General features: G+C 45.7%; 7 protein-coding genes across 8 annotated transcripts in view; 4 read left to right on the top strand and 3 right to left on the bottom strand.

Moving 5' to 3' along the window:
• The window catches only part of socs7 (suppressor of cytokine signaling 7), a 13278-nt gene extending 13127 nt beyond the window's left edge, over positions 1-151 (bottom strand). For both annotated transcript variants that reach the window (XM_035142174.2, XM_035142156.2), the window contains exon 1: positions 1-151. This exon is cut by the window's left edge and continues 1704 nt beyond it. The gene's annotated coding sequence lies outside the window, so the exon portion shown is untranslated.
• Positions 152-4910: 4759 nt separating this feature from the next.
• On the top strand, positions 4911-21702 carry gpr179 (G protein-coupled receptor 179). Its single transcript, XM_047341794.1, has 12 exons — positions 4911-6597; positions 7235-7343; positions 10606-10702; positions 11166-11386; positions 12143-12211; positions 14731-14840; positions 15272-15510; positions 16309-16447; positions 16527-16629; positions 17422-17562; positions 17888-20528; positions 20779-21702. Exons 1-12 carry the CDS (start codon positions 5687-5689, stop codon positions 21339-21341), a joined length of 5343 nt encoding a protein of 1780 aa, XP_047197750.1. The 5' UTR covers positions 4911-5686; the 3' UTR covers positions 21342-21702.
• Positions 21703-23006: 1304 nt separating this feature from the next.
• mrpl45 (mitochondrial ribosomal protein L45) lies at positions 23007-28723 on the bottom strand. The gene is made up of 8 exons (XM_035143507.2): positions 28632-28723; positions 27906-28101; positions 27181-27298; positions 26910-27008; positions 26342-26390; positions 26086-26235; positions 25134-25307; positions 23007-23455 (listed from the first exon to the last, which is right to left on the bottom strand). Exons 1-8 carry the CDS (start codon positions 28692-28694, stop codon positions 23357-23359), a joined length of 948 nt encoding a protein of 315 aa, XP_034999398.1. The 5' UTR covers positions 28695-28723; the 3' UTR covers positions 23007-23356.
• Positions 28724-29353: 630 nt separating this feature from the next.
• Positions 29354-44859, top strand: npepps (aminopeptidase puromycin sensitive). The gene is made up of 22 exons (XM_035142142.2): positions 29354-29669; positions 31871-31955; positions 32143-32220; positions 32537-32658; positions 34497-34604; positions 35906-36106; positions 36214-36344; positions 36830-36944; positions 37366-37530; positions 37713-37817; positions 37908-37968; positions 38047-38156; positions 38287-38350; positions 38458-38597; positions 39596-39730; positions 39861-40080; positions 40306-40448; positions 41120-41176; positions 41392-41499; positions 41991-42146; positions 42491-42538; positions 43111-44859. Exons 1-22 carry the CDS (start codon positions 29547-29549, stop codon positions 43255-43257), a joined length of 2622 nt encoding a protein of 873 aa, XP_034998033.1. The 5' UTR covers positions 29354-29546; the 3' UTR covers positions 43258-44859.
• A 384-nt stretch (positions 44860-45243) lies between these two features.
• c2h6orf120 (chromosome 2 C6orf120 homolog) lies at positions 45244-50214 on the top strand. Its single transcript, XM_035143811.2, has 2 exons — positions 45244-45360; positions 47419-50214. Exon 2 carries the CDS (start codon positions 47467-47469, stop codon positions 48010-48012), a length of 546 nt encoding a protein of 181 aa, XP_034999702.1. The 5' UTR covers positions 45244-45360; positions 47419-47466; the 3' UTR covers positions 48013-50214.
• A 296-nt stretch (positions 50215-50510) lies between these two features.
• Positions 50511-51317, bottom strand: mrpl21 (mitochondrial ribosomal protein L21). The gene has a single exon (XM_035143782.2). The coding sequence runs from the start codon at positions 51277-51279 to the stop codon at positions 50704-50706; it is 576 nt and encodes a 191-aa protein (XP_034999673.1). The 5' UTR covers positions 51280-51317; the 3' UTR covers positions 50511-50703.
• A 1059-nt stretch (positions 51318-52376) lies between these two features.
• Positions 52377-59961, top strand: wipf2a (WAS/WASL interacting protein family, member 2a). The gene is made up of 5 exons (XM_035143469.2): positions 52377-52838; positions 57769-57914; positions 58288-58420; positions 58542-58667; positions 59048-59961. Exons 2-5 carry the CDS (start codon positions 57852-57854, stop codon positions 59722-59724), a joined length of 999 nt encoding a protein of 332 aa, XP_034999360.2. The 5' UTR covers positions 52377-52838; positions 57769-57851; the 3' UTR covers positions 59725-59961.
• The last annotated feature ends 9762 nt before the right edge of the window (positions 59962-69723 follow it).

Consider the following 69723-nt stretch of genomic DNA (forward strand, 5'->3'; position numbering starts at 1 on the left):
TGGGTCAGACATGCGGTCTGATCACAGCCGAATCAAATCCAGGAGAGTCTCCGGTCAGTGACCAGAGCCAGGCCCCACCCGCTCCTCCTCCTCCAGCCCACAGCAGCTCCTCGCACCGAGGAGGAACCAGTGGCTCTGTTCCCATCCTCAGCTGAAGACCAGTCCCGTCACATGCATTTACCTTCAGCTTCTATTTGTACACTGGATTTATTTAATATGCTATGTTTGCTAATCCAGAGTTCACATCCTTCAGTTCAGCTGCGAGAGTGTTGTATTTGTTAGAAAACAAGTGTCTCAACCTAATTTAAAATAAGAAAATTATAATATTAATAATAACAATCTGGAAAAACAAGTTTACAAAGAGCTTTAGAGACAAAACAAATCATCAATTAATCAATCAAATTGTATCTGTATGGCCCATATCCATTAATCACAGTTTGCCTCATAGATCTTAACAAGGTGGGACATCCTCTGTTCTTAACCCTCAACACGAGTACAACTACTAAACAAACCTTTTAACAGGGGAAAGGAAACGAAGAAACCTCAGAGAGTCGCATGTGATGCTGCGTGGAATAGATAAGATAAGATAAGATATATAAGCTTCGATAACACAGCCGGCTTTAGGAATTCTCTATGTGGGAAATAACACGAGTGCCATTCAGGTTTATAAGTGATGTGACAGAGGGAACATCAGCTGGAGTCATGGACGGATACAACACGGTATCATCAGCGTAACGGTGACGTGTAAAAACAATAATGGGCCAAGAATAGTTCCCCAAATATCAACATTATCGTCACTTCGCTCCAGAACAATCCTTGTAGGACAGGTGGGTTTATAATCTGGATTAATGTTCGAGCCTTCAAGCTTCTAAACGTCACTGCTGGGATTAACCTTTGGTTTGTGTGAGGGAAGTATTGTGGTTTGAGTTAAAGACCCCACTCGGGTGAAGGTAAAGATCTGTGATCACCATGTGACATCAGAACATTTAGAGAATCCACAACTCCACAGTGAGTTCCAGCTCATTGTTCTTGTGTCTGGACCACGGCCGACCTCATGGTGTGAATACTGGCTGCAGCAGGACGTTGGTATCAGAAGCTTTTAGCTGTGAAGAGCCAGAAATGAGCCTCAGGAGGTGGTGGAGACCAACAGCAGAGTCACAAGAGAGGGAATACTGGACTCAGATTCAATACTTCAGACACAAACATGACTCCTAATGAGTCAAAACACAATATAAAGAAATACAAATGTTTTCTAACAACAACATTGTGCAGACATCTTGTTTTTGTTGAATCACAACTTTAAAAAAATCATCAGAAATGTGACACGTTTTCAGAGATCAACAGAAAATCGGAGGATGTTCAACCGGAGATGAAAACGAAAGAAATAGTAAAAGGATAGAATGAGTCAAATAGAAGAAGAAGAAGGATTATAAGAAAAGAAGACGACGGAGATTCAGGTGAGGGAAGCAGGATCTGGAGCCCAGAGAGCGGCTGAACACGTTAGTCCATAGAAATTAAATCAAAGAATTAAACTCTGTGATCGGCTGCGTACAGGAGACACTACGGTTACAAACCTCGTTGTTAAATTCCACCTCACACGAGCAAATCGTCTGAGATGTGAAGTCAAAGCTCGTGATTCATGTGCGTCGGCTCCTACAGGTGTTTTTGTCAAAGAAGAAGAAGAAGTAGAGGTTTGTTTGCTAACAACGCTAACAACGCTAACAGGAGAAACACGCCGCCTTCATCATGGGTGTCATTTTGTGCCCGAAACGTCCGAAACGAAGAGGCGCTGGCTTACGAGGAAGACATTTTGTTTTGGCTGTTTTGCAGAGAGAAGGCTGAAACGTGGATTGATGACTAGAGTTTGATTACTGAACTGTAAGAAGCTCTGTATCTCTGTATCTCTTTATCTCTGTATCTCTGTATCTCTTGCTGTGTTGAGGCGTCCGGCCGTAAACTGCATCTCACACAACATCGAGACTCTGCTTCAGCTGCGTGAGATTCTCTGTGATTGTTCATGATCGTTCTTTGGCACTATTTATTCTTATTGTTTCCCATTGTTGGGACTTTTCTTTGGCCACTTCACTCCTGTGATGGAATCTGAAGCGGCGTTGGATTGGAAAGGGTCAAAGTGTAATCCTGTGTCAACGGGGCCCAAGGCCACTAGCTCGCTGCCAAAAGACGTTTGGTAGAAGAATTGATTTGGTTTGATGGGGGGGGTGGGGGGCCCACAGGCTCCTTTTTCCTGGGGACCCCACAGGTTCTTGAAGCGCTCCTGTGAACGATGGATGTAGATGTTGCAAGAAAATTCGGTTAAATGAAGTTCAGACCGAGAGGAAGAGAAAACAGGATCATAAACTAAAGTACTGGATGAATGAGAAAATGTACCTGAAGAGGGCGCTAGAAGAAAAGTCACCAGTGGTACAATTCACCCTGAAAGGAATGTCGTGCTTTATCAATTTGAAATATTTCTGCCTGGTCCGAAGTGGAGGAGACAGCAGGAGAACCAAAAGTAAACAACAACAAACAATCAAGTCAAACTTTCTCCATAAGCTCGTCAGCAGTTTTCTTCTTATAGACAAGTGCAGAACAAGATTAACACTTATAAGATGTAACAAGACTTTAAATCTAATTAGACATTACTAGAAATTATACATTCTCCATTGTACATTACATTCTGACAAGGATCTAACAAGAGTCTTATAAAGACCTCACAGTGGGAAATAATGCAGTATCCATGGCAACAGCCTCCGTAGCTGTGGAGCTGGATAACAACTGTTTATTAGGGTCCAGCTGTTTATTTACTGTCTAATGAAGAACATAATATTATGTCTTATTTGATTTAAACTTGTTACGTCTCTTTAACGCAGGGTAAAGACAAGCGAGACCAATATTTCTTACAATAAAGTCAAACTTTGAGAGTTTAAGGCCTGAAACGTCTCACAGCCAGAAAACAACAGCACCGACTTGGGGTGATGCAGTAATGTCACGTGGCAGGCAGATGGCGCTGCAGGCCATCCAGCTGTGATGGAGGCTGCTGCTGGAGACAGATAATGACAGAGAGGCCATTAATCCTGTGTGTGTGTGCGCGTGTGTGTGTGCGCGTGTCTTCATATCGGAGGTTTTATGTGGAGTAATCAAACTAACACCCTTCCCCTGCAGAGCTGAATATTGATGTGATGCAGGCCGGAGGTCAGGGGTCAGCGGCGAGCAGCATTAATGTTACACAACAGCTTCATTGTCTTGTGTAGTAATGTTTGTTGTTTTGTTTGCGTTGTCTCATCATGTGCATCTAATCGTTTTCATATCATATTATGTGTTGTTGGTTTGTTATTTTGCAGGATTACGCAAAAAACTGCTGAACTGATCTCCATGAAACTTTGTGGAGGGGCGGGGCCTGGCCCAAGGAAAAACACATACAAGACAATAAAAGTGACACGGTACAAATATTCAAATTACACATATTATTTTTCCATCCTGTCAGCTTCACACCTCACACGTGTGTTGTTAAGGTTCCAGTGAAGTGCAGCGTTGAATGTGGTTCCATTCGGACCCTTGATACGTTCAATAGACCGTCTGAAAGTCAGGTTCTTGATGGGTGAGGAGGAAAGTTTTAGGGATTGATCCAAAGAATGTTTAAAATGTAAAGTTTTATGTCAGAAGTTATGTTGTGTGTGAGCAGAATGTGGTGTTTAACTGACGGCAACTTCTCTTTAAAACTGCACGAGAGCAGCTAGGAACATGATAAGACTGCAACAGACACACACACACACACACACACACACACACACACACACACACACACACACACACACACACACACACACACACACACACACACACACACTCAGTGCCTTATTGTCTTCCTCCAGCTCGACTGCAGCACCTTCGCCTTCTGCAGTGAAGTCCCGGGGTGGGGGTGGTGTTTGAGGATATGTTGTGTGTGTGTGTGTGTGAATGGAAGGTGATTTTGTGTGTGTGGGGTGGGTGGTGGTGGGGAATTGGGGATGGGGGGATTCTCAGAAACCTGTTGCCATGGTCACCGACACAAGGACTCTTGCCTGCATCACTCCTCCCAGTGAGAACGCTTCATTTCGCTCTCTCTCTCTTTCTCGCTCCTTCCCTTTTTATTTTTTCTCCTCACACTTCTGATGCAGCATCTCTCATCCAGAGTTTGGTGCATGCACACACACACACAGACACACACACACACACAGACACACACACACACAGACACAGACACACACTCACACAGACACACACACACACAGACACAGACACACACACACACACACACTCACACAGGGAATTCCCTGACATCACAAAAACAAGAAAGAATGAAATCAAATAGCTTCTTGTTATTTTCATGTCTGTGATCTACAAACGTCAACTTTGTGTATTTATCATATCCCTAAGTTTATGTGTGTGTGTGTGTGTGTGTGTGTGTGTGTGTGTCTGTGTGAGTGTGTGTGTGTGCGTGCATGTGTGTGCAGTTAAAGAGCATCCATCCACTCTTCCAGTGAAGGAGGGGTTAATCCATCCATCCATGCGTCCATCAAGGGGATCCTTGATGGACGCCCAAATGCAGCAGAGCTTAACCCTCATCTCTCACCGACTGCATCATCCTCACACACACTCACACATATACACACACATATACACACACTCACACTCACATATACACACACTCACACACACACACACATATACACACACTCACACACACACACACAACAGATGTACCACTCTCATCACCTTTCAGCACTGATGAACGTCCCTGTCGATACGGAGGAGGAGGGAGGCACAGTGTGAATGAAGGGATGAAGGGAAAAGAGGAGAAGAGAGGGAGGTGATGTGAGAGAGGGGGTGAGGAGTGGTGGAGGTGGGAGGGGGGGTTTGAGAGAGAGAGAGAGAGAGAGAGAGAGAGAGAGGATGGTCGAGCATCACAGCAGCCTCCGTCAGATGAGCTGAAAGCTCTGTGGAGCAACAGATAGACTGAGAGAGAGCGGGTGAGAGGAGGAGAAGAAGAAGAGTGAGGAGGAGAGAGAGTGGGAATCTACTCTTCTCTCTTCATCCCTCCATCTCGACAACACGCTGCTCTCCACCTCCCGCCTCCTCCCACCAGACATGGGGATCCCCCAACTTTGAGGCTTTTCCCTCCTCTCCATCCTCCTCCTGCATCCACCCATCCCCATCATCCCCTCCTCCTCCCTCCATCCTCCTGCATCCTCCTCCTCCCTCCATCCCCATCATCTCCTCCTCCTCCCTCCATCCTCCTCCCTCCATCCCCATCATCTCCTCCTCCTCGCGTGTATTTTGCTCTGGAGCCTCACGGGCGGCTGAACACTGGAGGAGCTGACGGAGCGCAGAGATGCAGGGATCTCTCCCCCTGTCAGCCGCCGCCTCCTCCCACCTCCACCACCACCGAGGACACGCAGCTTTTATGACATTTTCTTGCGAGAGCGTGCAGGAGCGCAGGGGGGGTGCGCGCACGTGCCCGGGCGGCGCACAGATGGATCAGTGCGTTCCGAGTGTGATGGAGACAAACACCCGCCGCTGCAGAAAGTGCGGAGCTCTGCCAACATGTGACGAGTTTTCTGCTCAAGTTTGACTGAAAGAGGCTCCGAGCCGCAAAGAGAAGGTGTGTGACCCCCTGCTCCTCTTCCTCCTCCTCTTCCTCCTCAGGATGGATCCTCTTTGGCTTCTTCTTCTGCTCCCATCCCTCCTCCGAGCCCAGGTGACTCCAGACTCCACACCAGGAGTCCTGGTGGAGTCAGACAACAGCACCGAGTCTTTGACAAACAGCACCAGAACTTCAGACCCCTCCGGGAGCTTCAGACCCTCAGAGCCTTCTGGGTTTGCAGCCACAGCTTCAGAGGCTCCCACACAGGAGGAGGATGACTGGACTCCAGCTGAGACCTTCTTGTACACGGGAGACCCCTTCACTCTGGAGGTGGCACGCTGCTCACGGGCGTACAGCTCAGTGGGGCAGACCGGGTCCCTGCCCATCGGCTTTGGCCCCCCCCTCCGGCCGGCTCTGGACGCACTGGCAAGTACTGCCAACTTCCTCAACATGATCTTCCAGGCCAGTGACCTGCGGGAGAGCACGGTGCAGGAGGACATGGAGTGGTACCACGCCCTGGTCCGGGCCCTCCTGGAGGCCGACGTGCTCATCCAGCAGGCCCTGCTCACCTTCGATGCCGACCCCACCAACCCGGTGCCACAGCTGGTGCTCCGAGCCACCCGCAACCCCACGGCCAAGGTGCAGACCATCATCCTACAGGACTTATCCAAGGCCTGGGGGAGCCTGCACCCGCCGGCCCCGGCCCCCGACGACAGCTGGTTCACAAGCTTTAAGTTCCCAGAGTCCAACCAGCCAATGGCAGCCCTGTCTAAGCGGGTGCTGCTCAATGACCTCAGCACCTTGGACACGCCCAAGTGGGGGCAGGGGGACAGCTACGTGACCAATCGCAGCGGGGTGCGCTGGGCCAGCGCCCCCTTTCTGGACTGTGAGGACGGACGCTTTGTGCCAGGATGGATGCTGACGCTGTCCACGTCTTTCTACGGCCTCAAGCCCGACCTGACACCTGAGTTCAGGTCAGGGCCCACACTCTAACACACACTCTAAACACACACTCTAACACACTCAAACACACACTCTAACACACACTCTAACACACTCACACACAAACACACGTAATATCTGGTTGCTCCAGGATTATGTGACCAATGTGTGGACGTCATCAGTTATTGTTACTGATTCATCTCAACGAGGTGAACATACATCTTCCTCAGGATATCATGGCTCTGAGTAAATTAAAGACTCTCTCACATCCTTCAGTCTTCTTGCAGGTTTAAGTTATTTAATGTGGACAGAAGTGACCAGCAGCTGTTGTTTTATGCTCTTTACTGGAGCTTCTCTTGTATTTTCTGCCAGTGAAACATGTTCACAACCAGGGAGACATTTCACACAAACCTCAAACTGTGACTCTTTTCTTTTTAAGTACGTGAAATGGACAGAGGTGTTGAAAGTTCCAGCTGCAGGTTTTGTATTTCACCCTCCTCCGCCCTCCAGAAACATTTGATCAGCACGTGGGATAAATAACGTTTGATTCAACAGATATAAAATCTTACATTTAGAAAGAGAATCCATGTAAAGGCCACACAGGTTTCTGCAGAGGAAAGTAACGATTAATCTGAGGACACTCACCTGTCCCTTGTCTCTCTGCGTCAGAGGTGTGATCCGTGTGGACGTCAACATCCAGGACATCGACTTGGACCAGTGTGCAACGGGAGACAGCTGGTTTGCTGATACACACCAGTGCAACCGCACCAGCATGGAGGTAAACACGCCGACACGAGGGCCAGAGACAGAAACTAACAGATGCTAATAAGAGTTTTTTACAATTCAAGAGTATTGTTTATATGCCTCCACGCTGGCGCCACCCAGTGGCCGGAGGCGTTATGTCTTCAGGTTGCATGCCCGTCCCATTCTTGTGAACACAATATCTCAGGAATGAATCGAGGGACTTTCTTCAAATTTGGTACAAACTTTAACTTTGAATCAAGGATGAACTGATTAGAATTTGATGGTCAAAGGTCAAAGGTCACTGTGACCTCACGAAATCCTTTTTGTCTGTTGAATGACCTCAACCAGAACCTGCGTCCTACTTTGTGAATACGATATCAAAAGAACGGATTAGATGGATCAACTGGTTGGCTTTGGGCGGTCAAAGGTCAGGGATCTCAAATCCCAGTTGAAGTCAGTGCAGAGCTGTTTCATAGTTACTGGTTATTTCATATTTTTGTACTTAACAATCATTTACAGCCAAAAATATGGAAAAAATAAGTTAATAATCCCCATAGTTATAATTGAAGTGTGGAATATTTAGTAGATGGTTCAAAGTGGTGAACATTGGCTGAGCCCAGGACAGTGTACATACTGTACATACTGTACTGCACCTTTGATTAATGAGCCATCAGGATGTCCCCTTTTTGTGTAACACAAAATCACGCTAAGCCCATCAGCCTCATCGGTTAATGAAACAATCATCATCATCATCTTTGGCTCAGCGGGTTGGAGTTCGAGAGCAGCAGTGTGGTGGTAAAGAGGGAAATGTGAATGTTCGATGACTGGTTTGTCTTTCACGTCACCTGGTTCCACACTTTCATTGGTCGGGCGTTGTGCCATTTGAGAAACAACCAATTAGAGCTTTGCACAAAGTATTAAGATAAAGGAGAAAAACTGTCTTCACTGCAGATGATCTACTGAGGAGCATGAGGCTCGTTCACACCTGGTTGGGTTCAGAGCTTCAGACTCTTCAGTTCAGTCTGAACCTGAACATCAGGTGTGAAAGGTTCCTCAGAGCAGAAGAGGAGTTCTGGGTCTGGATCAAACTGAACCAGGTTCTGTTGGTTTGCAGTGAAAACACTTTGTTGGAGAGTTTGGACTTTTGGACCAATCCCAGGAAGTAGAGACAGAATTAAACAATAGAAGAAGAAAGACTACTGACAACACGCCCACGTCAGACGCCGTCTACAAACCAATCAGAGTCAAGTACAGGTAGACCACGCCCACGTAGGTGATGACGACAGGACGAACGTATGTCAGACAAAACTCTTTAGTCCCTAAATGACAACGTGAAACCAGAACTAACAGATCAGATGAAACTATGAACAAACACATGAAGCTTCAGACTCTCAGAGAGGAAACGTCCTTAATGTCTTTGCAAACCAGCGAGAACTCAGGAATCCTGGTTCCCCCACAAGAGGTCAGAGAACTAAGTGGTGAACTGTTGACAGATGTTAGAAGAAGCTGACCTGTGGAGATCAGAAGTGGGGTTTGGTTCTTCTGAGGCTGAACAGGTTGGAACCACGGATCTAAAGTGGAGACAGTGTTGGAACTGTGTAATTCATGTTTGTGACTTTTAGTTGCATCACACATATTCACTCGTAACTGTTGGCGACCTCTAAAAAAGCCTTAAGCCCTTTCTGTCTGCACTAATTGCTCTGTTTTCTGCCTTTTATCCTTTAACTCATTCACACTTTCATTCCCCTCCTCCATCGCCACCAGTCTTTCTGCGTCAGTCGCCCTTTTCCCTGCCGGCCCTTCTGTCCAGACCCAATCCTCTACCTCTCATCTCAGCCATCTATTTAAAGATGGCTGTGCTGGGTGGCGGGCTGTGGGATGATCTGATGGATTATGGCTCTAATCCAGCCCGCTGACATACTTCCCCTTTATGCACCGCACTCACAGGAGGACTGAAAGACAAGAGAAGAACTGCCCCTAAAATCCCCAAATCCACACGCCCCCTGTGTCCTACCTGAAGGATTCAAAGCCTTTCACTCTGCAGAGCATGTTGTTGGTCACCTCCTTGTCCCCTCATCACGTCTCCTAAGACCTCGTCCTGTATCGTCCTATCACAAGTCGTCCCTCGTCACGTCTCGATGCGTCTTATCTCATGTTGATGTCTCTGTTTACATCTCAGTCATTTGGGCTTTCAATTTCCAACTCCACACATTCAGTGTTCGATAAACCTGCAATGAGTTTTCAATGTCTCTGCATGGAGGTATCTACGGTTTCCAGGTGCCGCTGCAGTACTTTTATGGCTTTACGATCATGTTTCCACGTATAAGTACATGTATAAAGGAGTTTCCAGTGTTGGAGACGTCAGCGAGCAGAGCGCGGGACATGAAACAACACAAACACACAAGATTCATTTGATGCAAACAGACCTTTTGCGGCCGCGCAGCGTGAAAGTGTTTGACAGTGATGAGCCCTGGACTCAACCTGAACGTCACCGATGAGGGAATCTGCTGATTTACTATCTGTTGAATTGAGATGCAGCCATGAAGAGAATTAAGTTGACCGCTGCATATAATCCATATCACATTAATGTTCAGCCCGCGCATCAGGTCCATGGACATCTGAAGAGGGTCACGAGTTTGTACCTATGTATGTATGTATGTATGTATGTATGTGAGGCCAGTGTGTGTGTGTGTGTGTGTGTGTGTGTGTGTGTGTGTGCGTTGCGTGCGTGCGTGTGTGTGTGTGTGCGTGTGTGTGTGTGCGTGTGCGTACATGGGAACAGGATTTCTCTAGAAAAAGGATAAAGCTTTCAGTAGAGGCATTATGTGTCCATTTAGCTCTTAACTTAGATTAACACACAGAGCATCACCGTGTGTGTGTGTGTGTGTGTGTGTGTGTGTGTGTGTGTGTGTGTGTGTGTGTGTGTGTGTGTGTGTGTGTGTGTGTGTGTGTGTGTGTGTGTGTGTGTGTGTGTGTGTGTGTGTCACTGTCCCGAGCATCAGTAGGAAACAGAGTGAGAGAGTAATGTGACCCTGTTTTTTAACCTTCATTCATTCAGCTTCACAGCATCAACAGGAAAATGATTCAAATTTATTTCAACCTGAGACTCGACATTTGTTTGGTTTTTAATCTTTTTCTCTTAATCTCTTCATTTAAACACTGAACTTTATTTATACACACGATTATGAAACAGTCTCTGGGCGTGGACACGTAAAATAGACCCCCCCCCCTTCTTAATGTTTTTACTACTCAAAGGAAAATACTACAAACTGAAAACGTCCCTTTCTCGTCTGCAGTGTGTGCCAGCACCAGGCCGGGGCTTCCGCCTGGGTCAGTACTGCTGCCGCTGTAAAGAGGGCTTCTTCAACCCGGAGATCTTTCCTCTGGACTCAGGTGAGTGGATCCCTCACCTCTAACCCCTGAGGTTAATTCAATACCTTCACATCGTCCTATTTCAGAGTCACTGTTGGAGCATCGAGGTCCCACTGATCACAAACACTTGAACAAACATCAGTGTGGTAAGAACGACCTGAAATGACAGAAACCATGTCCCATCTACCAACATGGAGGAGGTGGGGTTTATGTCCTATACTGCAGCCAGCCACCAGGGGGCGATCCAGATGTTTTGGGCGAGCGGCCATTTCTCTATAAAAGCTGTCATCACCAGTGCAGCAACGTGGACAGAACTCGTGAACATTTGGGAATCGAACCCAGACTCTTTGCAGGCTAAAGGTTTCCCGCCTGCTTATCTGGTTATTTCACAATCAAGAGACACATCTTGAGTTTGAAGTCACATGTGCGAGTCCCTCACGTGGGTTTGTGTAGGTGTCGATGCATGTGTCTGTGTGCGATGCAGATGGTGGCCCTGTGAACGCGAGTGACGGCGGCGGCGTGTGTTACCCGAACATGCCCATCTGTCTCCCGTGCTGGCCGGGCTGTAAGAGCTGTGAGGACGGCGCCCCCTGCTGGGTGCAGGAGGACTGGCTCCTCAGGGCCACCGTGTTGGCCATCCAGGGGGTCTTCATGCTCCTCATCTTCGTCAGCATGCTGGCGGCCTACAGGCATCGTCGAAACCGGGTGAGTCAGAGCTGTTGGCTCAGCGGAGCCGCCGTATGGAGCCGATGAGCCGGGATGCAATATGTTTAAATTCAGCAAGAAATATCAGAAATGATCACCAAAAAGATTATATGATCTTTGAACAACTTTCTAGAAAGTGGAAACCTGACGTTGGGCTTTTCTTTTTAAATGGAGTTAATTGAGTATCTGCTGCACAGCTGCTTGAAACTTTCATGGTTTTCATGAAACACCTGCAGCTCAGATGACGTTTGTCTCCACAGCTGAGACTCAAAGGAGTTGAAGTTTATAAAAGCCAAGAAATAATCATTGGTTTATTATGTTTTTAAAAATAACTTAAACAAGTTGAACAGCTTGAAAGCAAGTTGAATTCAGAATGATTCAATTTGACTTTCGCTTCGTCGTGGTTAGCAAAGAGAAAAGTCCTAAACCTATTTTCACGTGTATTAAAGGGACTAGTTTTGCTATTGCTTGGCCGCAGCTCTGGTTTATTGGATCTGTAGTTTCTTCACTCGTTTTCCAAATAGTGTTTGTCTCTGAATCGAATGTTTTATGGTCACGATTCATCTCGTCGCTGGTCTGAATAAGACATTTACTTCTGGAACCAGAGCCGTTCTACAAGTGGACGCTCAGCGTGACTCTCTCCTGGGTGCGACTTCACCTGAGATGTACAATCTACACAAGACTCTCAAATGGTGAACGTGGTCCTTTCACCTCATCATCTCACGACTTGTTCTCCTCCTCCTTCTCCTCCTTCAGCGGATCCGAGCGTCCGGCCTCCTGCTGCTGGAGATGATCTTGTTCGGCTCTCTGCTCCTCTACTTCCCGGTGAGTGTGTGACCGGTCGGCTGAGAGTGTGGCAGATTACAGCTCTTTACAGATCACTGCACGGCGCCACGGATTATATCATAATGGACGATGCGTGGGGGGTAGTTGGAATGGGGGCGTGTTTGTGTGCATAAGAGGAAATGGGGGGTGGGTGGGCGGTCGGCACTTTCACAACGCCAATCCATTTTCTGAATCATTGAACCAATTAAAGAGTGATTACGTCGGCCGGTCGTGACTTTTCGCCCGTTTCTCTCAGAGTGTCGGTCGATGTGACCTCATCCCTGCGGACGCTGAGGGATCCTGCGCTCGGAGATTATTGATGAGTGATTACTTTGAAAGGGATGAATGGTCTCGGCTCCTCTTCACCACACACTGGTGCCGTGGTTCAAAGTGGGATAATTGTCGCGTTTAAGCCATTGAATGTTTATGTTGGAAGAAGAACTCGGGGTCTCTCAATCAGAACAGGTTCGGAAGTGTCCTCAGGGATCTCGTCCTCTCCAGGACAAACAGAGACGCTGATCAAATCCAATCCAAATCATAGACTGTTTATGAACATGGACGTAGACTCCGGATCCAGAAAGGGAAGCCAAGGCAGAAATGCCTGGAACCTGTCTTCTGTGTAGTGACCAGCAGGGGGCGACTCCTCTGGTAGTTTCTATAGAAGTCTATAGAAAGTGACTCTACTTCTCACTTTATAACGTCAGGAAACATTCAGGAGTTTATGTCTCAGTCTCTAGTTTCAAGTCTTCTTCAAACAGCTGATGTTCATTTAGTGAATTATGATCATTTAGAGTCAAACAGACCATAAAGCACCGGCTGTATTGGGGGGGGGATACCACAGTGTGATTGACAGCTGGTAGTGTCCAATGGGTGCAGATGGAAGGTGTTAGTGGGCGTGTCCTCTAGCTCTCAGTCAGGCTCCACCCCCTGCTCCTCCAAATATGTTTTTAAAAAAAAACAAGATGGCGCTGGACAAGATGTCGAACTGAGGCTTCAAACCAGCAGCTCACAAACCCACGGGTGACGATTAGAGGATTAACCCGAACCCCAAAAGATACGAGGAACCTTAAGTGTGGGAGCTTCAGCATCTCAAACTGAGACTCCGACACGAGGACCCTGGCGAGCGGCTCAGTCTCAGTCTGACAGAAACTCCAGTGACGATGTTCCAGCTGCATTTAGAGAGCAGCCTCTGTGACCGTCCTCCAGCAGCCCACTGTTTGTAGATCAAACCACATCTGACCCCTCGCTGAGATGAGAGAGCGACCTCTGACCTTTCATCGGACTTTCAGAGCTACAGTAAGATATGTGGGCTGCAGCTCACCTACAGATTAACAGGCAGAATAGAGCGGCGCCCGGCGAACGCATTCCTCCACCACGGTTAACGGCAAAGTGATTTCTGCATCAGGGCCGGAACCACAGATTAGATGAGCACGTCCCTGCTTTACTTGAGTGACAGGCGTCTCAGCCTATCACACTCGTCTTGCCTCAGATGAACCTGGGTCTCCGTCCTAATTATAATCCTAAAAAAAATAATCCCAATTCAGGCAAATGACTGTGGATTGTGTTCTGTAGCAGCCGAGAGGAAAATCAAATCAGGCCTCAGAAGTGAAACCCTGAGGTGTTGTCATCAACGTTACCTCCATGTTTGATTCGAGGGGAATTTCAGCATCAACATCCGGACTCGGAGATTATACGTCCACGTCTGTCTATTGGACGACAAGTGGAAATTAGCAAAGTGCTGAATATGGTTCATATGTAGTTCACAGATTAAAACCAGGATGTCACTCAGAAGAGCACAAACCTCCACAACGCCCAACTGTCCACATCTAAACTCACTGGATCCTGGTTTATATTTGACACGGAAATAAAAGTAAATATTTCTAAATAAACAGCAAGAGGATGATGCAGAGTCGGAGGAAGTGGTCTTCATAGGCCGGGTGGACCACGTCCTCAGAGGGATTCAGACCCTAAGTCTACGTCAGCTCTCCTCTGACGGATCAACCGGTCCGATGACTCCTGGAGCAGCTCCGTCTGTAACCGAGACGTCGATGCTGATTAAACCCACCGTCCTCTGCACGGCGTCTATACATGTTTCCCTCTGAGGACGTTATCCTTCATGAGTGGTTTTCAGCTGATGCTCTTATCCAGAGTGACTGACACCGACTGAGCTTTAGTTCCTGGATTACCGTCGTCCGCTCTGCTGTCACCCACTGAACAGAGTGGGAGGTACGACCTGTTGTTGACTGGGACCAGCAACAGGCAGGGTTCATGCTTTTAGTTTGTCCGTCACGTGAATGTGATTTGTCCAGAAGGGAAGTCAAGAACAACTTGGTGGTCAAAGGTCAAAGGTCTTTTTGGCCGTTAGTCAAGAATCAAGGAGCTGAGATTTTTTTTTAGACAAATGATAAAGTGATGATATTTTCACTGTGACATCATAATACTGCAAATACACGTTTCTGACAGTGAAAATACCTCATTTTAAACTTATAGTCAACTTACTCTTTCTCTCCGTCCTGCAGGTTTTCATCCTTTACTTCAAGCCGAGCACCTTCAGGTGCATCCTGCTGCGCTGGGTCCGAATGCTCGGCTTCTCCATCGTCTACGGCACAGTCACTCTGAAGATGTACAGGTACGTTTACATATTTCAGTTTTCAGTTCAAAACCTGAAGATCAACTGTCCGTCGGTCAATTAAAACCTATTACTACTGTTCTAAATAATCAGAATTCAGAATTAAAATCTAAAAACAGAAGCTGGAAAATGATTCAAGACAATGAATCTAATCTTGATTGTGATTTAAAGAAAAACAATTAGCAGCTAATGCACATGGGAAACAAATGATGGAAATGTAAAGATAAATCAATAAAGTGCATTTAGATATAAATGATATAAATGAGTTTTAGCTGTGTGGGGATGATTTGATAAGTAAAAAAAAAAGATAATTCAAAACGAGCTTAGCTACTTGTTTTCGATCTTGATGAAAATCCCCTCGATTGAGTTTTTACTTCTTTCACCGACACTTTGTCTTCAGCAGTAAAACATTCACTCTCGCCTCCCTCCAGGGTGCTGAAGGTGTTCCTCTCACGCACGGCCCAGCGGGTGCCCTACATGTCCAGCCTCCACCTGCTGAGGATCCTGGGAGTCATGCTGATGACGGTCAGCTGGTTCCTGTGTGCGTGGACGGTGGGCGTCCTCCAGAACCGCGACAGGAACATCCCGGTGTTCGTCACAACCAACACGACAGAGGGACAGGGCTTCAACCTGTGTTACCTGGACCGCTGGGACTACATGATGGCTGTGGGTGAGTGGCAGCGGTTAGAGACTCAGCAGTTTTCAGCAAAACAATGTTTCATTTATTCAGTGAACTGGATTTACTGAGAAACTGGGATGAGAAGAAACATTTTTTAAAGCTCAATCAACTCAATTTGATCATATTGTGACTTAAATTATGAACCTTTTTTTCAACCTCTGCCCAACTCCTTTTATTTTACATCTAACTTCTCACTGACACCAGCCGTAACTTCTTGAGGGACAGTTTATATATTATTTAGCATCACAATAATCATTTCCCAGATGGATGTTGGCCACTTCTGACCTTCTTGTCGGCCTGAATAAATAGATTAATACAGATGTGGCCCTTATTTGGCAAACATGCGTGGCCCTAGGTAAGGTGTCATCTGGATGTGATCCTGAAGCGACCCATGTGGTAAAAGGTGAATATGGCCCAAATAGCACAAGACCAATTCTGGCCACCTTTGGTTGACCAGCGGTATTTCTATGGCTACTTGTGGCCCAGATCGTTCCACACCATATGTGGGCCGGATGTGGGACGAAACCATTTAATGTAACAAACAAACTAGAAACACATGTTATATATATATGATATATAACATGTTAACAGATTGTTAAATTAAGCTAACAAAGAAATTCTTGATCCACACCAAAATGTAATGAGTTCTTCTCGACCCAAACCTCAAACCTCAAGTTTCGTGGTAATGCGTCCGGTAGTTTCTGTGGAAACAGGATAGAAAATATCACGAAGTGTTAAACTGAATTTCCATCAGTCCCGACTTTTCTTCTGACTTTTCTTCTGCCTCAGCCGAGCTTCTGTTCCTGTGCTGGGGGAGCTCCCTGTGGACCGCCGTCCGGCCGGTGCCCTCGGCCTTCCACGAGCCTCGCTACATGGGCATCGCCATCCACAACGAGCTGCTCCTCTCCTCCATGTTCCAACTGTTCAGGTAAACGGCGACAACGTGAGTGACCACACGTGCAAACAGCAGCTGAGGGGAACTGACGTCTTCTCTCCGTCTCCCTCAGGTTCACCTTCCCCTCTCTCCATCCTGACTGGATGTTGCTGCTCTCCTTCACGCACACTCATGTCACCATCACTGTGACGCTCGCCCTGCTCTTCATTCCCAAGGTAGAAGTTCATCGATTCTAAAGTAGAAGAAGGAGTGAGAGTAAAAAGATGTTTCCTTCTGTCAATGGGACATTCTCACTTTTAAGGCTTGAAATATCATTTAAATTACACTTTTTGCATTTGAACATTCAGGTGTTGTTGTGTGTAGACTGCAACATGTACGTAATATGTTTTATATTTTACATATAATGGCAATATATATATATATTTGTAATGTGAGTTACAACAAATACTGTGTTAAAGAAATGAGCTCATACATCCATCAAACATCCGTCTCCTAAATATGTCTGAATCCAAAATGTCCAATCTCACAATGTTTAAGAAAGTGATTTAAAAAAATACTGTATCTGCCGCTTGGTCTGAAGCTGCTTCAAAGTTTTACGATGAGCTTCTTGGCCCATTTCCTGTCACGATCAGAAAGGAAGTTGTTTCTGATTAACAAATGGATAGGGGGGAAAACACTTTACCTTTTTCTGTGGGTGGAATCTTTGCTGAGCTAAAGGTGGCAGAGATAAAAGCTCAGAGGTGATTTTAGAACATCACCCTCAACAGAACTTTGTTAGCTTCAGCTTGGTTTGTTAGTGAAATATACTTTTGGTTATCGTGTCGGCATCTTTTGGATACAAAGGAGTTTATGAAACTGTGTTGGACCAACAAGCATCTTAACTGAATGTGATTGTCAGGACTCTTCTGACTTGATCCACGTTCCACAACATCTTGATAATCTCGTAAACGCATAACATTCTCCTTTGCAAAGTGTGGACGTATGAATCGTATACGTTTGTTCCTCAGTTTCTTCACGTGTCCAAGCCCGGGAGGGAGGAGATCGCAGCAGAGGTGTATGAGGACGAAGTGGACCTGCGGCGCTCGTACCTGAACAGCAGCTTCCACTCGGCTTGGAGCGAGCACAGTGTGGACCCGGAGGACTTTCGGGTAAACTCTCTTTTCCCTTCAGACCGATGTTATCACTTCGCTTTGGGACATCATTTACAAACAGTGGAAGAAATTCCAAAGGTCACATTTAAATAAGAAAAAAATAAAAACCTAATTTTAACCATGACCACATGTAGACTCACTTAAACAGATTTTAAATGAATGATAATTAAATTATAAATGAACAGGAGATAGAGTCAGACGTAGAATGTTGTATTCTACCTTTCCTCTGACTTGTTACTGTCCTTGTCTTTTCCTCTTCTCCATCAATTCAACCATCTCCTCAATCCCTTCATCAACCCCCACCCTTCTTCACATGCACCAGGATGAACTGAAGAAGTTATATGCCCAGTTAGAAGTCCACAAGACGAAGAAGATGACCGCAAACAACCCCCATCTCTCAAAGAAGCGGAGCTCTAGATGTGCACTGGGGAGGTCCATTATTAAACGTATCGCTGAGATCCCAGAGTCCATGAGCCGACAGTGCAGCCGCGAGGACAGAGATGGATCCTTCCACAGCAGAAGTGTGAACATGTCGGACTCTTTCAGGAGGAACCCAGACGCCGTCAGTATCAGTTACAAAAGTTCAATGAAGTCCCCGTCACCGTCCATGCGCAAGTCCCAAAGTGAACATCACTATGTCAGAGAACGAGACGCTTCCATGCGCGACTCCATGTTAAAGGCCAACGTTGTGAAGACGCCCTCCCAGCGATCTCAGACGGACTCCTTAGATATTCCTCCAGGGGTCTGCAAGTCCGCCAGCGCCCAGAACCTGACTATTGATATCAACCTCCTGCATCCCGATCACACCAGACTCCATAAGTCCTGGAGCCTCACCTCCACCACCGCCCATTCTATGGAAAATATACCAAAGGTTAACAGAGCCAGAACAGTGCTGACCAGGTCCCGGCAGAGCATTTCCATCAGTGACCAGACCAGGAGTGCTCTCCAGTCCGAGTCGTTTGACAAGGCGGAGGTCTGTCCTTGGGAGGTGGAGCCAGAGCCAACAGGCGATAGGAATCAGAAGCATGTCACCTACGCAAACTCTGAGGACGGTGAGGAACAAAGGCCAGCATCTCCACAGGTACTTGTCTGTCCCTGGGACCATTTACCGCCTGTCCAGAAGACTCCTTCTGAGGACAGAGGACTTCAAGGTGAAAGTGAGTCACCTAAACCACAAGCTTCTGTTTCTGCAAGCGCACCGGGCTCTCCGAGACCAAAGTTCACCAAAGATCAGCGCGTCTTCTCCTTCCGCACCACCACCAGTAAGTGGCTCTCTGTGAAGTCAGCCATGGGGTCCATGGATTCAGGAAGCAGATCCAGTAAGGACGGACATTTAAATAAAGAAGATTCTGTCTCACAAAGAAGCCAGGAAAGTGCTTCTACAACACCCAGATTGGGAACATCTAGCAGGCGTCCAAGCATGGAGAAGAGGTCACTGCAGAAAAGAAGCATGACGACACCAGAAGGAAAACCATGCCTTGTAAAGCAGCATGCAATCAGACTGTCCTCTGGGGATTCCTCGGACAGAAGCCCAAGAAAGCTTGTGATTTTAAAATCTGGCGTATACCCATGGGACATGGATGATATGCAAAAAGACGGCACCTACGAAAATGTGTTTCTATCAAGGCAGAACAGCAAACGCAGCAGTATCAGCTCCTGGGACACTGCTAGCAGCTCAAGAACTCCTTCAACTCACAGGAGAGGCAGTTACAGAATTACTCCGGTCCGCAATGTGGCTCATGCAGATGTGTGTCCATGGGAGGGAGCTGGTGCTCTGCAGCAAGGAGAAGGACCAAAGAGGCAGCAGAGCCTTAAAGCAGATGTCTGCCCTTGGGATTCCCAGGTATCTGAAGTATCTAATGTTTGTCCATGGGACTCTCAAGAGCAAGGGAATATGAGAAGACAAGGGAGTGGTCGTGGTGAAGTGCGTCCGTGGGAATCTGCAGATATTCCTGTTATTTCTCGTGCTACTCTGTCCAAAGATTCACAGAGACAACAGTCTTTGAAACCTGCAGCAAACATATGTCCGTGGGAGACGGCAGAATCTCCCCAACCTTCAGTGAGACAAGATAATGAATATACTAATATTTGTCCCTGGGATGTTAAGGACAAGGCTGAAGTCGTATATGAAAATCTAAATCCTTTGGAGACCAAGGGAACGTTGGCAGTTCCCCATCGACAAGAGGTTATGAAACCTGCCACGTGTCCTGGTGCATCCACAGAAATGGTAAACAATGAGCAACAATTCAAAACAGTATCCGCTGTTCACGATTGGGGTAAACAAGGGACCAAGACATCGGAAAGTTGTCCATGGGAATTCCCTGATCCTCCTCAAATCGTGGAAGTTATTTGTCCGTGGGACGAGGGAAGCACAGAGCCAACAAACACAGACTCATCTTCACAAATGACCATCAAGGTAGATGTGTGTCCCTGGGAAACTGGAAATCAAGAGGGACCAGGAGACTCACAAGAGGACGTCTCCGCTGGTACAGATGCACAGATTCAGACTGAAGGAAAAGACAACACAAGAGTAAATGTATGCCCCTGGGACACCGAGTCCCCTGAAAGAAATGTAGCTGCCAAGATGGCATCACAGGGGCTGGAACGACAAGCAGATGTTTGTCCATGGGAAACTGCAGGACCGGAATCAGGTAAGCCAGAGACCCCCAAAATATCCGACAGTCATTTAAGACAAGACACAGCTCGGGGAGATGTTTGTCCGTGGGACACAGAAGAACCAAAAGTTCTTAAAAAACAAGACACAGCTCGGGGAGATGTTTGTCCGTGGGACACAGAAGAACCAAAAGTTCTTAAAAAACAAGACAGCACTCCGGCAGATGTTTGTCCGTGGGACACAGAAGAACCAAAAGTTCTTAAAAAACAAGACAGCACTCCGGCAGATGTTTGTCCGTGGGACACAGAAGAACCAAAAGTTCTTAAAAACAAGACAGCACTCCGGCAGATGTTTGTCTTGTCCAGACGAGACGAACCAAACGTTCTTAAAAACAAGACACCACTCCGGCAGATGTTTGTCCGTGGGACACAGACGAACCAAACGTTCTTAAAAATCAAGACAGCGCTCCGGCAGATGTTTGTCCGTGGGACACAGAAGAACCAAAAGTTCTTAAAAATCAAGACACCACTCCGGCAGATGTTTGTCCGTGGGACACAGAAGAACCAAAAGTTCTTAAAAACAAGACACCACTCCGGCAGATGTTTGTCCGTGGGACACAGAAGAACCAAAAGTTCTTAAAAATCAAGACACCACTCCGGCAGATGTTTGTCCGTGGGACACAGAAGAACCAAAAGTTCTTAAAAATCAAGACAGCGCTCCGGCAGATGTTTGTCCGTGGGACACAGAAGAACCAAAAGTTCTTAAAAATCAAGACAGCGCTCCGGCAGATGTTTGTCCGTGGGACACAGAAGAACCGGGAAGTGTCAAAGAGCAGGATAGCGCTGTACCTGATGTTTGTTTGACAGATCCACAAACATCAACCGACGTCGACACTCGCCACAGTGAGAAAGACGAAGTGACAGGAGATATGGAGACTCTCACTGACATCGGCACAGAACAGATGGATGAGTCCAAAACGAACTTAGCGTTGGGTCGGCGTGATGCTCTGTGTCCCTGGGAGATGGTCCGGAGCAGATCTGGGTCGTTCACTGACAACGCCTCGGACGTCTTTACTTGGGAGCCTGAGAATATTCCAGAGGAAGACGAGGAGGACGATGCAGAATGTGCTGCTGAGGCGTTTGTGTTCCCAACGGACTTGTGACCTAGCGCTAGCCACTAGCCACTAGCTCCCTCTAAATCAACAGGAATAGGAACTCTGTTGAACCTGTTGATGTTCAGGAGGACCTTTAAACTCCTCCTGCTCCACTGGGAGTTCAGAGTGCTGCTCGGGAACAGCGCCCCCTGCAGCTGGCGGAGCAGAAAGCTCTTTCTGACGGACAAGTCGCTGGGCTGCGATATTTCAGGTTGGATTCACTCCGTCACTAAGATGTGTTGTTATAGTAGCACATGTTGCAGACTTGTTAAAACCCCATTGATCCTGCATTGACCTACAAAGAGACTTTTTTTGAATGATGGGAGGCCGTTCGATGAAGTCCCCTTTCTTCCTGCCTCTACCCCCACCCTTCTGAGTTAAATCGTTTTTGTGTATTTGCATGTTTTTAGGTGAGTTAGCCGTGTGCGTACAGTACGTTCCACACATGGCTGCAGTGAATATATCACAAAATCTGGACAAGTCTACAAGTGCAAATATAGCAAAGGACCAATGAGACAAAACTCTAATCTTAACCATCGTAAACAAGATGAGTCGACTTTTACTCGGATCTATATTTTTAAAGTAGGAGAAAATGTTGAGTGGGTCGTGCAGCCAGGAAAACAGTGGATGTCAAATTTGATTTCAGTCAGTTATTAATAATTAAAATAATGACGTATACCTGTTTTCTTCACTGAATGATGAATAAAGAATGACTTAAGAAATAATGACAAAAACTGCATAAACAACCATAAACTCGAGACTTAACCCTTAAACCTCCACTTTCCATATTTCTTGTTTATCTGGGAACGGTAGAAAATCCTGTGGATGCAGTTCAGTGGAAATCAGGTTTCATGGAGATGAGTTTAAAATTAGAAACAGGCTGTGAAGATTACATGCTTTTTAAATGTTAACAGCAAAGAACATGAAATCGAGGGATATTATTATATGCTCTCCATCTTGTGTAGCTCAGTTCAAATCTGTAAAGTTCAGGAGGTCCGACCTCAGAGCTGCTCGCTGATTAATAGAATAAATGCAGCTTCAGGTTTTGGTCGACTTTGGTCTTTTAGAGGAGCTGGATTCTCAGAGATCCTTCGTCCTTTATCCTAAACCAACATTTGGATTCGTCACTATTTCTTCTGATCATAGGAAACAAAAATTTCAGATCCAAATAATGCAACTTTTTAAAAACAGTATTTTTTACATTTAATGGTGAATAAAACTTAAAATATCAGTTTTCTGTGTTGATGTGAATCACGTGTCTGTGGCAGGATTAGATCTGAACAGTCGGTTCCGTTGTTAAATAGTGAAGATCAGTAAACTGTCGGCTTCACGTTTCTTTCATGCGCGGATATTTGGGATTTGTCAGTGACCTAGTTTTGTGAGCATTGTTGCATGTTTGTGTGTTTTTGAACGAGCGTGCTGTACTTTGTCGTCATGTTTTAAAAAAAAATTATATCATTATAACACACCCCTTGTTTTGCATAGAAAAAAAAAAAACAGCCTGTGTACTGTTTCCACTTTTGTATGCATCTACTATGAAAGATTCTTCTGAGACAAACTGGTGTGAAGAAAAGCAGATGGGACACTTTATTTTTCTATTTCCCGAGGTCGACAAGCAGTATCATCATCATCATCATCATCATCATCATCCCAGAAATAAACCAATACGATTTCTGCAGATCTGTACATTTTATTGTTCACATGTACATATTAAATTAGTTTCATGGAGCAGACATGAAGGAAACAGTTATTTGCCAGGACGGCTGTGTGATGGTTCCGGTGTCGAGTGAGAAGCAGCTTTATTGGCTTCAGGACACAAAGGTTTGTTCATTACTACATCTCACCTGCTGCTTCCAGCGTTTGAACAGACGACAGCCTGTTTAAAACAGAGAGAGCCTCCAGAGGAAGCCTGGTTTCACGCCAAAGTGGACAAACTCCCCGACCACAGCCAAGTTTTAAACAGCCTGATTCTGGTCATAATGTCCTACTGTGGGTTTGAGGAAAGGGCATCGCCATCTGGTGGCCTATTTAGACCACTGCACCGCTGCTGGTTTGGGAACTTCAAAGTTGACGGCATCGAACTCTTGGTCCACCCGGAGCTTCGGACCAGGAATCATGACGGTCTGGAGGAGAACGAGGAGCAGAGGAGTCTTAATTAAAATCAGCACATAATCATATCGATACATAGAGTGACACCTTCACATCTCCTGTAGTGACTCAAGCTCCGTGACCGTGATTCAAAGCAGGGGGAGGGTTCTGGGAAACGACTTCAGCAACGACATTACTGGAAAAGAAGTAGTGCGACTGTTTGCTTCCGTTTTCCTAAGTTGGTTTCAGGGATTCTTTCACAACTGCTTTGTTTCAGACCTTCAGACTTTGTGAAAGGTTCCTCATGAATTAGTCTTTCTGTCACGAGGACTGACATCTAATCTCCAATGTCCTCTTTTGTGTTCACATTAACCACGAGGTCCGTTGTGTCGTCACCTTTGTGTTCATTTGACACTTTTGGATTCTGTCGGAGTGAGAAACACCGTCCACAGCGTCCCTGCTGCGTGGGGCAGGTTTATCTGAGACGCAGCTCAGGCTGACTCACACATTTAAGGTGATTATGTTCTCACTTTTGCAGCGATGCGTGTCCCAGTCCTCACTCCACTCACCGAGCACTTCATTAGGAACACCACACCGATACCGGGTGGCTCAAACCACCGTGACGTCACGCAGCGGCCATTCTGAACCTCAGTTTGGCATTTTGTCCAGCGCCATCTTGGTTTTTTGAAACCAAAAGTAACATATTTGGAGGAGCAATTATCTCCGTTGGCCCAGTTATCAGATGGTGGGAATTATAAGTGTGTGACACATCGAAGACCTTGATTGACAGCCAGTGTGAAGGAGAACAACTCTAACCAACGGCTTAAACGGGACCATCATTTATCAAATGAACATAACAAAACCATAAACTCCTCAGGAAAATGTTTACTGTTGTTATAAATCCAAGTCACTTTCTCATAGACTTCCACAGAAAGTGATGGACAGGATTCAGGCGCTTGTCTACATCCATTTTCATATTCAATCTTCCTCCCACAAGCTGTTCCTTTGAGGCTCTGCTCCATGTTGAGATCATTTCCGCAGATTTGCCGGCTGCACATTGATGCTGCCACTCTCCTGTTCTACCACATCCCACAGGTCTGGTGACTGCGAGGCTACAACCACACTATTACCTTTTAGTTTTTAAACAAATCATTGTTTTTGAGCACCTAAAAGCGTGAACTCTGGGGTTGTGTTTTAGTCTGGACGGACAGAAACAGAGATTTGAAAACAATGATGCAGATGCATTTTGCTTTACTGGTTCAGTCAAGACTCGACAAAGCATCGCTCCCAGTTACTGTTCTTCCTCCGTCACGATAAGATGGAACTGTTACTGCAGGAAGGATCTATCACAGGGCTGTTGCAGTACTTAAAGTTCAGAGTACGTAATAAACCGCCACCTGGGTCTAAGTCGACGAGGAGCTCAGACAGAACTGGAGCAGAACTCCGGCTGTTAGAAGACACCAAATATTTCATCCTCTATTTTACAACAGGGAGCAAAATCCATGAAGAGAGAACTGATAAAAGCACACGACAGAAAGATAAGTCACTGAAAAAGTGATATTAAAAAGCTTGAAAATCCATTGATTCATTGGGTCATTAAAGTGAAGTATATACCGACCAGTTAATAAAGATTTTATAATCTCCTTTAGAAACAGAGAGCAGCTGGGAGCTCGGCATTTTTCTTTGTGAAAGACAAATGTTGTGGAGCGTCACCTTAACAATTGGATCTTTGGCAGGAGCCCAGGATGGCACTATTTTCCCGTGTAACCTCCACTGGCCGTAGGGGTTGACGAGGTGGCGTTCTATAACCAGGTACTCCAAGACGTCTTTCGGCTGCTCCTCGCTGCCCAGCATCAGCCTCCCGAAGCGGTCGTAGACGGCCAGAGTCTGAACGACAGAAACGAGGATTCATTAAGTGACATAAACCTCGACTGTGACCTGGATTTTAAGGTCTGGAGCAACATTAAATACTTTTTTAACCCCGGACAATGTGACAATATTAGAAAGAGTTGAAATCATAGACAACTGCAGTATATGTCATAAAGCAGCTCTCCTCCGTGTTAGCAGATGGGACATGGACCTGTTCTGATGTTTGTTCAAGTGTTCATGTTTCTTGTACGTTCGGTTTTATTTAGTTAAAGTAAGTATTAATGTGTTCAAATGATCTAAAGCTACAGTTGAGCCTTGGTAACACATGGGGACAGTAATAAAAATAAAAACCCGAATGGAATGGATTTAGGGGCTGATGCCGTAAAAAATGTTTATCAGGTGATACATCTTTTTTCTTAATTTACAAAGATTCCTACGATGTCCTTATCGAACCCTGTCGACAAAGAAATGCAATTGAGGTTCGATATTTTACAGTTTAAACCATAAACTATGTTATAAATAACTATAAATAAATAAAAAAAACACAAATACATTTTAAGTGAAATGTAAATTTAAATGCTCATCTTTTCTGCTTTGTTTATTCTGTAACTCGTTTTCATATCCGCAAACATAATGTCTATGAAAGGCTCATATCCGCTGGGCTCTAATATTAATATTATCTCAAAAAATAATAACAACAGGGAAAACTTAAGAGAAACTTTGAGACAAAGCTCCGCACACAGACAGTTCAACTCGTATCATTACTGCACCGGCGCTATTGCCATTTGGATCGTACCTGTTTGGAGTGCATGCGGACGGTAACCTGGCCGTACAGGTTGCCCTTGCTGACCATGTCGGGGCAGCGGGCGTGGACCACTCTGGGCGGCTCCAGGGACTCGATGAACCTCCAGTGAATGGTCTTGAAGCGGTTCCCCCTCGTCATCTCCTGAACACAGGACATGCAGTTCATGTATTTAAAAAAAGGCAAAATGTAAGCAAGGGTGCAACATGAAACTGAATTAGCAAGTGTCGCTCTTCACAAGCAGACTTACCGGATAACACCTCTCTGTTACCAAGGAGTGAAGTTTCACCTTGTTAAACCTGCAAAAGACCAAAGACTTTACGTCAGAAGACGTCAGTGTAACCGGGGGCCTGTATGTGGGAGGTGCTCTGGACAGAGTGTCAGAATGTCAGAGTGAGTCCATGTGAGAATTTAGCAGTGAAATGTCTGGAAGCTTCCCAGTGAGCGAGTGGACGTGTTGAGGTTTCTAACACGTGACGGACGTGGAACTGGAAAAACACAAATATCTCAGGATGAAGAAGACGTGGAAGACGAAGACGTCAACTTGGAAAGACAAGGAGATTCGAGAGCTCCGCCCCTCCCCTGAATGTTCCCCACATGTTCCCGTTGTTGTGAACGAGTCTGACCCGGACAATCTGCTGCTGCTGCTTCACATGGGAAAGACGAACTTAATCTATTTCTGAGAACAGCTTTGGAGAGATTTCTCACATCTATAACAAATGTCTCACTGTTATTCCTCATTTCTCGCTGACTATGAGGCCGAGAGGAGCTGTGTCACCTGACTGAGCAAAGTGAGACACACAAATTCATCTTCTTACTGTGTCAGGGCGTCGTGAGCCTCGGTAAAGATTTCCTGAGCTCGCACTGCAAAATCCTTTGTTTTGAACAGAGAGTCGTGCTCTTTGATTTTACGGATCCTGTGAAGACATATAAAAAAAAAAAAGACATTAAGCTTTTCAGCATTTGCTTGGAATTAAATAAGCGAACAGCTACAACAAACTCTCACACACAGAATGCTCTGATGCATTGGTCCAGACAAGAAAACCAACAGCACAGGAACAAGATCAGAGGTTAGAAAAACCATCTTACGCAAGCTGGGAGGCGGCGCTCTGTCGAATCTGCTCCGTTCGTTGTTTCAGGCCTTCCTTGGAAAGCGTGGACAGGCGAGCGTCGCCCTCTGGGGGGATGTAAGGGTCGAAGACTCCGGCTGGTAAAAACAGAAGAGAGCACCAATCAATCAGTTTGTACCATCACCATTATATATAACAGTATACCCTTTGCTTTATACAATTGTTATTCCTATTTATATGCAGATGATGTGACCCTTTATTCCTGTGCAGATTCTATTCATGCTGCCACACAAAATCTACAATTATGAACTGTACAAAAACTCAATGGATGTTGATTTCAAATGCAAAAAATATTGACTATAATAGCTGTGAAATGCAGACTGTCAATAACACTGAACTTGAGAGAGTACAATACTCATTCGGCATCTGCATTGACGAGAATCTGACCTTTTGATCTTTGGTTTCAGAGCTGAGAATAAAACTGTGATTTATTTTTAAGAACAAATCTTGTTTTCTTTCATTCACATGAAGAAGAACTGTTGAAGCAGTTTTTCTCTCTGCTTCCTGCTGCGCCTGAATCCTGCGGAGAATTTGTAGCTGTTGTGTTTAGATTAATTTACAACTCGAATTCTTGTTTTTATTGTAAAGCAATTTGCGTCTTGGGAAGTGCTGTGTAAATTATGAAGATTAGAAATAACTGGACACAGTATGTGAACAGGAGCAGCGGTTGGTTTTTCATTGTACCAGTGCAGGCGATGTTGATGGGCCTCTCTGAGTACTCCTGCCTGATGACGAGGCCGGCTGCTCGGGACTTGGCCTCCATGTTGCCCTCCGTCCTCTCCTTGAGCCCCGCCGCTGGAGGGATGAAGTATCGCTTCTTGGTGCGGACGGGCACGTACAGCGGGACTGGGTGTCGCACACCTAGAGACGCCTCTGCGTTCTAAGACAAGGGGGACAAATAAGATCTTATATTATCTTATCTTAAATAAGTGTCTCGTGATAACAGCTGTTTTCATAACAACAGCTCTGCCTTGCATTCTAAGGAAGCTTCTGTTTTTCCCTGAAATTGTCAGAAAGGTGATAAGTTGTGATAACTTATTTAGGTCGTAGTTACACTTTTTGTTGTTTATATATTACATTTAGGGGATTTCTTATATTATTACTCACTATAATAAAAAATAAAAAACTACAAAGCTGAATAATTGACACTGTGGAACTGACACTGTCATAGGTTTGACTCAGTAACTCGTATTTTCTGCGTCATATTCCATCATCTAGTCTAAAAAACTTGACATATTATGATGGTGACAATAACCTGCATGTCCTGACAGTTAGCTAACGTAAGCTAAGCTAGCTCAGGGAGGCGCAGTGCAGTGTGGGTAGTTCAGACCAAAACAAACGAGCTGCGTCTTCAAGGTGTTTACGTCTCTTTACAAACAACAACAACAACATGTTTGAACTCTTCCTCACCGTCACACAGCGACATGTTGCTCTGTGAAGAGACACCAGCGTCCTCATCATGGGCAGCGCCATCTTTACACCGTCCACCGGAAAGCACGGGACTACACTTCCGGTGGTAACTTTCCAAATAAAACTATACTATATGTATTTCCGCCAGGAAAAAAAAAACTGGAGACGAAAGTTCAATATATGAAAAACAAATGTTGACAGGAAACCAAGGTTTTTGACTGAGTGAGGCAGAATCTTTACATTAAAAGTCCAAACTGTTAAATAGAAAGTAAAAGTATCTATCTATCTATCTATCTATATATATATATATATATATATATATATATATATATCTGTCTATACGTCTATACATCTATACATCTATCTGTCTATCTATAACAACTCATATACATAATATATATATGTATATAGTATAAACGTAATATATAGATAGTATATATAGATAGATAGGGAGAAAGGGGGGGTGAGATAAAGGTTATATCTATGTCTCTGTATATCTAGTATATTTGTTTATATGTATATACTATAAATACTGTATAGAATATTTATGTATATATATATAATATATGTATATATAGATAAAACCTAACCCTTTCTTTTTGTAATTTTGTTGTAAAAGGAAAATTGTAAATGATTTTAATGGCGCGCACCACGTCAGGTACGTACGCAGTGATGACGTGATGACGCTCCGTGCGTGCGCACGTGTGTGTATGTGTATGAGTGTGTGTGTGTGTGTGCGCGCGCACGGAGGTTAAGCGGAGTATCTGCTCGGTCTATGCGGGCAGAGGAGTCGCTGTAGACGGATCGAGCGGAGCCACTTTAGCTGCTGAGCATCTCCACCGAGGCCCCGACACAACGACCACCACACGCACACACCCAGCAGCGTCTTCGTTAGCGGACAGATATCCAGGAACCATGCCCGAGAGGAGGCCCTTCGTGCGGCTACCGACCGACGTCTACCCCGTCAACTACGGCTTATGCCTGAAGCCCGACCTGATCGACTTCACTTTCGAGGGGCGGCTGGAGGCGCTGGTGGAGGTATGTGTGCCCGGCGGTGTGTGTCCATGTCGGGGATCTGCTTATGTAACGTGGCCGGCTCACGTTCCCTGGAGCTGGTTAATTTGCCGGGCTCGACGGAGGTAGCTAGTGTTAGCCGCGGGGAGCTAACGGACCTCCCGGCTCCGAGGGGGCTCCGGCCGCCCCAAGGAGACCCGCGAACCGGGAGCGACCCGCGGCGGGTTGTGTGTGTGACTAGCCGCTAAGCTAAGTGGTGTCAGTCGGTCCGGCAGTCCGGCAGACCTGCCTTCTCATGTTAGCTTAGCCCGCTGTCTCCCACCGTGCACGTTAGCCTGTTAGCAGGTTGTGTGTTTAATGTGCGGCAACAGCCTCACAACCTCCATTAACACACAACCCGGCTGTGTGGATAAACTGCTGCTTCATTATAGAGGTTAACTGGAGCTAGCTAGCTGCTAGCATCCACTGCTAATGTTTGCAAAATCATGGCAACACCATGCCGCCCCCCCCCCCCAGTTCAACCCAGGGTTACCTCACACACTCGCACGTCACTTTATTAGGAACACCTCACTTGAAACAGCCGAATGCTACACAAACCCTCCACATGGAGCTCATAGTGTAGAGTTTGTGTTGAGAACAGCAACACACACACACACACACACACACACACACAACCTCCAGAGGGATCATCAGCACCACATGAGTGATCACAGGCCTGAGTGTCAGATGGATCACATGGACATGTCCTGATATCCAGCCTCAGAAGCTGTTGGTGCTTCTGGAGGCTGCAGCTTGGGACGGGTGCAGTTCCTCAGGTGGAGTAAACATCGAAAACCCACTCGTCAGTTTAACACCGTCCACTTCACACAGCACCGCTTTAAATCAGTTTCAGCGAAGACAGAGCAGTATAACCCTCGTGAATTATCGTAGGACTAATTAAATAACAAACACGGTTTAGCACGTTACACTTCCCACAGTGACATCACAATCAGTTTCAATAATAAGCACATTATAACCTGTAAGGTGGACCTGTCATATGATGATGTTACACTGGAGTTTTGGAGGCTGTAGTTTGTGGCGAATGGGCGAGATGTTCTTGTTATTTAAATGGGAAATGATAGAAACACCTGTCATCATTAAAATCATTTTCAACAAAAACTGAACATTATAACCCAGGCTGGATGGATGGATGGATGGATGTCCCACCACAAACTGCAGCCTCCAAAACAGTGGAATCTGTCCCCGACCATAACCTTTTCATAAAAGTATATTCCTTGACGGCCTGTAGTTAGCTGTACCTAATAAACTGACCACCTCCGCTCAGCTTTGGTTAAAGTTAAACTGCCCGTTGGAGGAATGCACACAGGTTAGTGAATCAGTTCGTTTCCTTATTACTTGGAGCTGATCTGGATGTTGATAGTGGCTCCTATAAAACTTGCACATTAGTATCAGCTACCAACGGTATCAGCTCACGGTGTGTGTTGGTGTGTGTGTGTGTGTGTCATAAATAGAAGTCTAGTGTGTAACCGGTCAGCTGATGTCCTGACACCTGTGACACTCGCTCATCAACACATGAGCAGAGTAATCAAGTGAGACCACATCATTCTATGTTTTCCCAAGTGTGTAACTTTGCTTCCTGCACTAATTGAGTATAAACTGCTTCACTATAGGTGTTTTCAGATATGACCTCCTGAGAATGTCGGCACATTTGAGTCTGGAGTTTCCTGTCACATATGAAGAACGCAGCAGGAGATTAACTCCAGAGCGACTCCAGAGCAAGGGACTCCTCCGGATAATGTCAGGAGCTTGTCTGGAGTTCAGTGCATGTCTGAAAGCAGCTTTCACAGAAACAAGCTCATGGTGATCCGAACATTGTTCACCATCACGTGATGTTGTGGGATCTCTTCATCCCTTTGGACTATAGACGCAACATGAAGGTTATATACGTCCTGCTGCCATTTCACAGTGACGTCGTTATGGCTGTTTTATTTAACAGCTCGTCGGCCTCTGTAGGATACGCTCTCAATAAGAAGATTCATTGCTGTCTGGGTACCAGGCTCCGTCTGGATCCACCATCATTTCTGCATTAACACCAGTTGTAATCTGGTTTCTTTACATGGGAAGAAGCTTTTCACTGAAACTTTCTTTCCCAGACATGCAGGCATTAGAAACTGTCGCACAGCAGAGATGCTCAGAGGATAAATGCTGCTGTTTTATGTTTGCAGGTTACACAAGCCACAAATCAGATTGTGATGAACTGTGCTGACATCGACATCATCACAGCTTCCTTTGTGCCTGAGGGAGGAGAAGGTAAGAATCAGACTGTCAGCTTTCCCCCTCTGTTTTCCTTTATCGTTTACATTCCCATAAATGAAGTTTCTTGTTCCACCTGTGCTCCATTTTGCAGAATTGTTAATGAATGATTATCCAGTGCAAACAGCCACAGCTCTGGCACTCAGCCCGTCTTTTCTTTCCTCTCCATGTTTTTCCTTTTCAGAAATTAACGCGACAGGATTCAACTATCAAAACGAGGATGAAAAAGTCACCTTATCGTTTCCTAGCGCTCTACAGAAAGGTAAGAAGAGTGGAAAGATCAGTGTTGTTGTCTCCAGCTCGTCCTCACCGGCGTCGGCCCTCATCACCAGAAGCTCCGGAGTCTCCTCGACGACTCCGCTTGCGTCTTCTACGTTTACGGCTCCTCTTCTTCAACCTGAGCACATTTTCCTGCTGTAGTCTCACATGGCCTCTCCCTGACATTTTACTCGGGGGGATGCAGGAAAAGTTCAGGAAATTGTCTGAACCTCAGTGTTTATCTGAAAGCACCTAAACGTTAACGGCCGTGGCTGAACAAACAGTACAACTCTCTGTGCCTCCCCCTCTTCCCTTCTCAGGCTCCGGCATGTTGAAGATCGACTACGTTGGGGAGCTGAATGACAAAATGAAAGGATTCTATAGAAGTAAATATACAACCCCTGCTGGAGACGTCCGCTACGCTGCTGTCACACAGTTTGAGGTGAGTTGTTTTCCTTTGGTTCAAATGTTTGACCCTTCACTTGCTGGTGTTGCAACATGTGGTGTGTTGGCCATGTGACTCCTGTTTGTATTCGTACTTAATATAGATTTATGTCATATTTCCTTCTATTTATACGCATGTTTTGAAACTGCTGCTCTGTGTGTGCACGTGTTTCTGGATACTGACTGTCGCTGGGTGCTTCATTGGAAGCTGAACCAGTGCAGGATATAAATCTGTTGTGTACATGCACGGATTAAAGGGTTCGGCAGATTGGCTTTACACAGAATTGTTTTCAATCATTAGCTTCATGTCCAGGTATCGGAATCCTTTCAGGTGAAATACAGCCACACGGTTTAGCTTCAGGCATTTTGCTGTCATGTCGATTTGAGCTACTAGCTAACTGGCTGTTGTTTTGTGCCAGAGCCGTGGAGAGAGTTTGTTGCCATGCGAGTTAAGTTGTTGTTAATTGTTAACTAGTCTCGTGTGGGGATGTTTATGTTGCCGCTAAGAAGGAGAACTATTTCAGTCCAGAGCTCAGGCACCGAAATGAGGCCCCAAAATCTGCGTTGTGATTCGATCTGGTCGGAACCAGCTGTGTTGGAACCGGTGCCAGTATTTTGCCAGATCTTGGTTCAGACGCTCACTAAAATTAGTGCATTGTTACAGGTCGAGTGCAAGTTTCTTACCTGAAGAAATAACCGTTAATGTTTTATAATTCTGAACATTTGAGCTTTTGGTTGCTGGATGTTTTAGTTTGCTCATGAGCTGGTTCTGGTCTTTAGCCACTGAAACCAGCTCTGACTTCAGGTCCCTCAAAAAGAAAAACCCAGAGAAGATAATAACGTTTTCACTTATATATATATATATAAATATATATATAAGATATATAACGGCTTCTCTTGACTGCAGGATACATTACTGGATTAATTTGTCATAAAATGTGTCCTGACCTTTATCCAAGTGTTGACAAACGCAGTGTACGCAGTGTGCTGATAACACACACACACAATTATAATCTTTTACTCAACACACCCATCAAGCATTCAAAGTGGTGGTGGAACCCTGGATTAAACAACTGCTGCTGTCCAGAGACAACACTGTTAATAAATTCTGACTGTGACAAAACAACAACCACATAGAAACTGTGTCTTCACGTTACGCTTTGCTCGTTTGGTGGGAGTGTCGGAGGCGTCGTTCATATACGCGCTGCCATATGAAGAAGACTGTGACTCAGTGGATCCTGACGTTCTCTATAACTGCGGAAGCTGCTGCCTCGTGTTCTCATCAACTTAGGATGTTCGAAGCTGCTTTTCCAGACAAGAAGCCGAGACCGTAACATCAAGTGTATTTTAAAGTACCACACAGGTATTTATGTCATCAACCTGCAAAGAACGCAGAGAATGACCTTCTCAGCTGCCATTGTTGCAGCACTTGTGAATCACAACAAGGAGCTCAAAGCCCCACTAAGTTTCAATAAGTGTTGAGTTATGTTTTCGTCCAGGCTGAGCAGGTATACCCGGGGTTTTTAAACACAGGTAAACGAGCTTCAAAAGGGAGATTGACTCCTTAGCGATTGCCAGTAGCGGAGATTTCCTCTCTAAGTTGTGTTCAACGTCACAAATGCACAAACCTCTGTTACGATGGAAGAGAGTTTTTCTTTTTTGTTCGATTTTGTTGATTTTGTTCTGACTGGACAAGTTCCAGAGGGGACATGCTGTCACAAAGTTTGATTGTGTGGTGTTAGTCCATCTCAGCACCTCTGAACGCAGGCCGTGCTCATCTGGATTCAAACACCGGGTCTCACTTTCTGTCCCTTCTCCCCCCCCTCTCTCTTTTAGGCTACGGACGCTCGCAGAGCTTTCCCCTGCTGGGACGAGCCAGCTATCAAAGCCACCTTCGACATCACTCTGATAGTTCCCAAGGAGCGAGTAGCCTTGTCAAATATGGTACGTTACCCTGCTCCCTCCTGACGGACTGAATTACATCAGAAAACACCACCTGCTTTCCGTGATTTCCAACAACACCCCCCCAGGGTAACTCAGTTCCTCTGGGTGTCTGCAGAGAAGCTAAATGTGGGTCTCTGATGATTGACCCTGTCAGTGCTAAATCTACATACAAGAAAAAAGGCAAATAACCAAACATTATTATGGGTAAATAAACCTAGATGATATTAAAAAAAAAAATAGAAATGATAATCGACTAATTGAACCATGGTGTCGCTCGACTAAAGCCTGTGTTTGGACTCATGATGGTCCAGCTCTTGACCTTTTGTGTTCTCGTGCCTGCTCAGGTTTGTTGCCTCAGTGAGTTACAGTGACCTTTTTAAAGTCTGGTGGTTTCAAACTGTTCTCTCTTCACGTAGCCGCTGAGCACGTTGGAGAGGAAATGAATTGGCCTGTTGTGCTGCGTTTAGGTTCCTCCTCCCCGAGTCACACAGGAGCAACAGCCAACATCACTATCAGCAGGTTTTTCTTTCGTTATCTAAACGCTGGGGCTTTGTCCCTGGGATGGGTTTGAATTCAGGGATTAATATTTGTTCATTGTGGAGCTTTCCATTATTCTCAGATAATGCTGGAGAGTTTAATTAATAATAATGCATCATATGTTATTAGATGTAGTCGGTCAAACCTGCGATGTTAAGAGCGTTCATGTTGAATTTAGTAACTCACCTTAAAATGATTCCTTTATATAAATACATTTTACGTCTGTGAGAAAGAATCGATACCGTCACAGCCGTAGTTTTCAGTCTTCACTTCACCAAATTTCAGTAATCTGATCTTTAGGCCTTAAAAAGTCTTAAATACAAAATATTATGCACCACGTGTTAAAGATGTTTAGTTGGGTTTTAATAACGTTAATTTAAAGCTAATTCTGCCACTATTTTCTTTATATCAACGTGCTGTAATAATACTTCATTTAACACCAATGTGGAACTGATCGCTGATCGACTACCGACACTAGGTCGGCATCGATCTCAGTTCACTGCCTTTCTGTGATAACGACTGCAGATACTGTCTCCGTCTGTAACTTGAGAGATAAGCTGGTGTTTCCTGGGTGGTTTTCTTCTCAACTTCTTGACTTAATCTTCAGTTACGGTGAAGTGTAAGTAGTTCTGGGACTGATATTCCTTCAAATCAGTTTAGTTCTGTTCTGTTAGCTCACAGAGATGCTGTTAAGTGACGTAGCATCAACGGTGCCGCTCAGCCCCGTCTATTTCCCACGGCTCCTTCCTCTTTATCCTCTCCAGAATGTCATTGATCGAAAGCCACATCCAGAGGACGAAAACCTGGTGGAAGTGAAGTTTGCCACCACACCCATCATGTCCACGTACCTTGTAGCTTTTGTCATCGGCGAATACGACTTCGTGGAGAGCCAATCATCAGACGGTATAACGGTACGCGTCTACACACCCCTGGGGAAGGCAGAACAAGGGATATTTGCGATGGAGGTGAGTGCGTCAGGGAGGAAGCCGCAGAGGCTGCAAACACTTTCATCTGTTCTCCATCAGTGTTGCTGTGTAGACCTTGTAGTCATTTCTTTATTTTCCTCTTGCAGGTTGCGACTAAGACCTTACCTTTCTACAAAGACTACTTCAATGTTCCTTATCCATTGCCTAAAATTGATCTCATAGCTATTGCTGATTTTGCTGCTGGTGCCATGGAAAACTGGGGCCTTGTTACCTACAGGTAAACCTTAAGTTCCTTTCTAACTATTGATTTTAAATCGTCCCGTTTGTTTCAATATTATCATTTGCAGACCACTTATTTGCCCTTGTCGCAGGTTTTGGAAAAGTAAAATGGTGTTTTTTTAGTTTTTACAACCATATAATAAAGCATATTGATAATAAAGTAAACGCACAGTTTCCTAATTATTATCCAGACTGTGGTGGTCCGCCATATTCGATTTTGTCCTGCCACAGTTTAATAATTAAATCAAATTCTTTCACTTCTCAAAACAACACAAGAGCAGCGTGCTCACTCTCACTGGCACGCTGTTGTCCGTAATGTTTTTACCGTCCACGGCGGCAGTCGGACCTCATCTTTCCCTTTTTCATATGTTCACCTCGGATTCTGTTGTGCGTGATCTTCGTGCATGTGCACCCCTCTACCACCATAGATTTCATTCATTCTGTAGGAAGCGCTGAAACATTTCCGTTGCTTTGGATTTCCAGGGAGACGGCGCTGCTTATCGACCCGAAGAACTCCTGCTCGTCCTCCAGGCAGTGGGTGGCGCTGGTGGTCGGACACGAACTCGCCCACCAGTGGTTCGGCAACTTGGTCACCATGGTAACCAACCTTTTGAAACTGAAAATAACCTCAGACACACACACACACACACACAGAAAGTTTTGAAAATGTTGATAATCATAGGAACAGAACTCACCTGGGTAATGAATAAAAAAAAAACTGTAGCTTCAAGTGAAAGATTCTAAAGTTTGTTAAAAAAATGACCAAGCACACGAAAAATGTAAATCAGCAGCTCTGGATGTAGGAAAGTAAGAACCTTATACTAATTATATTTAGTGCTGATATCTTTGTTTAAGGAAGATCTGGTGTCCAAGCTGCTGCACGTTAGTCGTGTCCCAGGTCAAAGGGCTGTGTCCTTGACGAAGGCCCAGTAAGAGCAGAACAAGCTGGTGAAGCAAATGGGAAATCTGCAAATATATCTCATCAAGCTGTGTGTGTGTGTGTGTGTTTGTGTGTGCAGGAATGGTGGACCCATCTGTGGTTAAATGAAGGATTTGCGTCCTGGATCGAGTATCTGTGTGTGGACCACTGCTTCCCAGAATACGACATCTGGACCCAGTTCGTCTCAGCTGATTACACTCGCGCTCTGGATCTGGACGCACTGGACAGCAGCCATCCCATCGAGGTGAAAACTGCTGAGTCATGTGTCGATGATCACTCCACAGCCTCATTTTTACATTTTCTATTCATAAAAGCAGATTGTAGTCTCACTGAATACGGATTATTTGAAGTGCAGATCAGCTCGGGTACATAATTCGATATATTTCAGCTGCTTGAACTCCTGATTTCTGACTTTTCGTGCTCCAGGTGAACGTGGGCCATCCGTCGGAGGTAGATGAAATATTTGACGCCATCTCCTACAGCAAAGGAGCGTCTGTGATCCGCATGTTGCACAACTATACTGGAGATGAGGTTGGTCGTTTGACCCTAATGATGTCTCAACCTTTTATTGTTACTTTTTATTTTGTTCTGTAACGTTCTCATCTGATTCCTTCTCTGTAGGATTTTAGAAAAGGAATGAACGCTTATCTTTTGAAGTTCCAACATAAAAATGCATCGACAGGTAAGAGCGTGGAGGAAACGTTGAGATGAAGCGTGATTGATTCTTGTTTCCCCTCTAACCTCCGGCTGTCTCCCACAGAGGACCTATGGGACTGTCTGGAACAGGCCAGTGGGAAACCCATCGCTGCAGTGATGAGCTCGTGGACCAAGCAGATGGGCTTCCCTATTATTGAAGTGGAACAGGAACAGGTGAGCTTCACTGGACCAAAGCTGTTTAATCCATGATAAATAAATGATAAGAAATGATAAATATTCTTTTCTTATTTTGTGCCCTGGTTCTTGATTCTCACTGACACACTGACCATGATGTCATTAACAGCAAGGCGACGACCGCATCCTCAAGTTGTCTCAGAAGAAGTTCTGTGCCAGTGGACCACATACCGGTGAGCGTGTTCAACAAAAACACTCGTATGAATCCTCAGAGCCGGGGAGTTTAGCGTTGTGTTTACTTGAAGTTAAGACTCATGGCTGTTGCTCGTCTGTGGGACAGGTGAGGATTGCCCCAGCTGGATGGTCCCCATTAGTATCTGCACCAGCGAGGACCCGAAATGCACCAAGCTCAAGGTTCTGCTGGACAGACCCGAGACGACTGTCACTGTGAGCGGCGTCGCTCCAGACCAGTGGCTCAAGGTGAGTTGTAACATTTCAGTTTACTGAGGATGATGAGAGAGTCTGAAGCTTCATGTTTGTTCCATAGTTTCATGAGTTCTGGTTTCACATTGTAATTTAGGGACTAAAGAGTTCTGTCTGACATGCGTACGTCCTGTACGAGACTTGAAGTGGGTTTGGGTCACAACCATATGTAATAACAGATTCTACACACTGAACTCTCAGTTGTTGTTTTTATGATTTCTTCAGTCTGGCTGTTAATTCGACATCAGCTATGACCAGATGTGTGTAAAAGGTTGTGCACATACATACATGTCAAACTTTAACCTCAGGCAGTTACTGTTCGTTGGTAAATTTTAACCCTGACTCTGAATGGAAGACGGGTGTTTGTTATCGCCTAACAGGAGACGCTTGTTTCACTGCAGTGGGAATGTGAGAGTGGCCGATTGTGGATTGAGGGGAATGAATCAGTCCGAGTCATAGAAGACTCACGTTAACTATAAACTATCTTATGCATAACTCAAATATATGAAAAGAGAACACAAATACAGCCAAATGTAAAGAAAACGAATTAAGAAAGTAAACACTGGTGTAAACTGTAAAGATAAATTTACATTATAAAGTAAGTTTTTATATCAGGGAACAAATACTGATATTTCCGTGAAAGGTTCATATCGACTGATTTTTGTTGCACTGCTGATAAATCAGTCGAGCTCTGCTCTGGTTCTTGTTCCGGCTTCGACAAATGTGTCAAGCACGTGAAAAAGTGATGTGGGATTAACTGAGGTTCTCTGTCTGTTAATGTTTGTTCTATTAAAAGTCAGAATTACCAGTGTTTGTGGAAAATTCACTCACTGCGTCGGGCTTATTGTCGACTAAACCCCCCGAGCATTAGCATCAGTGCGATGCAGGTTCAGCCCATTCTGGATAAAAGCAGTCTGTCAGTCTGAGAGGTTCAAATGGTGAAAGTAAGATTTTCCCACAGTGTGACCCAGTTGTGTCCCTGCTGCTGTTTATAGATCAATCCCGGCACCGTGGGCTTCTATCGCATTCAGTACAGCTCGTCCATGCTGGAGAGTCTGCTGCCGGGCATCAGAGACCTCAGCCTGCAGCCCGTGGACCGACTCGGCCTGCAGAACGACCTCTTCTCCCTGGTGAGAGCTTCCTGCACCTCGCTGTGGAGACGCAACTGAGCGTGGAGGCCTTTTCCACACGCTGTTTTCATTCTGTCGGAAGTTTGTAGAGCGTTGAAAGATGCCGTTTGTTTTCTTTGTGTGCTTCCAGTCTCGTGCCGGGATGATCAGCACAGTCCAGGTGCTGACGCTGATGGAAGCTTTCGTCAACGAGCCAAACTACACGGTGTGGAGCGACCTCAGCTGCAACCTGGGCGTTCTGTCCTCGCTGCTGTCACACACCGACTTCCACGAGGAGATCCAGGAGTTTATCCGGGACCTGTTCACCCCCATCGGCCTCGAGCTCGGCTGGGACAGCAAGCCAGGAGAAGGTGAGGCGGACGAGCTGGACAAGAACCACGACTTAACATTTACCTCCAAGGATTTAAACTTATTGTATTTTCATTTGGTTTTTTTTAAACTACGCCCCTCTACTTAGACATCTACCACAGAAATATATTCTTTAGGTTATTTCAGTCTATATTTGTCTCTAAAAAAATCACCGTGCATGAGGAAGAGGAGTAGAATAACTGGAGTGGGACATTTTCACCCCGCAGGTCACCTGGGTGCCCTGTTGAGAGGTCTGGTTCTGGGGAAGCTGGGAAAGGCGGGACACAAACCCACACTGGAGGAGGCCAGACGGAGATTCAAGGACCACGTGGAGGGAAAACCGGTCCTGCCTGCAGACCTCAGGAGCCCAGTGAGTAGACAAACACGCCTGCGTCTCTTTTCGTACCGTTCACACTCCTTCACACTTTCATCATCACGACCGGAGAATTTCCTGCTGATTGAAATGAAACATCCATGTTCCAGGTTGAATCTTTAGGTTGAAGCTGTACACAACTCATCGCACACTCAGGGCTGTTCACTCATGAAAGTTTGAACTTCCCTTGACCATAAATTCTGACAGTTAACGAGGGATCTGCGCTGTTCAGTTCTCTTGGCTCCTGTTAACTCCAATCAACATTATCTTCCACTGTACGCAGCGCGCGCAACAGAACCATTACGGAGTTCTCCAACACAAATGGGTGTATGAGCAGCGTTTTTCATGAAAGCCGCCGACGCCTGTGGCCCACACGCGACTTTGTTTGGACTCTGGACCCGATGACTTTATACTGTTGATCTGTTATGAGTCGACATGTGTTTTAAAGTGATTAAACTCCTGATAACAAAACAAGTGTTGCAGTGAACTGCTCAGCGGTCCAACCACCTGGTGTGCCGTGTCGTCTGAACACGCCATGAACACGCCATGAACACGCCATGAACCCACGTCTGACAGTGTCGGGTGATTCAGTCGAACAACACAAACCACACTGACTCAGTTGGATTCATGTTTGAAAGTGGTCTGACTGGACGTTGTGTCTTCTTCAGGTGTACCTCACAGTGCTGAAGCACGGAGACAGTGCCACGTTGGACACGATGCTGAAGGTAAATTAGAAACAAATGAGTTTCAACTGTGTCATAAAGATCTTTACACAAACCAGTGACATTCATCCGAGTGATGGCGCTTTAGCGAGGTCGTCCTCAGAGACATCATCCTTGATTAGATTTTAAATCGGATGTTTGTGCTCGATTCTGTTGAAACTTCTCTCGTTCTCTCTCTTTCGTGCGTCCATTCTTTCTCTGTGTCTCTCGGCCCGCAGCTCCACAAACAGGCCGACATGCAGGAGGAGAAGAATCGCATCGAGCGAGTGCTGGGCGCCATCTCAGCCCCCGACCTCATTCAGAAAGTCCTCAGCTTCGCCCTCTCGGTACATGTGACCTCACTCTGACTGTTTGGTTTTGTTTCTCTGGGTCAAAGGTCATTTATTGTAAAGTGTGTTTTATAATCGCGAGGGAGATAAAACCCTTCTGTTCTCTGTAGTGTTTAAGTGGTTATGTTCCTCTCCTATATCCGTGGTTTACAGATTATTGTGTAATGATCTGTATCATTCAATATAAGAACAAATGTAGTGACTGACTTTATGAAAATATGAACATTTCCTATTTAAATACTATTTTGTGCAGATTTTACTGTCAGTTCTACTCTTTGTGTAAGATTAAGAAGTTAAAGTTAAATCATCAACTGTTTAACCACAGGTTTACCTCACCAGCTCAGTGAGCGATGAAGAAGTGAGGCAAGCGTAACCACAGCAACAGTGATGCATTTCAAAACTAACCCGTAGTCGCCGCCTCAGTCGGCCCAGATCGCCCTCTGACTGTCGGGTGTGAAACTTCTTCTTCTGGCTTTTCTCTCCACCAGGAAGAGGTTCGTCCCCAGGACACAGTGTCAGTGATCGGTGGCGTCGCAGGAAGCAGTAAACAAGGCCGGAAAGCTGCCTGGAAGTTTGTCAAGGACAACTGGGAGGAACTTTACAATCGCTACCAGGGCGGCTTCCTCATATCACGACTCATCAAGGTAAAACTGCTGCTGCATCTGATTTACACTTTATCATGACTTAAAATAAACAGACGTCTCAGATTTCTCCTCCGATGGTCAGGGTTGAAATTCTTTTAGAAGTCTTGTAGTCCGAGCCCAGCTTTACTTAAGTCCTGGTCTACTTTTCACCTCAGGTCTGGTGGACTTTCATTATCTGTGCTAGTTTTAGTTTTCATTGCAGAATCAAAAGCTTTCAGTCGTCTGTACTTTCTCTTCAGGAACATTTACGAACCCACTTTCATTCAAAAGTACAGATGTCGTTTCTTGTTTTGTTTCTCTTTCTGTTCAGCACACACACGTTTCTTGTTTGCTTGTCTTTGCAGCTCACGGTCGACGGCTTCGCTATCGACAAGATGGCTGCTGAAGTGAAGGTGAGGGCACTTTACAGAACTCCTCCGGGTTCATTTCTTGACGCTTTGGTTGTTGCGATGTCATTTTCTGCTCGGCCACTACTGTACGACTCCCTGCTTTCTTTAGAGAAGCAAATCCGTTTCAAAGATGTAGTTTATTTGGAAACGAAGTTGAAAATGAATTAATGTTGAGAACAAAAACTGCCCTCTTTTTACCACTAGAGGGCAGAATAACTGCAGGTTGAGCTGTTCACCTGTTTAAGTTCAGTGAAGCTGATCAACATCGTCACTGATGAGACCCAGTCGCTGCTACAGAGCGCTGGATCGTCAAAGTTTCACATATCACGTGTCCAAATCACAGCAAGTCAACAATACACATGACAAGTGTGATCAGATGAACAGTTCTGGAGTTAATGTGACACGTACAGAGATTTCTGGAATCATCAGACAGAAGATGGAATATCTGGTGAGGAAGATCAATCAAAAGCTCCCGAACAGCTAAATACGTTTTGTGGTTAGATTCTTACGTCTACAACTCTGTCTGTGTTTTTTTTCTTCCTTCCACAAACGCCTGTTTCTTTGTGTCCCTGCAGAGTTTCTTTGAGAGTCACCCGGCGCCGGCGGCTGAGCGTACAGTGCAGCAGTGCTGCGAGAACATCCTCCTCAACGCCGCCTGGCTGAAGCGCGACGCAGACGACATCCAACAGTATCTACTGCAGCGCAAAGCGCCCCCCGTCTGAGCCTCCGCCTCTCCGTCGCCACCTCCTCTAGCCCCCTCTCCCCTCCCTCCAGCGCGGACTTCCCAGCATCATAGCTGCCTCGGCCCCACCCCCGTCACCACAGAGCAGAGCGGGAGAGCAGAGCGTTCTTACAGCAGGCTTCATTTCTCTAAAGAAACTCTATGAAATCAACAAGACAAAGCCAAGAATTTAACAGTGTTGGAAACACAAAGAGACTCTTTTTACGTCAACAAAGCAAAATCCATTTTAACCAGACCAGGAATGTAGTTTTACCCCCATTCTGTCCACGGGCAGATGAGCCGCCAGCGAGTCGCGTCCGTAACCCGCAGCTGAGTGAAGTCACAGGAACGGCTCCAGCCTCGAAATGATCGTTAACCCTGCTAACGCTGCCTGCATCACCTGCCCCGTATGCACTCCCTCCTCCTCCTCCTCCTCCTCCTCCTCCTCCTCCGCATCGTAGCTGAGAAAACTGTGAACCCCCCTAACCCCTCCTCCTCATTGGAACGCATCAAGTGTGATTTGTTTTATTTTTTTTGCTGATTTGTTTACTTTGTTTTCTCCACAAACAAATAATCTTTCCCTTTCCCGCCCGCTCCGATAGTACCCCCCCCCCCATCCCCTCCCTCTCATTCGGGGGCTGTGATTGGGTGAAGGCAGGAAAGCACCTGGACAGAATGGGGATAATAACAGTCGTGTGTTGTAGTTTCCAACCGCACTGATTCTCCATTGCTAATAAACGACTAGGACGAGACGAGCAGCGCTAGCATGGTACTACATTGTAAACTGTATAATGCAAGTTCTTTTTTTTTTTTTTGTGGACAATGTTCCTTTAAAAGAATTAAACCGAAAAGTTCATGATTACCTGACACACTCACAAACACACACTCACTCTAATACACACACACACACTCTCAAAGCCCCTGGAGCTCTACTCAGTCGAAGTTGATATTGTTCGAATCGTCAACAAGTATATTTAAACCCCTGTTTCTTGATCTGCCACCCTCAATGAGATGAAGATGTCAGCACGTGTTTTTATAAGACATCAGATGCAGTGATTTATTTAAATGTTGAGACGATCGTATATATTCTGAGGAAAGGATAAAAAAAAAAAAAAACCAACTAAAGAACACACAGCACTACTTTTTGGGGCCTTTTCATTTCTGAAGTAACATCAGGTTAAACGCCGCCTCGTGCAGTCGAGCGTCCGGCGAGGCCCGCGCCGGAATATGTGGACGTGACTGATCGACTTTTACTGCGCCGTCGAACATGGAAGCCTTAAACTGGTCGACTGGTTTGCAGTAAACGTGTTGTGATTTTAAAAGGTGACTTCCACATAACGTCAAATGTATCTAATGTGACAGAATATGCAGACTTGTTGAGCGAGTATATCTATATAGAATTTACAATTTGATGTGGTTTTTGAGAAACATCCCCACAAAGTCATCCAACCTGTTGTCGAGACTCTTTTCCCCCTGGAACATTTGTTGTTGTCGTTTTTTCTTTTTCTTTCCGTCTCTTTTCTTTTTGTTTCTTTTTGTTTAAAATTAAAGTTGGTGTTCATTAAAGTGAAAAAGGATTATAAAAACAAATGATGTGAAAATAGTACATGTTGATGGTTTTTTCTTGAGTGCGCACGTGTGGAAACGGATTTGTAATCGATGGTGTATTATCTTAACAGGTGAGGTGGCAGAATCTGTTAAAGTAGCAGCTGAAATAAAAAAAACAGGCCAGAGATCAACTCCACATCTGGAGTCTGTGCAGTGACCATCAGGAGTGAGTCTCAGCTGTCAATCATCACGTCTCAGCCTCTTGCATATCATCAAATAACTAATCAAATCCCACTGGGCTGTGATTTCAACCTTGAATTTAAAAAAATGGATAAAATCAAGTCTGGATAAATTTAATGAAACTTCTTTTCATTGAATCGACTTTTTTTTAAATTTCAGCTCAAACACAAGAAGCCGTGCTCGGTGTAGTTACCAGGTGTGGCCGGTGGCGGGGCAGCAGTGAGCAGGGTGGCGCTGAGGCGGTCACAGATAAGGCCTGAGAAGAAGAGGTTAGCTAGTTTCTGCAGCTCGCGGTTCGCTTTGGATCAAGATGCCGGTAAGAAAACAACACGAGAGCGATTAGTCCGTTAAACACGTTGAATAAAGACTCGACTCGGTGATAATCAAGTTTCATTTATCCCGCTGTTATGAAGAGAACTCAAACTGAGCAGGCTAGTAGCGGCGTTAGCTGCGTGAGTGCCAAGAAGCTAGTTAGCTCCTAGCTCAGGCTAACATTAGCTTCGTTTCTACTCTGACGCTGAGGGATTCGAGACAAATATTAAAACATGATCTAATATCGTGTTTCTGAAGTGGTCGTGTGTCACTGCCCGGCGCGGACTGCTAGCGGCTAGCGGCTAGCTGCTAGCATCCAACTGCACACAGCTCAGCGACACAGATGGTTTCAGATGTTGCTAAAAATAAACTGGCGGTTTAAAGTTCGCTGTGTGTTTCACGGTGCCGGTCTCGAACCTTCACGCCGGTTTTCATTCAGGAGTTTTCACGTGTTTAAACCGACGTTAACTTGTGGTTCGTTCGGGTCAAAGGTCGAATTCACCTGCGGAGTGTGTGGGTTCAGCTCCGCTGCTTCATGCGGGTCAACGGAGAAGAACCAGTCATTCTGCTGGGAGCTCGTTCTGCCACAGAGAACTGAGACGGGATTTAAATAATCCCCACTGGGAAATTATAATGAGACATGTCAACACTCCACATACAACTAACACACTCCACATTCAACTAACACGCTGTACATACAACTAACACGCTGTACATACAACTAACACGCTGTACATACAACTAACACGCTGTACATACAACTAACACGCTCCACATACAACTAACACGCTGTACATACAACTACAACCTGTACATACAACTAACACGCTGTACATACAACTAACACGCTCCACCTAACTAACACGCTGTACATACAACTAACACGCTCCACATACAACTAACACGCTGTACATACAACTAACACGCTGTACATACAACTAACACGCTGTACATACAACTAACACACTCCACATTCAACTAACACGCTGTACATACAACTAACACGCTCCACATACAACTAACACGCTGTACATACAACTAACACGCTGCACATACAACTAACACGCTGTACATACAACTAACACGCTCCACATACAACTAACACGCTGTACATACAACTAACACGCTCCACATACAACTAACACGCTGTACATACAACTAACACGCTGTACATACAACTAACACGCTGTACATACAACTAACACGCTCCACATACAACTAACACGCTCCACATACAACTAACATGCTGTACATACAACTAACATGCTGCACATACAACTAACACGCTCCACATCCAACTAACACGCTCCACATACAACTAACACGCTGTACATACAACTAACACGCTCCACATACAACTAACACACTCAACATACAACTAACACGCTGTACATACAACTAACACGCTCCACATACAACTAACAAGCTCCACATTCAACTGGGAGTTCCTTCCCTCCCTTTGACGTGTAGTGAAACCACCTGCTTCATCATTTCTCTCATTAGTCTGTAACGATCATTTCTTACAGACTCTCTGACATTGAGCTGTGCAGAGCTCTGGGTCGATCCTCTGCAAAAGCTTCTTCTTAATAAATATACAAAGACAAAGCTCTTTATTTTCAGTACTCTTTTTCTTTTTGTCTTATTTAACCAGAAAGGTCCCGTTGAGATTATGAAAGTAATTACTTATGAAAGTAATGATCGTCCGCAGGATGAGTACAATGGCAGCAGATGTAGTTACAGTTAGTTTGTTTGATTTATTATTCTCTGTCAAATCATCAGACTTTTGTTTCACAGTCAGATCTGTTTATGTCACATCAGAAACACATGGAAGTTAAATGCCATGTATCTCTGATTCTAATTATTAAGGATTTGGTAAAGTTATAACTTTTTGGGGGGGACTTTGACTGGTCATAGCTCCTTTTTATATACAGGTGCAAGTCCAGATATAAATGATTCCTCAGTCAAAACTGGTGCAGAATTAGTTGTTACTGTTTTTCGCGCTGAATGCAGAACAGTTTTCAGCTTCCCTTTGTGTTTGTGGTTTTCATCTGTGCTTCATTAGGCTGTCTGGTGTCGTCCAGGCGGGTTCTGACTGACCGATGCCTTCATCATGATGCTGAGTTGCAGCGCCCTGGTCGTCGCCCTCCTGGTGTCGCAGACCAGGAGCTTCCTGACCTCGGAGGACGACGGTGTCCCTGAAGAGTGGGTTCTCCTCCACGTGGTTCAGGGCCACATTGGGGCAGGAAACTACAGCTACCTACGCCTCAACCACGATGGCAGAATCATCCTTCACATGCAGAGCCTCAAGGGGGACGCAGACCTCTACGTGTCGGATAAAACCCTGCAGCCGAGCTTCGACACCTACAAGCTGCAGTCAGCCACCTGCGGCCAGGACGTGGTGGTGGTGCCCGGGGACTTTGTGAGGCCTGTGGGCATCGGCATTTACGGCCACTCGTCTCACCAGGAGAGCGAGTTTGAAATGCGGGTGTTCTACGATCAGACGGTGCCCCAGAATCCATTTGACGCAGGCTTGTACACGTCAGAGGACGGACACGAGCAAAAGCAATCCCCTCAGGCTGCAGATGAGAAAGAGGCCTCGATCGTTTGGACAATTCTGATTGGACTTTTGAAGATTATACTTGAGATTTTGTTTTGAAAACGGGGAGATTCCTTGCTGCTGTGACAGGGGGAAGAGACTCGGTTCTTGGTTCACTCGGCCTTGATAAATTAAAGATTTATTTTTCCTTTCATTCTGTAAGGATGAGAAAATGTCCCACAAAACCTCAGTTAGAATTCAGGCATTTTAACCTTTGCTTGTAGGCAAAAAAAACCACACTTGATCAAAAGAGAGGGAAATGAGAATGTCAGTCAGTGGAGCTCAAACATCCACCAAGACCCAACTGTCTCTAAAATCCAATCAAGCTGCACCAAATCACACTCTCACAGATATCAGTCCTGTAATTGTGCCTGATTCATGAATTATTCTTCGGGGAAAGTATGAAAATGTTAAACGTCTTCTCTCACATTGTTTAAGAAGCGAGGAAAAAAAAGTCCTGGATCCACACACGTCCCTTCACTGACAGCCCGGGGTGGAAACATAACCTCCTACCTGGAGATGGTCAGTTTTTCAATTAGAAGCTGGATCACTTGGTTGAATTCACCAGTGAAGCTCGACCAATCAGAAAACGTCTGTATGTTTGATGTTCAGTGATTGAACGTGAGCAGAGTGTTCTCACTCAACTCGAGAGTGAAGTGAGTTAAGTTCATATTTAACTTTAAGTTCGCTGCAGTTTTTTGTGATTGAACTGCAGTTCAACCAAAAGGACAAGGGGGGTGTATGACTGAAGTCTTGGGGGATGGTTTGCGTTGTTTGGGTTTTTTTAAGTTCATAAAACGCTCATATGTTCGTATGTAAAGTGAAAAACTTCTCGGTTGCTGCGATCTTTCCTCCTGTGGTTTCTGTCCATGAGGAGGTCGCTTCCTGACATGATCCCAGCGCTAAAGACGAGCGACAAATCACTTCTGTGTGTTTTTTTTGGTGCAAACTGTTCTCAGATTTTCATGTTTCCTTGCTGAGCGGTCGGAGGAGTAAACTACATCCTGACGCCTCATTTGAATCCCTCAGACTCTCTTACAGCATGTCCCCAAGCAGGGAGACGACTGCAGCCACGTTCACACCTGGTATCAATATCTGTCCTGAGTGATCCGGTCACAAGTGTCTAAGTTCAGGTGTGAACGCGTCTTGAGATCACTCGCTGTGCATTTACTCTTCAGAACGACCCATTTCCTGAGTTGTGAAGTTGTTGGTGTGTTCATGAGGTTTGAAGCCCAAATGTGGAGAAAGAAAAAGATGGACACTAAATAACGTGTTGCATTTGTGTTCTGAGCTGTTACACAACACGTTGACTCCTCTGAACACTATTTATCTACCAGAGCAAAGGAAAAAGGATCAGATGCGACACGCAGAAATGAGAAGTTCAACATAATGTTCATTGGTTTGTAAGCGATGATATCAACAAGTTGTGTATCAAGCTTTATATGTTGTTGTTCTGAGACGAGATGGCGTTCGGGGGAATTTTCCCAGTCAGGAACAAATTCTTTCCGATTCCGACACCACATGAAGGCACAGTCTGAGGTGTTCTGTGCTGCATGTGCTCCCTTTCATTTGATTGTGTGAACAGACACACACCAAAGGACTCAGCTACAGTTACACACACTGGAAGAATAGAATTATCTCAGGAATAAAGCGATGAAGGATGCATTTTACTATCAGGCGTGAACAGATGAACTTACAGCTGTCCACTTGTGAGCAGATCTCTCAGGAGGACAGATGTGAGACCAGGTGTGATCAGAGCCTCTGAGTGTTGAACAGAAACCTGTCCGTCAGCTCCTCGTTCATCTTTAAAACTAATTTAGCATCAGGCAGAGATGACAGCTGTGTGTGTCTCTCACCTGTGAATGAAAACCACTTGTCTTAACTCTGCATATCACACAGGAAACTGAGCAATACCCTCATTGTCAGCCCTTTATCCTGGAGGTTCCTTCAGGATACCCGTGCTGCTCTGTTCTCATGTACTTGCTGAATTTCGACTCCAGACAGGAACCTCTGGTCAACAGCGACGTTTCATTTGGTTTGATGGTTCACTTTGTTTCACCTGTTGGACGAGCTCCTGATCTGAACACCCCCTCCTCCAGCTTTAGAGGAGTTCAGCTATCGTTCACCACTGAGCAGAAATGTTCAACAGTGCCTTCAGACCCTTCCTGTGCCGGGAGGAGCAGCCAAACAGTTTCCCTGTTTCCAGAGACGATTCTGTCTGGTTTACAAAATAAAACTCTTGTCATACAGACTGTTAAAACCTCCTGTCTCCTGAGTCCTGTGTTTCAGAGTTAATAAAGAGGAGCTAGCAACACTATTCAACTTTTAGACCTTAATCCAGCAGCTTGATTAAAATGAGTTTTATGGTTAACATACTTATTGTCGCAGTTTATCTGAAAAACCCCGGTGAGGGTCAACAGGTCAGAATCTGGCCACGACCGTGATGGAGCCACTGATTTCGGGCCTTTTCAGATTATTTCAACAGCTTCTCCAGAGTTTTAAAGTCAGGATGTTAAAGAAGTAATGACAGCACAGATACTCAATGTATTTCAGTCACGTCTCTGTAGTAATTAATTTATTTACAGGAGATAATCCAACATGTTCAGTCCTGGTTTGTCGCTGATGTAAAAACAAACTGTGGAGATCATCACCGACCCTGGTGTGTGTGTGTGAGAGAGAGATATAGTCCAGTCTTCATCAGGAGAGTCTGGGGTCCAGTCTTCATCAGGAGAGTCTGGGGTCCAGTCTTCATCAGGAGAGTCTGGGGTCCAGTTCGATGCTGTTGATCCTCAGCACCGTCTGAGGCTGGATGATGATCCTCTTGCGCTGGAACCGGTGTCTCTTCCAGAACCGCATGTGGACTTTGGGCCAGGACTCGGTCTTCTCCAGGACGGTGGCCTCGACCCGGACCAGCTCCTTCCCCAGCAGAGGCCTTCCGGCCAGGGTGAAGTCCTCCGCCCCGACCAGCAGCACCTTCTCCATCCGGATCCGCTCCCCGCACTCCGCCTCGATGTGGTTCTCGATCAGGACCAGGTCCTCCGGGGTGACCTTCCACTGCCGCCCGGCGAAGTGCACCACGGCGAAGAGGCGGCCGAAGTCCTGCCGCTGGATGCGCTGGTTCACGGCGCTCACCACGGCGGCGTGTCGGCCCCGCTCCTCCTCCGGGACCGGGCTCGTCTGCTGCGGCCACGGCGGCCTGGACAGCGAGGTCCGGGGCAGCACGTCCCCGCGCACGGAGCTGTGCGGTCGGCCGGCAGCGGGGAACAGGAGCGGGGTCCTGGGTGACCACAGGCACCACGTCCTCCACAGTCCTCTGGTCGCCGCCATCTTTACAGGAAGTGTTGTCAGGTGGCAGTGCGCATGCGTCACTTCTGCACAGGCAACACACATGTTGTCATATTTCACATTTCACAGATAAAAGTTAATTTCAGGAAGCATTTCTGAACCTGAGCTGAGCAAAACATCAGTTTGTTTACCATGCAGGACATGTTTCACTTAATTAGGTGTCTTAGTTTGAAATGTGTCCTCAAAGGCTCAAAGGTGAGGAATGACAGAAACACTCCAGTCACTTCTGCTTTCTGAGATTTATTATGGATTTCTAAAGACACTGGAAATGTATCATCACATATATCATGAAAATACTCAAATTAAACACATGTCTAAACCTTCTGTGTCTCTGTGGTTGTTTCCTGTCTCTGTCAGGGATATGTGCCGGTGAATCCCGGGTTTCGGTGCCTGTGCTCGGTCTGTCCACCTGTCTCTCTGTATGTCTGACTGCATGTCTCTCTGTCCACCTGTCTCGCTGCATGTCTGTCTGCATGTCTGACTGCATGTCTCTCTGTTCACCTGTCTGTCTGTCCACCTGTCTCTCTGTATGTCGGTTCACCTGTCTCTCTGCACGTCTGTCCACCTGTCTGTCTGCATGCATCTCTGTATGTCTGTCCACCTGTCTGTCTGCATGTCTCTCTGTATGGCTGTCTACCTGTCCACCTGTCTCTCTGCATGTCTGTCTACCTGTCCACCTATCTGTCTGCATGTCTCTCTGTATGGCTGTCTACCTGTCCACCGGTCTCTCTGCATGTCTGTCTACCTGTCCACCTATCTGTCTGCATGTCTCTCTGTATGGCTGTCTACCTGTCCACCTGTCTCTCTGCATGTCTGTCTACCTGTCCACCTATCTGTCTGCATGTCTCTCTACATGTCTGTCCACCTGTCTGTCTGCATGTCTCTCTGCATGTCTGTCTGCATGTATCTCTGTATTTCTGTCTACCTGTCTGTCTGTCCACCTGTCTGTCTGCATGTCTGTCTGCATGTATTTCTGTCTACCTGTCTGTCTGTCCACCTGTCTCCCTGCATGTCTGTGGTCAGCACAGTTGCGTCCTTACAGGTTGAAAGTGGAATTTCCTGCAGCGCCTGAACGCGGCGCTGATCTGCCTCCATTTTGTGCCGTTTCCGTGTTTGGGAGCGGGGCAGACCGCAGAGCGAACCGGGGCAGACACACGCAGTCAGCGGGAGAATGGCTCTGCTCGCAGCTCAGGAGTGCGGACAAACTTTGACGTAGCTTCCCGGAAGCGTTGGCAGAGTGTGTGAACCGCGTCCACCGGGCTGTTGGCGGCTTGTTCCGCGGTGTCGTGTCGCAGATCTCCGGAAGAGACTCCTGACAGCTGGAAGTAAACAGCTAGCGGCTAACGGCTAACTGCGGCTAGCTGCAGAGGAGCCGCCACCAGGCTAACGTTAGCCGGCTGCTCGCATCCCCGCGACCCGCCCGCTCCCTCCCGGCCCGAGCTCCTGTCAAACCCCGCTCCGACGTCGACACAACAACGACACCTCCCATCCATGTTGGTGCGGAGGACGACGCCAGCGCAGCTCCTGTTCTTCCGGCCAGGGTGAGTTCCGTGTCCGAGCTAACTTTTCCTGCGGGCTAAGTTGAAGCTAGTTCCAGGTGTGTCGGTGGGGATTCACCTGGGAGCGGCCGCAGCAGCTGCTCGCCCCGAACAGGCCGCACTCTCCCCCGCAGCTCCCCGAGCCCCGCGTCGGTCTGGAAGTTTCCCTCAAACTCGGACGTTCAGTGAACTTAAAGCACCGGTACTTCCCTGAAACCCGGGGCTCGTGCTCCGGCGACACGGACCCGGGTTCACGTACACGATGCAGGTTTATCACCCGTCCAGAGAAGAGTTGCACTGATTTCAGCTTTTTAACTTTTGAAACTAAAGGCTTGAAGGAGCTCCTCTGACCGGATGTAGACATTTAACAGAGAACCGCGAAGAAACAATGACAACAAGTTAAAATAATTTAAAATGCAATCACTGTCACTGAGTCAACAGGTTGTAGATTACATGCACTTTGTGACTGGTCCTAGTTTTATCTTATCGTGAAGAGATCTTGTTTTTCACTATTGATTAATCATTTCTCTACTAAATGCCAGGTGTGATTTCCTCCACAACCAAAGTGGCGTCAAAGTAGAATATATATATATATATATATATAAAGATAAAATGACTTTTATTCCTGATTGCACTTGGTAAATCGCTGTAGGTAAAAAAAAGCTTTCAATTGCTTTGTAAGAACTTTTAAAATAGTCTGAACTTCCAATCCTCATATTCAAGAAGTTAGAAACAACAAATTTGGCATTTCTGTTTTTAAAAAAGTGGCCAAAGTGATTATTCAACTGCTACATCTTTGTCACTGTCTTGTTTGGTCCAACCAACCTCAGAATTATACCGTTAACTGTCATTTTAAAGACTAAAAAAACCTGCGTTAAAACCCACATTTGAGCAGCTGGAACCACGTAGAGCTGCAACAATCACTCAGCCAATCAATCAACTAATTCAACATGACTTGTATCCGGAGATGGAGCCATCTGATGGTTCCAGCTTCGTAAAGGACGAATATTCTGCTGTTCTTTGGTCTTACTTCGTTGTAAATTTAATAATTTTGTGTCTTTGACTGTTGATTGGACAAAATATGACGTTTCATAACATGACCTGGTGCTGTGGGACTCTCGGACCTTCATCGGTGTTTTCTCACGTTTCACACACCAGAGTGTTGTCATAGTAATCGAGAAGAAATCATCTGGTGAAGTCCTACGGATACGAAATGTTTCTGCAGGAAAATATAATTTAACAATTTTGGTTTGTTTCATTTTAAACGGTAAAATACATTTTAAAAGGTTTTTTGTTTCATATGTAAAATCGCAACAACAGTTTTTTTCAGATCCTGAAATTGTGATACTAATGTTTTTGCACTATCGTCTGCACAGTGCAAGTCAAGAGACTAGAAACGCTCACTCAGAGCCACAGGCCTCTCGCTCAGTGTGTTTCCTTAACCACACACGTGTCTGACTTCCTCGTACGCCGCCGTCCCCAGGCTGTGTTCCTCCGTGCAGCGTCACACTGTAGCTGTGTGGAGTTGGGAAGCTCGTCTATTTCCAACTATTCGGCTGTTTACCAACTGAGCGAACGGCTAAATGGAGCCCAAACCGCAGCAACCGTGACCTACTTAGGACCTCACTTCTGCCACTTTGATCTGGAGTGGAAAGGATTAGTCCGATTAGAGGGGTCAAAGGTCAGGACCTGTTACTTTTATCGCTGCGTTCAGTTTTATGTGTAAATAACTACATGTAAATATACATGTTCTTTTTTTCAAGCTACCTGAGGCTACAGACAAAACAAATTGTTTCTGACGACATGTTGAATCTTATACTTATTCATAATTTTAAAATACCCAGTAACTCTTCCATCCTCCTATGTAGGGCTGCACCTTTTTTTTTTTAAATAATCATTCATCTATCATTTATTATGATGTTGTTTTTGTCTATAAAATAGCGAAAAAAACACTATATAAGCTCAATGTGATCTATATAAACATCTTGTTTTATTCAACCGTCAGTCTAGAGTCCAGAATATGTGCGTTTTTCAGTTTTAATGACAAAGGATAAGATCAGAAATCTGTTTGGAGAAGCTGGAACTATCAGATGTTGTAAATTTGATAGGTAATGCATAGTTTGGTGTTTTGAAAGGTTTTACAAAGAATTCTTACATCTGTTAATAGCTGTTTTTAGACATGAATGCAAGAGGAGATTGTTCATAACAGGAAACTGTCTAAAAGCTCCTGAATCTCCTCGTCTTGCCAAGTTGGCGTCTTCACCTGCGTCTTCTAAGTTCACTTCTCCCTTTTCATCCGGAGTTATCTGTGTTCTTCCAGCTTCACATCCGTCAAGTGTCAGAAACATCATCAACGCGCGCCCCTTCGCTCGCTGGGAATTTTCTATTCACTGTTGCTGTCAAAAGTCTCAGTTTCTATTTGTCCAGATCAAAAACCGACTCCGGAGTTTTCAAACTAAAACGGGAGCAGCAGCGATTTGAAAATACAGAGCGTTAGTGTGGCTGCAGCTTGGATTTCTTCTAGAATCAGGTTTACACATCTCAATATCAAACAGCATGACGTCATTGTTTGAGGTTGGATTACTGGTCTGATTAACAGGCTCAATGGAAACGCAGTCATTGACACAAGTGTCTACGTCTGTGGCTTCAGTCGTCGTGAACTCAGCAGACCTCCAAACATTTCTGTAACCCCCACTCCCCCTGTCTCTGCTGCTGTGCCTTTCCCCTTAAACCACAACACTGACTGGCTGGTGAGCTTGCTCGGTGAGATTCCTCTGGATTCCCTCGGTGATAAACCGGCCCCGACACTCAGCCCGGCAGCCTGAGGAATGGAGCGGGTGAGGGTGGGGTGAGCAGGCGACGCTGCCTGCATGAGCCAACAATGGGCCCAGCCAGCTAACTGGTTTGGGGAGATCCAGTGACCTGAGTCAGCCATTGTCTGCAGAGCTGCCACATTTAGAGTAGTTTCAGGTACAGGTGTATCATGGGTAGGTTTCAGATGAATGAACTGAGCAGGATCTTAATCTAAACACCTCCAGTTTGTTCTACAAGAGCATCGACTTCCACAGAAGTGAAAGTCAAATTAATACCTAAGAGCAACTTGTAACTCAAGATGTTCCAATACCAGTATCAGAAATGCCTTCTAAATTTTGGGTCAGCCATCGGCGAGATCTATGTACCGATCCAAAACCACGTCTTAAAACAATATTAGTTTCACACAGATTAAACTGCAAATGTCTTTCTTGGAAATCACCTGTTCTTAACCGCTCCAAAACAGCCGCTGTACGCTCAGGACCTTCTCCGCAGTTTGTCTTCTCCCACATGAACAAGGCAGCGAGCGATTCTCCGCTCTCCCTGTATCGTAGAGCTGGGTTTTTAAAAATCGATTCTCTGATTTGAAATCGATCTTCAAATCTTCGACCTTCTTTAAATGATCTGATAGCGATTCATAAAAAGAAGGAATCCATCTTTTAATAGATGCCTTTTCCCCTGAGTGACCTCATTTTACATAAGAACTGTGGCAGCATTTTAGCCAGTTAGCGAGTCGCTCAACTCATATCTGTGTCTGAGTTTACACAGACACACACAGACACACACAGACACACACAGACACACACAGGCACACACAGACACACACAGACACACACAGGCCCTGGGCACAGCCAGGACTTCAGTGTTGAATTGACTGGAACGACCCGGATTCCATCGTTTTAATAACTGAATAAATGTGATCGTCAGTTTGTGTGTGAAGAGCGATGAGCAGAATCCGTTGCTGTTTGAACGGGTCATTATTAATATGCTATTATAATTATATCAGTGGTTTCAGATTATGACAATAACATAATTGATCACAGTCATTTCTGGGACAATATATCATCCAAACAAGCATTAAATACACATTGAGTGCATGTCGGGTCTTTCTGATTCATTTTGACTTTATGATCAGGAGCTTCTTTCACAAATTGCACACATTCTACCAAATATGGCGATCCATCCAGAAGTGGGGTGGGTATTTGGTTGTTGGATGTAGACACCAGTGCTGATGGCATGGTTCTAAAGCTGAGATTTAAAGCTCTCTAAGCCTCTTTCTGTCTGTGGATCCATGATGAAATGTTCCTCATCTTTCTCCAAACTACGCTGACGTTTCCCAGAAGCTGCTACGGCAACAGATTCCTTCCACCAAGGATGTCGTCTTTAGAGCAAAGTGGGAACAGCCAGGGAGCAGAGTGAAGCTTGTTGGCATCCGGCTCGTCGTCGTTTCTCTTTAACACAGAAATAAATCCTGACTGATGCAGATATTAGGAAGTAAAAAATATCTGATACAGATTTATACTAAATACAATTTAGCCAAAATGGCTAAACTGGCTAATTATCAAAACATTTTATTAATGAGCATTGGACCTATAATTTTAAACTGAATATTTTAAAAATATACAGATTACTAAGAGGCCGTTATGAAACTTCAAATGTATATTTCACAGACTCTTACCCATGTTTTTCTATTTATTGTTATTCTCTTGGTCTGTATATGTTTCTGTTCTTGCCTGGAGAGACTCTTACGAAACACAATGTTCTGATAATACAATTACATAACTCAAACCAAAGAACAAAAAACTATTACAACCAAATATATAGAACATGAATTAAGAAAAACAAATGTTTTAGGTAAAATCCAGACATAAATGCTCAACCGTTTTATTAGCCGGCCAATAAGAGTCGTCTGATAAGAGCCTTTTGCAGACAGTGTCACGATATAGTGACTATAGATAGTGAAACGATGAAGTCTGACTGTCTGCGTGCACGGTAACATCTTTATGGACGATGGTGCCAGTGCACGAGCGATTATTAATCATGAAACTGTGGCGGGACAAATAGGAACATGGCGGGCCGCCGCCGTAGCTCCACCATTTGAATCGTGTCCGTTGTTTTTCAGGTGTCAGTGTGCGTCGCCCCAGCTGAGTTGGTGAAGTCACCTGACGTTACCCCCACACAGAGACGTGCCAACAGAGGGACAGGATGCCTATTCCTCCCCCTCCCCCCCCACCCCCGGGACCGCCGCCCCCACCCACCTTCAATGAGGTCAGTGACCGGACGGAACACGTAGCTCGTCACACAGCGAAGTTTGCGAGATGGTGCAGATCAGTGTTGTAGAATTTATCTAAAAACCACGAGTCCACGACGGTTTACTGTTTGACCAGCGAGCTGTTGAATGTGTTGACATGCTGTGTTACGTTAGACCCTCTACACTTCTTTCTGTCTGAGACGAGTCCCTCACTCACGACCCTCCCTGCCCATTTCCCCCCTAATAGTTGGGGTTTTTCTTTTTGCTAATGCTAACTGGGTCATTTTACTTCACCATAGTCAGAGGGTACGGACACAGGACGTCGCACTTTGTCTCTTTCTGGGTCTTCTATGTTTATGGCTCCTGTTATTTTATTGAAAGAATAAACAGGCGAACACGACTGCTCCCAAACTGAGCTCATCTGGGGCTAAAGGCAGAGGAGCGCTGCTGACCGACATCTGCAAAGGCGCCAGGCTGAAGAAGGTCGGTGTGGTCAGTGACCGGAGTGCACCCGTTATAGAGAGTGAGTTCATTTTAATATTCACTCCACCATATTCCAACACACACACACACACACACACACACACACACACACACACGTGTTGTGCATGGAATGTTTGATACATACTTTTTCTTTTCACCAGAATCAGGAGGAAGTGGCGGAGGAGGAGGAGGAGGAGGAGGAGGAGGTGGAGGTTTTGCAGGCGGCGCCCCAATGGGGATGGGGGGGCTCTTTCAAGGTGGTGTGCCAAAATTACGCCCAGTTGGAGGTAAAAACGTGTTTTGTGTCCACAAAAAATCAGTTGGAGTCATTTCCGTAGCAGAAACATTTGTTGCTTCCACGTTTTCATTTTACAGTCAAAATAATCTGAAGATGATAACAATAACTTTGGTAACCAAAAAATTCAAAATGTAATCACAACAGATGGTTGTGAAGAGCATTTTAATATTTGTCTTGCCTCTAGTATTCTTATCTTTAGTGCACCTTAGTCTGTAAAGGCCAAATAATTCATTGATCAATCAAGTTAATGATCAGCAAATGGTTTGATAATGAAAATCACTGTTGGCCTCATGTTCCCCCTGCAGTCGTCTGAGGTTTTGAACGTTCTGCTGCAGTGCATTTACCACCTCCTCTTTGTCGTCCCCCCAGATGGTTCAGCAGGGGGTTCAGTAGGCAGATCTGCACTGAGGCCCCCGGGGGCCCGGTCCGCGGCCCCTCGCCCCCCAACGGGCCGCTCCAGTTCACCCTCCCCAGCAAACAAGCCCTCTCCACCGGAGCACCAGCGCTCCCACCGCCCCTCTCTCCCCGACATCTCCCGTCCCTCCAGCAGCAGCAGCGGCTCGTCCTCAGGCGGCGGGATGAAGCACAGCACCTCCGCCCCGCCCCCTCCTCCACCCTTCAACAGGGGCGGCCGTGGCAATGCTCCGCCCACCCCCAACCAGAAAGCACCTTCCACATCCTCTCATAGCAGAGAGAAGCCCCTCCCCCCAACGCCCAACCGAGGTCCCACGCCCCCCAGCTCGGTGAAGCCGCCATCTTCCAGCAGACCTCCAACCGGGGGTTCCTCTGCTCCTCCGCCTCCCCCGCCATACAGACCACACACGTCAGTCTCCAACGGGCCTTCCCACGTAGACGGGGGCGGCGCTCCGGAGCTGCCACAGAGGCACAACTCGCTGCACAAAAAACACACATCAGGAGGCAGCAGCCAAGGACGAAGCCACGCGCCTCCACCTCCTCCTTCTCCTTCTCCATCTTCTCAGCCGGTCCCGAGACCTCCACCACCTGCCAGAGAGCCGCCTGGACGCAGAGCAGGTACATCTCCTTAATGTGTTTTAACCCTGTAAGACCGAAGGCAACAAATAAAACCTCAGTGTCAAACCAACCACCTAAAACCTGAAGAGCTGACGGAATTACTAACATTCATAAACACTTTATTTCTAAGCCTCTGAAGCAGATACATAAATATATATTTGATATTGTAAATTATGCCTTTTCCCTAAACTTCATGAACATTTAAAAAAAAACGACAAAGCCGGCAAACTCACAGAGATTCTTCTTCTTCTTCTTCCTCCTCATTCACGTCTCTTAAGCTGCTTTCTGACATGCACTGAATTCTGGGGCATGTGTGAACGCAAATGTCCGAGTGAGAGGCTCCAGCTAAACATCAGCTCTTCAGAAAACCCTCCGGTTTAACATGTTTGTTTTCAATCAACACTGAGTTTCTCATGTGTTTTTTATTCGGCGCCTTAGGCCTTAATGGGATCAATTATTTCAGCTCAGCCAACTTCTCCAACAGGACGAGTCTCGTTTTGTATCCATGTATCAGCGAGATGATGTTCAACAGCACCGTCGATGACGACGACCTCAGTCTCTGTCCTCAGCTGTAGGAATGTTCGTACACAGGCCGAAGCACGTTCCGACTCGTCTCCTCTGAGCGTCGGCTCTGCAGTGCGGCCTTGAATTCCCAATCACACGTTCTGCAGGTCTGAAACATAGAGCGCAGGGCGGTGAGGGGTTTTCTTTGGCTCTGTAAATCGCACAAAGGGCATCAAAGCCAGATGTGTGTCCAGCCACTTAACAACACACTGTGGTTTAATACTTGCTTTGATACCTACAGCTGTTGGTGTTTTGGGAAACTTTCCCCTCATTGCAGCGACAGTATTCCAACACGTGGAGCAGATGTGTTGTATATTGACGTGTGTGTACAGGCCCAGTTGTGGATGGTGACACATAAGATGCCTCCGCGGGGGGGTGTGTGTGTGCGTGCGTGTGCGTGCGTGTGTGTGCGTGTGCGTGTGTGTGTTGACGTAGAAACAAACACTGGAGGATGAAAGACCCCGTCACCTACAACGTGTAAAACTGGTAAACATAAAAACCTTTAGTTCCTCGGTGCCGATAGAAGTACTTACTTCTGATTTGAACTGAGGAACACAAGTATCAGAAGGCACTTAGCACAAAGCTTTGTGTTGTGGGATTGGACAACGGAGCGATTCGCCACAAGGCCTCCTGGCTTCTCTGCATTCCTCAAGCCCGGTGGAATATCCCAGCATTCCTTTTCCTTCACTGTGCCTGCAGGATGTCTGATCTTCATCTCATTCTCACTACTTCACATTATACTCCTTTTTCATTCCTACATCAGTCGAGGAGAATGATGTGTTACTGGTGGCGTGTCGGCTGGAACTGGAAATAATTCCACCAGCCACAGCTCACGACTGTTTCTGTTCCAGGTTTAATCCGTGACCCACTGGTCTGCTGCTTTACTTCTGTGTACAGTGTATTACTGTGACGCGTGGACATGGACATTTGGCTTTGTTGGAGCTTAAACTAAGGATTATTTACATCCTCAGATAATCTCTAATTGTTTTTCTTCGATCTTAATGTTTCTCTGTTAATTGCTACCAAAAGTTAAAAGTCTTGTGTCTGTCATAGACTGTAAATAAGATGGCCGACATGATGGCGTTTCGAAAAGTGAAGCCTAAGCATCTTGAAGGCCCTCTGGTGGCTGGCTGCTAACGCTGGAGCAAATTGGCACACTGACTCTGTATCACTTAAACTTGGAATATCTTTACTGTTTGTTTCCGTTGTTCAAAGAAAATATATATATTTTTAAGATAAGTTTGCTTAGACTGTTTCACTTGAATATTAAGTCTTGTGTGTGTGTGTGTGTGTGTGTGTGTGTGTGTGTATATGTGTGTGTGTGTGTGTGTGTGTGTGTGTGTGTGTGTGTGTGTGTGTGTGTGTGTGTGTGTGTGTGTGTGTTTGTTCCACGCAGCTCCCAGGTACTCCTCCGGGTCTCAACGTGAGTGGGCCGGGACGCCTCCGCCACTCACCCCGTACTGTCAACAGCTTCCCCTGCGATCTCAGACTCTCAACCGAGGGGAAAACTTCCTCCTCCCTCCTCCATCTCCTCCTCCTCCTCCTCCCCGCACTCGGCCGACTCCTCCCACCTCCACCTCCCGCCCCATCAGGAACGGCCACCCAACTTCTCCCTCTCTCCAAGTCCATCATAGGTGAGTGGGGGACAGACCAGCATCGTCGTATTCTTCTGCTTATCCATGGTTCTGTTCACAGACACAGAAGGACAACATTTAGATTCTCCCCTCGCCCTCATCTCTATTTAATCCTCGTCGCAGGGATTTGTTGACGCAGCTACTGTTGGTGACATCGCTCGGAGACGACAGCTGGCGAATGGCCGCCGATACTCATATCCCGCCACAGGTTATAAAATGAGCCGTGTCAGTTTCCCCTGCTGCACTGGAACAACTCAGGAGGGAAGGAAACATTCATAGATGCACAGTTAGCCCTGTGCTGGAATCCCAACGTAAAGTCAAAGTTTTACTGGAAAACTAAGCGTCTGTGTTCTACTCCTCACATCGTACGCTCGGGATCACGTCAGTTTATTCTGTGTATGAGGACAGACATTGACTTCGAGATGTCCACTGTGGGAAAACGTGGAGATTGAGCGGAACGGATAACCGCCTGCCCTCCTGGGCGTGCTCCTCCCGGGACCCCCACCCTCAGCCGGATGTGACGGACGGTTTGGCTGATTTGGTGAACACATCTGACCGCAGAGATTCTCCTGCTGCTTCATCATGTCTGAAACCATCTCCTCTTTTCTCTCAGAACACACCCCACACGTCCCGCTTTCCTTTTGTCTTTAAGTTATCATATAGTGTTAGTTTGCACTGACGAACAGTAACCTTACATTATAGAATAAACAGCACAAAAGCCATGTGAAGCCAGAGCAGAGGCCGCTCGCTTCCACAAGCGCTAGGAAGAAAGGATCACAACAGTTGTCGAGTTGACCGGAGTTTCACGTGGTAACACAAATTAAAACACCAACCTCTTCAAAAATCCTCCTTCTCTTCCCCCTCAGATGATTTTGAATCCAAGTTCAACTTTCCACCCGATCAAGACCTTCCACTCCGAGAGTACAGGCACTTCAACAAGGTCTACCCCAGCAAAAACAAATAAGGCAACGCTGCGTCAGTGTGCAGACCCTATAAAATACAAATATGTCTGATCTTTAGCTACCGTAGTCAGTGAATTCCGTACAACAAGCCACAGATGAGTTTAGTTTGGATGTGTAGACCTTACCAGATCCACCCTTGAGTAACCTCTTCTTCTGTCTGCCCTCAGGTGCACAGTGAGAGGAGCCCTCCAGCGCGCCGCCGGTCGGAGGAACGGGGCCTCAGCTCAGACTCTGAATCCTCAGTCAGCCGACTCGGTGGACGGTCAGGAGGGAGTGGTGAAGACGCACTCGAATCACAAACACGCTCAACACTAAACACACACTAAACACACACATTCACTAACATTAAACCACCAGCCAGAAGCACAGTGGCCAAAAAAGTTAACACTACCACAGCACGCGGGTCCGACACTACTCGGAGGTCACTTTCTCACTTTGCACGAGAGAATAACAAACGCTCGGAGACGAGAAGCCGTCTCCACCGTCATGACTGCGACCACCTGGACTTTCTGCTGACTGGAAGCAGAAGCCTCTGTTCCACACGACATATCAGGACCAAACTCCCAACGCTTCGACTCTGTGCATTCCACCTTTTTTAAAATGCATATTCATGATGACAATGGTGATTATATAACTCTGAATAACATCTTGTTTTGTTTATTTAATTGTTTTGGTGTCAGCATTACCTTCAGGGGAGAAAAAAAAAAAAATCAACGCTACGAATGGAAACTGAGTTTTCAGCAAATGGTCCCACTGAGGTCTTTAAGCAGAAACTTGATGAGGCCATGGATGTGGGGGTTTACTTGGATGCTTTTATTTTGGGGTGGGTTTGTCTTTAGTCATTCCAGCTGTGCCAGGGGTGAGGGTGCTAAATCATCTCACCCTATGTGCCAAAAGCAGGTGAAGCCAGGTGAGCTGCAGAGCCAGGAATGTTTCCACACTTGTTTTCTGCAGAAATATATAAATTCTCTGGATCGTGGACGAAATGAATCACGGATATTTAGCCATCATTACCGACAGAGTGTCTTGCCTGGTTGTTTATTGTCACATTCAGATCGGGTTGGTTTCCTGCTTCTTTTTCCCTCATCTTTCCCTTCATTTGGGGACGTTTATTTCATCTTCAGACGATGTTGCACAGTGAGCCGATCTGCTCAACGGACACTGTGCACGATGCTCACATGCACTTGACACATCAGGATCCCGTTTCACATTGGATGTAAAACTAGAGGAAAGTGATGTGTCAGACCACAAGTCGCTCTCGTAGGCCACCGCTCTCTGGGTCCGAGGCTGAATTGTTCTTGCTTTTCTGGACCGTGTTTTGATGATATTTAGCTGTAGAGTTGTGAGGAGCTTGATCAGATCGCTTATCACTTTCTGTGGATTTCCTCTTCCAGGTGTCCGCTTCAAATCTCGCACTCTGTTCGTAACTTGTGTTGTACTTTGCTGCCAGGCCTGTGGAAGAAGCACGACGGGCTGACAGGAGGCTGCACGAGCTGTTGGGAACTCTGCTCGTCATGATTGCAGCTGGTAGCAGCGAACCAAAAACAGAGGAACACTCCTATGCCAGATGTTTGAAGTACATGGGAGGTTCTTTAATACACTTTTCATTGACTTTTTAAAACACTAATGACATATTCGTAAAGAGACCCAGTAGAGAAGTGGAACACAAAGAAGAGCTGTCAGGAGACTCTCTGTTCTCTGCCATGTGTGGCGCCCTGCTGGTCTTTTGCTGGGGTCTTGCCACAGATCTGTTGCCACTCTCGCGGTACCAGTGTTTTATTCTGATTTGCTTTTTGTTCTTAGTGGAAGATGATGACGTCAAAGTAAATAAGAAACGAGTCTATTTGAAAATGCAATAAATATTGTGTATTTACACAATGGAATATGTTAATCATAGTTCTTGATCTATTTTTATGTTGTAAAAAGGTTGTACATAGGAAAGAGAGATGGTAAGGAGTTGAACATGTTCCAGTGGCCGAGCTTTGGCCTTGGATTACACCTCGATGCTTGACCACATGAGGGTGAATGAGCTGAACGGACGTGGTGAGACTTTGCCAACAAGAATAAACTTTGGGGGATCATGTTTTTTTACAAACAACAAAATATCCAGTCATGGGTAACGAGGGAACCTGGTGGCTGATGGGACACGAGAAACACAAACTACAAATGAAACTACCTCTCCTGTCCACAGCAGTTTCACCTTATTCCACAGAGGCTGCCACGCTGGTCTCCCCAGGTTCTGGCACCTTGTCTCTACTTAACAAGAAAAAACCAACCTGTGGTCATTTGCTGTTAACCAACCGTTGTTTTTATCATTTGGAAATAAATTCAAATAAAATGTATTCTGTCGGGGAAAAGCAGCTGATGAGCGCCTGTTTTTATTCTGGTTGGATTCCTCTGTACTGAAATCTGTGTCACCTGTAGTAGAACAATCCAGAATCACCACTTTGAGATGTTGTTCCAGACGTGTGAGGTTGTCTGCCCTCTCCAAATGGGTTCTCCCACATTAAGAACAGTTAGTTTGTGATAAACAGCTTTATACATGTTCAGCGGAGACAGGGGAAAAGTAGGAATAATGTCAAACCAAATACAATGTGAGAGAGAGAGATAGATGAAATGGATTCAACTGTATGAAACTATTCAGATATGATGTCAAAGCAAGATTAGTGAGTAAGAAAGAAAGTCAGATTCAGATTTATTTATATAAGTGAAAACAGTGAAAGTCAAATCTTAACAAGCACTAGGAAAATCTATCTGAAAGTTCTGGATTTCTAATATATTACCAAAGAAGAGGAAGAGTAAATGCCACAGTAGTTCAGGTGTTCGCTGTTTCCCAGCCTGATCCCCAAACGAGGCTGACCGGGTGCGTGGTCCAGGTGAGGCCACACACCCCGCACATGGCCCAGTGAGGACTTTGCAATACAAATACAAAGGACAGGAATGATTCGTGTGCCCAAAGTAGTGTTTACTCCTTTGACCTGAATAACTTCAGGAGCTAACACTTTGACCTTTGAACAACTTACAGGAGTCAACACTCCTTGACCTTTGGAATAATCCTTCATAGGAGTCAACACTTTGACCATAAAGACTTCATCATGTATACCCGATGTATGTACTACACTTTATTTACTTGCTAAACCGCCAACAAAGATCAAGAGGAGTTTATATTCTTAAGCAAGATGGGTACAATGAACAGGTTACCAAGAAACACCTAGGACCACCCGCCCAAAAATGAACGATGGACAAGTCCAGGCAGACATGAGGTGTCGATCTTTAAGGGGGAGAGCTTTTCTTGCAGCGACAAGCGCTAATATTGGGCAGCTCAGCAGGCCTTTGACTGCATGGAGGGAAAATACAGCAGAAAATGCAGAGAAGGAGATCCTGAAAACATTACTTCAGGAAGCTTTCTATGACCAGTTCCCCAAAATGAGCCTCCATTCAAGAGATCGAGAGGGATCACTCTTTCAAAGGAAGGCAGAGCTTAAAGGACCTAGTATCTCAAAAGGAGTCCATTATTGAAGAAAAGAACCAAACTATTCTGTGTCTCAACACTAAGATCACAGAGTTAGAGCATTGTAAACAACCAGCCGAAGCAACTGGGGCCTCTTTCCTTTTCCGCCTCTCGCCGAGCCCCAGCTGACTTTGACCAGGAAAAGCTCCTCCACAAACAAAATCCAGGACCTCAAAGAGCAGCTTCAAATGGAGCTGAACAAGTCTGTGGCTTATGTGGATATAATGAAAGTCATGAATATGGAGCACCAGAACTTGATTTCTAATATAGAACAATTTCTAAATACTTGCACAGTTAAGAACTTGAAGCTAAAAGGATTCAATGAAAAGATGTCACAGAAGATCCCTGGGTACAAACAGAAGATCTCAGAGTATGAACACAAGATCTCTGGGTATGAAGAGAAGATCTCCGAGGATAAACAAAAGATCTCCAAGAATGAACAGAAGATATCTGAGTATGAACAAAAGATCTCTAAGGATGAACAAAAGATCTCTGATTATGAACAGAAGATCTCCCAGGATGAACAGAAGATCTCAGAGTATGAACACAAGATCTCTGGGTATGAAGAGAAGATCTCCAATGATAAACAAAAGATCTCCAAGAATGAACAGAAGATTTCTGAGTACGAAAAACAGTTCTCAGAGTATGAACAGAAGATCTCCAAGGATACTCAGAAGATATCTGAGTATGAACAAAAGATCTCTAAGGATGAACAAAAGATCTCAGAGTATGAACAGAAGATCTCCGAGGATAAACAAAAGTTCCTGTGAGTATGAAACAGAAGACTCACAAGGAGGTGTAGAAACAGAAGACTTGGATTATGAAACAGAAGATCTCCTAGGATGATTAACAGAAGATCTCTGATTATGAACAGAAGATTCAAGATAAACACAAGATCTCCAAGGATAAAACTAGTTCAGAGTACGAAAAAAGATATCCGAGGATAAACAAAAGTTCTCAGAGTAAGGAACAGAAGATCTACAAGGAGTGAAACAGAAGATGCTGAGCATGAACAGAAGATCTTGCAGGACAAAGACCATGAATTACAATTGTCAGACCATAAGCCAAAGGTCTCAAATCATAAGATAAAAGGCTCAGACAATAAACCAGAGAGCACTGACTCATGGGATGATGACTCATCATGGGACCTTGAATCTGAGGTCTCAGATAATGAGGTGCCAGAGACCCAAGATCGATTGGACGAAGAATTGAATTTATCAGACCTTGAATCTGATGTCTCAGATGATGAACCAGAGGTCTCAGATGATGAACCAGAGGTCTCAGATGATGAACCAGAGGTCTCAGATGATGAACCACAGGTCTCAGATGATGAACCAGAGGTTTCAGACCAAATGCCAAAGGTCTCAAATGTCGAGCCAAAGGTCTTAACCATGCAACCACCCTGATCCCACCCTATACCCACAGGTTCCAGCCCATCGGCCAAAAGGTCTCAGGATTCAGATGATGAATCAGAGGACTTGGGATGGTGAATCAGAGGTCTCAGGGGATGTTGAATCAGAGGTCTCAGACAGTTGAACCACAGGTTCTGTGATGATGAATCAGAGGACTCAGATGGTGAATCAGAGGTCTCAGATGTTGAATCAGAGGACTCAGATGATGAACCGGAGGTCTCAGATGCTGAATCGGAGGTCTCAGATGTTGAATCGGAGGTCTCAGATGTTGAATCAGAGGACTCAGATGATGAATCAGAGTAAGTCTCAGATGTTGAATCGGAGGTCTCAGATGGGCTGGAATCTCAGAGGACTCAGATGATGAATCGGAGGTCTCAGATGATGAATCAGAGGACTCAGATGATGAATCAGAGGTCTCAGCATGCTGAATCGGAGGTCTCAGACATGGTGAATCAGAGGACTCAGATGTTGAATCAGAGGACTCGGGATAAGTTGGAATCGGAGTGGTCTCAGGTTGAACCAGAGGTTCAGATGTTGGAACCGGGTCAAAGCTGATGTGAAAACCAGAGACAAAAAGAACAAAAAGGGTGGAAAAGATTTAATATTACTACCTCAAACCATGGAAGTGGGGAGAAAGAAAAAGAATTTGACTCAGATCCAGACGGTCTGACTGTGCTTCTGGTGATTTTCTCTGTGTGCTCTTACAAATGATTCTATATTTTTCAATCAATAAAAACATATTTATTTAATTTATATCTTTAGTATATTATGTAATATTCCTGTATTGACACTTGTTTGCCACTCTCGTTTCAAAAGGTCCGCAAAAAGTGCTTTTTTGTTTCCAGTGCAAGGTTTCTTTCCCTTTATCCTAAATAGAAAGGAGATGGATGGGATGTCACTGCTCAGTCACACTTAGACTCACATTATCAGAATCAGAATCAGAATCAGAATTATTTTATTGCCATATGTTTACACATACAGGAAATTGCCTTGGTGTGTGGCTAAGTGCATAAGAACAACAATCAGACATAAAACAACAATATATACAGTAAGACAATACACACAAGTTGGGTAATAATGTACGTGCTAAGGTGCAGTGATTGGTTTCAGGATAGTGCCAGTAATATATACTATGTGCAGAGTCAGTGTGATGCAGGGGGCTTGTTTGTGAGCCCCACTGCCATGGGGAAAACTGTTCAGGTGGCGCGAGGTTTTGGTCTTGATAGCCCGAACCTTTTTCCGGATGGAAGTCTCTGAAAGAGGTGGTGACCGGGATGCGGAGGATCAGCACGCAGTTCCTGTTCTGCTCTTTACTGGTCCTGGAGTGGAACAGGTTCAGAGAGCCGGCAGGTCGCAGCCGATGACCCTCTCTCAGCTGACCGAATGATCCGCTGCAAGTTCCTCGTCTCTTGTCCTTGGCAGTGAGCAGCCAACCAGATGGTAATTGATGAGGTGAGATGGACTCAATGATGGCCGCAGGGTGAACTCATCATCACTTTCATGCATGCTGAATTTTCAGCTGTCGCGAGGAAGAACGCCCTTCCAAGGGCCTTCTTGGTGGTGGAGGTGAGAGAATTTCCTCCGCCTCCCACCCTCAGGTCCTGTGCAATTATAGTCCCCAGGAATCTGAAAGCATCTGCACTGTTTAACTGGGGAGTCGCACACATGGTGAGGGGGCGGTTTGGGCTGGGCTCTCCTGAAGTCTAAGCACATCTCTACAGTTTTCAAAGCGTTCAGCTCCAGGAAGTCCCATGCAAACCAGGAAGCCGGCTGTCAACTTCCTTCTGTAGATGTGCCTCATCCCCATTGGGAGATTAGTCCAATAGGGTTGTGTCGCCTGCAAACTTCAAGAGTTTGACAGAGGTGGCTGGAGGTGCAGTTATTGTTGGTGTAGAGGGAGAAGAGTAGAGGGGAGAGGCACACAACCTGT

The sequence above is a fragment of the Hippoglossus stenolepis genome, chromosome 2, assembly GCF_022539355.2.
Source record: "Hippoglossus stenolepis isolate QCI-W04-F060 chromosome 2, HSTE1.2, whole genome shotgun sequence".
NCBI lineage: Eukaryota > Metazoa > Chordata > Actinopteri > Pleuronectiformes > Pleuronectidae > Hippoglossus > Hippoglossus stenolepis.

What these genes read in the sequence shown, in the direction of transcription:
- gpr179 (XM_047341794.1), top strand. Translation starts at nt 5,687, where the DNA reads ATGGATCCTCTTTGGCTTCTTCTTCTGCTCCCATCCCTCCTCCGAGCC. An exon ending in GCAACCGCACCAGCATGGAG is followed by an intron (nt 7,344 to 10,605) that starts GTAAACACGCCG and finishes TCTCGTCTGCAG; the next exon opens with TGTGTGCCAGCACCAGGCCG. An exon ending in CTCTGCTCCTCTACTTCCCG is followed by an intron (nt 12,212 to 14,730) that starts GTGAGTGTGTGA and finishes TCCGTCCTGCAG; the next exon opens with GTTTTCATCCTTTACTTCAA.
- mrpl45 (XM_035143507.2), bottom strand. Translation starts at nt 28,694, where the DNA reads ATGGCGCTGCCCATGATGAGGACGCTGGTGTCTCTTCACAGAGCAACA. An exon ending in TCCGCATGCACTCCAAACAG is followed by an intron (nt 25,308 to 26,085) that starts GTACGATCCAAA and finishes TCTGTCGTTCAG; the next exon opens with ACTCTGGCCGTCTACGACCG. An exon ending in CCAAAGATCCAATTGTTAAG is followed by an intron (nt 23,456 to 25,133) that starts GTGACGCTCCAC and finishes GTTCTCCTCCAG; the next exon opens with ACCGTCATGATTCCTGGTCC.
- npepps (XM_035142142.2), top strand. Translation starts at nt 29,547, where the DNA reads ATGCCCGAGAGGAGGCCCTTCGTGCGGCTACCGACCGACGTCTACCCC. An exon ending in TGTGCCTGAGGGAGGAGAAG is followed by an intron (nt 31,956 to 32,142) that starts GTAAGAATCAGA and finishes TTTCCTTTTCAG; the next exon opens with AAATTAACGCGACAGGATTC. An exon ending in TGGGGCCTTGTTACCTACAG is followed by an intron (nt 36,345 to 36,829) that starts GTAAACCTTAAG and finishes TTGGATTTCCAG; the next exon opens with GGAGACGGCGCTGCTTATCG.
- c2h6orf120 (XM_035143811.2), top strand. Translation starts at nt 47,467, where the DNA reads ATGATGCTGAGTTGCAGCGCCCTGGTCGTCGCCCTCCTGGTGTCGCAG.
- mrpl21 (XM_035143782.2), bottom strand. Translation starts at nt 51,279, where the DNA reads ATGGCGGCGACCAGAGGACTGTGGAGGACGTGGTGCCTGTGGTCACCC.
- wipf2a (XM_035143469.2), top strand. Translation starts at nt 57,852, where the DNA reads ATGCCTATTCCTCCCCCTCCCCCCCCACCCCCGGGACCGCCGCCCCCA. An exon ending in CCCCACCCACCTTCAATGAG is followed by an intron (nt 57,915 to 58,287) that starts GTCAGTGACCGG and finishes AAGAATAAACAG; the next exon opens with GCGAACACGACTGCTCCCAA. An exon ending in GAGTGCACCCGTTATAGAGA is followed by an intron (nt 58,421 to 58,541) that starts GTGAGTTCATTT and finishes TCTTTTCACCAG; the next exon opens with AATCAGGAGGAAGTGGCGGA.